The sequence below is a fragment of the Schistocerca cancellata genome, chromosome 3 (assembly GCF_023864275.1).
Source record: "Schistocerca cancellata isolate TAMUIC-IGC-003103 chromosome 3, iqSchCanc2.1, whole genome shotgun sequence".
Lineage (NCBI taxonomy): Eukaryota > Metazoa > Arthropoda > Insecta > Orthoptera > Acrididae > Schistocerca > Schistocerca cancellata.
The window spans coordinates 601,550,092-601,612,989 of NC_064628.1; the positions used below are offsets into that span (position 1 = coordinate 601,550,092).

Here is a 62,898-nt window from a genome sequence, read left to right on the forward strand (position 1 = left end):
TACGTCCTGAGTGTAGCCCAGGCAGTGTGAGTCCTCGACTAGGAACTGAGGGGATCTAGCCCTTGAATGGATAGGGACATGCTTGATCTATGTTATATATGGTCTATAGAGGTGGCAAAAAATAACGTAACTGATAGAAATAACCAGTTACTGAGAAGTAACGGTTACTGTGATAACAGCTCATCTGATACTGACAGTTATTTCAATAACTGCCAACGGTGCCTTGCGCCATCTGTTGACCCAATATAGTATTACACTTTCACGTCAACTCATCAGAGATCTGGCTACGAAGGAGAGGGAGAGACCATTTGGAAGGCGTTCTATAGGTCATGGGAATAGCTGTGAGACTGTGCGCCATCTGTGTACTATCTTGTTCGCCTTCGTTAGTTTCAGCACAAACAATTACATAAAGTTAATGTCAGAGCGGTGGCTGATAGGAGCTGCAGTACATGTACGAGGGTCACTCCAAAAGAAATGCACACTATTTTTGTAAAAATACAGTTTTCATTCTGCATATGTGAATGTTTTACGGTATGTAAATACATCCTTCCAACTTGTTTTCAAACTTAGTTCAACCTGCTCCAGTGAGTGGCGCCGTCACATCATGTCTTCAAGATGGCTGCTACACTTGGCGTGCGTCAGAAGCAACGTGCTGTCATATAATTCCTGTGTTGTGAAAACGAGACAGTGTGAAACATCCACAAGAGGTGGAAAAAGGTGTATGGAGAGGCTGCTGTCGATCGCAGTACAGTTAGTCGGTGGGCAAGCAGGTTACATGATGAAAGCGGGCACAGCAATATTGAGGATTGTCCTCGCACTGGCACACACTCCAGAAAATGTGCAGAGTTAACGAATTTGTGACTGCTGACAGACGCATCACAGTGAACGAATTGTCACGCTATGTTGGGATAGGGGAAGGAAATGTTTGCAGAATATTGAAAGTGTTGGCGTTAAAAAAGGTTTGTGCCAGGTGGGTTCCCAGGATGTTGACAGTGGCTCACAGAGAAACAAGAAAAATGGTGTGCAGCGAACTTTTGGAAGAGTACGAGAATGGTGAAGATGAATTTATTGGAAAAATTGTGACAGGTGATGAAACATGGCTCCATCATTTTTCACCAGAGACGAAGAGGCAATTAATGGAGTGGCATCATGCAAATTCACCGAAGAAAAAAAAATTCAAAACCACACCTTCTGCTCGAAAAGTTATGGCTATGGTGTTTTTCGATTCCGAAGGACTCTTGTTTGTGGACACCATGGCAAGTGGAAACACCATAAATTCTGATGCATATGCAACACTGAAGAAACTTCAAGCTCGACTGAGTCGTGTTCAACCACATCGGCAAAAGCAGGATGTTTTGCTGTTGCAATTTAGCTTGGACAGGTAGTACAAAGAGAGTTACCATAAGGAATTCGAGCGACTATGGAAATAACTGTCGGAGATTGGTATTTTTCTGTGGCAGTAATCGTTATTGGCTCACAGAACTCATTCTCTGGAAGTTATCGGGCTACCACTACAGGTAACCTGAAAGCTGGTAACGGAATAACTGTGTGTGTGTGTGCCTGACTCGATGACTTCAGTTAATGGTCATAGAGCCCGATGTTATTTCCAGAGAGGATAGTTACTGGAGCGAACAAATGTTTTCGTACTGCTTTGGAAACAGCCGCGGGCCATCGCGAATCACAAATAACATATCAGAATGTATAACATAAAACATTTGAATATAATAATTATTATCATCATTTGTCAGTAGATTGTCAAAATATGTGAATATATTAAGTAACCGTTAATATTTACAGAACTGATACACTCTCAGAATAAAACATATTTATGCACTTCTAATAAATTTATCATACACAGAATATCTGATCTTGACTGTTGTGACCAAGTGCAGTCAAAACTGAAGTATAGCAGAATTTTTAATTAAGCTGGTTTAACAGTCTCTGTTAAGATATTCATCTACAGAGTAGGAGGAGGCGTCAATGGAAGCGTCCGATTCCACCCGTCTGTCTTGACACAATGGTGTTGTGGTGTCTGAATGACATTACGGCACAGTGTATATGAGTTGACTATGTTTGTATGTGTTGTATTTGGTTTATTTGAGCCTTGGTGCTGGATGTGTGAAGTCGTTGGCGGCAGTGCTTGTAACTCCAAACGTAAGATTTGGAGGTTTTTTCAATGAATTATCAAGTTTTTTTATGTGTGTGGCGTTTTTGTAAGGCGTCATTGGTTTGTTGCTTTTAGTGTGGTAAGACGTTTAATGTGTGTGTGTGTGTGTGTGTGTGTGTGTGTGTGTATGTCGGGGAGGGGTGGAAGGTGGGATGTTGGGGGTTGGGCTGGTCGATCCAGTTTTCAGTGCTGGAATTTGCTGGTGGTAAGTAACCTTTTTTTTCTAGTTGTGATGTTTTGTGTATTTATGGAGTATTGAATGTGTTTGAATTTATGTAGGGATGTTTGATTTGTGTATTTGTGAGGTTGTTGTTTTGGTTTTATTTTTCGCAGTTGTAGGTGTTGGTTTTTTGGCATCGATAGTTGTGGTGGACCTGTATAGGTCACCACAAACGACCGATTCCCATTTTTGTAGTTGTAGATGCTGGTGTTTTGGTATCGTCATCTGTGATTAACCTATATGGGTCAAGGGAAATGTCCGATTCCAATTTTCGTAGTTTTAGTTGTAGGTATTGGTGTTTTGGTACTGTCTCCTATGGGTGACCTATATAGTTCAAGGGAAGTGTCTGATTCCTGCAGATTTTGTTGGAGCGGAAGGTTGTAATTTTTTTGTTCGTCATTTTCTGTTGGTTTTTTTTTAACTGTTATATTTAGCTCGTCCTCACCCTAAAACCCCCAATTTTCCGCAGTTGTCCTGTTACTTTGATTGTATTTTTGGAGGGAGATGTTATTGTCTTATTTATATGCACCTTCGTGTTTGTTGCCGTGTGTATGCAATGACGCCATAAGAGACACTTAGAAATACCTGCTACGAATTTCATTAAGGAATAAATATACTAGGAAGCAGTGGTTAGAATACCAAGCTTCTTGAACAGGTTCCTACATTATGTTCTTGAATTTATACCACAAATGATTTTTATTACACGCTTTTACATGCTAAAAACTTATGCTCCGTTTGGTGAGTTACCCCAGAAGATGATCCCTTATGAAATAATAGAATGAAAGTATGTAAGCTTTTTTATATTTACGTCTCCTACATCTGACATCATTCTCACTGCAAATACAAACTTGTTTAGGCGCTTCATCAGTTCTGTGATATGCCCTTCCCAACTGAATTTATTATTGAGTTGTAGTCCCAGAAATGTAACACTGTCAACCTTTTCGATTTGCATGTCTTCATATGTGATACACATGCTGTAGATATAGAAATCGAGCAGTTTTCCAAATCTCGCATAAAACTTGGATTAGTGTACTCACACTTTCCCCAGTAGTACTATCTTGTACAGGACAGGAGTAAACGAATCTGCCACATTACATATATTTTTTGTAGTATTACAAGGCTGTACACTTATTCTATTAAGTGAGCAGCACAAGGTATTCAGTTTACATATCAGTTCATACTTAAAAACGCACATTGTTAACATTTTACTTTAACAGTGCTGTGTCCAACTTCCGCGTACTTTCCCTTGCAGCTGCGAGGGTAATATTTCTAATAGCGCATCATTTCATCATCATCCAGGAAAGTGGCGAAATTGGACTGAGCAAAGATTGGGAAATTGTACGGGCGCTGATAACCACGCAGTTGAGCGCCCCACAAACCAAACATCATCATCATCATCATTCTAATAGCGACTGATATGAAACGCTAATAATCGTTCTAACATCAACTGAAATGTACCCAAAGTTAATTAGCTAAGGTTATGACACGATTCATACGACATTCCTGCCATTTTGCACTACTCGGTGTTATCCTGATAACTAAACTGATGGATTCCAACTATGTCGTTATTTAACTGCAACCCAGTTGGAGTATTCGCTAGTAAAAAATAACTCTGACAGTTATTGATAACCATTAAAAATAACGGTTATCAAAGAATAACTGGAACTGTGATAGTGGTTACACCAGAATAGCCGTTTGGCCCACCTCTAATGGTCTATGTGTGCCAGCGTTCTGGTTCGCCAGTTCGGCCACCTTGGATTGTGATGTCATAGTTAGCCTGTGACAGTGTTCCAAAGATGATCAAATGAAGAGACTGCCCTACATCCTTTCACATAAGCGATATACAAATTGAATTTTTCCAAATAATGAATATATTATTATTATTATTATTATTATTATTGCTGTTGTTGTTATGACCTGTGTTATGCAGTGTAAGCAGCATTTGAATCTACTGCAAAAATTCGAATCTATGATGAAAATTTAAGTTTTCTGCCGATTATGAATTTGTCACCACATTTCCAGGTAGGGGAGGAGAGAGGAGGAGCCTTATGTCTTGTAAACTGTTAAATAAAGATATGTAAACCGAATTTTATAAATAAACAATATGACCTCAGTAACGTAATTGACATTGATTTCAATTTCATATCGCGAGATCCTTCCAGTCCAACAATTCAGAACATATGAAATGATTTTCCCGACAATTTTTTTCTAGGAAGGGTGTGGGGAGGGGAAGGAAGGTATGGTGGGAGTGGTGAGCAGGACTGGGAACTTCACAAAGGAGGAGTGAGGGGCCTCCCAATGGTCCGAAGATTTCCCAGAAGGGAGGGGGTAATTAATTGATCAACTTAATTATTAAGTCAGTTAATTTGATATAAATTTGATGTAAAAATTGTACCTGTATAAACTATGCCCCACTACTCATTCAAAACAGAATGAACTTCTGGGATTTATTTTTCATTCTCTTGCAGTCATAATTTTTTTTCTGTATCAGTCAGGAAAATAAACATCTTCAACCTGTCTCTTGTCAGTAGTACATATCCCACTGAGTGGAAGGACAGTTTAATTCAACCTATACCCAAGACTGACAACCCTAAGTCGCCTGGTGACTACAGGCCGATCAGCATACTACCTGCAATATCTAAAGCCCTAGAATACATCGTCCATGAACAGCTGACGGATTACCTCAAAACTCATAACATCCACCACAAATATCAGTCGGGCTTTCGAAAGCACCATAGTACAGCAACTGCATTAATCAAAGTAACTGATGACATTAAACATGCTATGGACAGACGTGAAGCTACCGTCCTAACACTGCTTGACTTTAGCAAGGCTTTTGATACAGTTGACTTTGATATATTACTGATTAAAATGAAGCAGCTGAATTTCTCAAACAGCGCAATACACTGGTTCGACAGCTACCTCAAAAACAGAAGTCAACAAGTCATTTGTGGGTCGGAAAAGTCATCATGGAAAAACGTACGCTCTGGAGTTCCCCAACGCTCCGTCCTTGGTCCATTACTCTTCTCACTGTACATTAATGATATTTCTTCAATGATTCACTCCTGCAACTACCATCTATATGCCGACGACATCCAACTGTACACAAGTGCAAGCCCAAAGAACATTGCTGACGCAGTAGCGAGTATGAACGCAGATCTTTGCTCTGTTTCTCGATGGGCACAGAACCTAGGTCTGAAATTAAACCCCAAGAAATCCCAGGTCATACTTATATCTCATCCAAAGTTAATCAGTCGGTACTTTCGCGAAACAGTCCCTCAAATACTCCTCAATGGTACCCAACTACCATACCAAAATACAGTTAAAGACCTTGGAATAATCTTGGATGAACACCTAAACTGGGAAGAACAAACAGTCACAGCTTGCCGGAAATCGCTCTCCTCCCTACATGCAATTCAAAAAAGTACACTCCTGGAAATTGAAATAAGAACACCGTGAATTCATTGTCCCAGGAAGGGGAAACTTTATTGACACATTCCTGGGGTCAGATACATCACATGATCACACTGGCAGAACCACAGGCACATAGACACAGGCAACAGAGCATGCACAATGTCGGCACTAGTACAGTGTATATCCACCTTTCGCAGCAATGCAGGCTGCTATTCTCCCATGGAGACGATCGTAGAGATGCTGGATGTAGTCCTGTGGAACGGCTTGCCATGCCATTTCCACCTGACGCCTCAGTTGGACCAGCGTTCGTGCTGGACGTGCAGACCGCGTGAGATGACGCTTCATCCAGTCCCAAACATGCTCAATGGGGGACAGATCCGGAGATCTTGCTGGCCAGGGTAGTTGACTTACACCTTCTAGAGCACGTTGGGTGGCACGGGATACATGCGGACGTGCATTGTCCTGTTGGAACAGCAAGTTCCCTTGCCAGTCTAGGAATGGTAGAACGATGGGTTCGATGACGGTTTGGATGTACCGTGCACTATTCAGTGTCCCCTCGACGATCACCAGTGGTGTACGGGCAGTGTAGGAGATCGCTCCCCACACCATGATGCCGGGTGTTGGCCCTGTGTGCCTCGGTCGTATGCAGTCCTGATTGTGGCGCTCACCTGCACGGCGCCAAACACGCATACGACCATCATTGGCACCAAGGCAGAAGCGACTCTCATCGCTGAAGACGACACGTCTCCATTCGTCCCTCCATTCACGCCTGTCGCGACACCACTGGAGGCGGGCTGCACGATGTTGGGGTGTGAGCGGCAGACGGCCTAACGGTGTGCGGGGCCGTAGCCCAGCTTCATGGAGACGGTTGCGAATGGTCCTCGCCGATACCCCAGGAGCAACAGTGTCCCTAATTTGCTGGGAAGTGGCGGTGCGGTCCCCTACGGCACTGCGTAGGATCCTACGGTCTTGGCGTGCATCCGTGCGTCGCTGCGGTCCGGTCCCAGGTCGACGGGCACGTGCACCTTCCGCCGACCACTGGCGACAACATCGATGTACTGTGGAGACCTCACGCCCCACGTGTTGAGCAATTCGGCGGTACGTCCACCCGGCCTCCCGCATGCCCAATATACGCCCTCGCTCAAAGTCCGTCAACTGCACATACGGTTCACGTCCACGCTGTCGCGGCATGCTACCAGTGTTAAAGACTGCGATGGAGCTCCGTATGCCACGGCAAACTGGCTGACACTGACGGCGGCGGTGCACAAATGCTGCGCAGCTAGCGCCATTCGACGGCCAACACCGCGGTTCCTGGTGTGTCCGCTGTGCCGTGCGTGTGATCATTGCTTGTACAGCCCTCTCGCAGTGTCCGGAGCAAGTTTGGTGGGTCTGACACACCGGTGTCAATGTGTTCTTTTTTCCATTTCCAGGAGTGTAGAAAAATATTTCCAACCCATGTGAAACAAAAATTAGTCCAAACACTAGTCTTGCCTAATATTTACTACTGTGATGTAGTTCAACACGGCACAAATAGTGAAAATTCGAGATGCCTCGAGATAGTGATGAATGCTTGCGTTAGATACGTATGCAATATACGGTTGTATGATCATATTAGTCCTTCATACTCCCAGCTAGGTTGTATATGCCCACATAAGGCATGCGATCTCCACACGATGTGCTTACTTCATCGATTTCTTAGCCACTGGTGCCCCCAATACTTATCTTCTCACATTAAATACCTATCATCATTCCCCAACCGCAATACCAGATCGGATACGTCTAGCATCTTGGCTGTACCCTTACATAACACAAAATCTTTCTCCATGTCATTCTCCATCTCAGCCATAAGACTATGGAATGCGCTCCCCTGTGATCTGCGTCTTATCCAGAACCACTCAACATTCAATAGGGAACTCAAGACTTACATATTAGGGACGGTATAGCCACCATTGTTGTGCCCCTCTCATCTCTTTCTTTCTCCTCTCCATCATAGCTGCGAATTTTACTACTCTATTTCTCTTCCTCTAACCTATCTACCTCTTCTATATCTCTTTCACCCCATTCTATCGTCTTACGACTCTGCTTGATGAGAATAACTCACAAGTTGCAAGAATATAACGAGAAAATTCCCAACTAGCAATAGGACTGACATTCATAAAAGAAAAATATGTTTACTTTCATATACATAGTCACTACTATTATTATTATTATTATTCTTGATTGTTATAATTATTTTTTGATTGTTATAATTATCATTGTACTACGTTTATAATCTCTATTTTTTTATTTAACATAAATACTGTATAACATGTTATATGTCCTTAATGTTCTGTAGAAACTGAAATTTGTTGAATCTGAGTATGCCTGGTTAGGTGTAAGAGAGGGCCTGAAGGCCCTAATCTTGCCAGGTAAAATAAATGCATAAATAAATAAATAAATAAATAAATAATGTCATTATTATATCATTGAAGTACACAGATTTTTATCTTGAAAGTGAGATCTCACAACTTGACACAAAGTTAGTTAACTGATTGTTCACACTGAACATTGGTAGCAAAGGATTGATTTAAAAGCAGAAAACTGTTCACTGGGAAGAAAAGAAGGTATAAGATAGATTTTTAAGAAAATATTCTTTTCAGATTCCTAGTCAGAGAGGCACACAATAACATATACAAACAGTGATGTATTTTATGTTACTGGATTATGTCATATAAAATACTCTGGGGTGGAGCTGATGTACAAATTTAAATGGCTCGATGTCTGGTCTCACAAAATTATCAAAACTTACTAATGTAAAAAATCTGGCCGCTGAATTAAAGGAAAATGAGTCAGTGAATAGTTACAAAACTTTGTTGAAATAAACAGTATTATTTCACAGCTTTATTTAAATAAACAGTAAAGTATATATTTTACTAGTATTATAGTCATAGTGTATTATTCAGTTTCTGACATTGTTGTCATTGAGCATGGCGTATGGTGGCCAATATTAGTTCAAACACTACACTGTTGTTGGTTGCCCAGTCAATGAGAGACAGAATATTAAATTTACGTGGCAAGCTCAAGTCGTCTTACTCTAAGCAAATGGTAACTTTCTGTTGGAATTGTGTGAACAATATATTTCGTGTGTGACGGCGCAAAGTGCACTGTGTAAAATAGACCTCTTTGACATTGTCTAAGAGTCTTTTTGTGCGCTAATTATTCAGTTGTGTTCGCTGTAATTTTGTTTGTTCTTGAATGTGCAAATATAGTTATTAGTAAGATGTCCTTTTTTCTCCTTAATACTTATTCAGCTGCGCAAATTCCAATAGGTTATGGGCCCAACGTGCATTTGGAATGAGTATATCAATAAAATACTAGGGAGAAAGTATTGGAAAAGTTCCAATTTACGTGAAGTGCGAGTTATCCTTACAAAACGATCGCAATTTTTTTCCGCGTTATTTTGCGATGTTCTTTACGGCAATAAAAAGCAAGTTACCGTTAAGAATGAGTGCAGCACAAATTCCACAGATTGAAAGACTTATAGGTCGCGAAAACTATGCAACCTGGAAGTTCGCAGTAGAAGCGTATTTACGTTTAGACGACCTATGGGACGTGGTAGATGGGACAATGAAATCCACAGATCAGAATTATGCAAGTAAGGATAGGAAAGCAAAATCAAAATTGATATTACTGATTGATTTGGTGAATTATGTTCACGTTGAAAAAGCTGCTACAGCGAAAGAAGTCTGGGACCATTTACGAAGCGCATTCGAGGATGGTGGTCTTACGAGGAAAGTAGGATTATTACGCGAGTTAATTACTACTCGTCTGGACAAATGTAAGAGTGTAGACGAATACGCTGTGCCGTGCGTGTGATCATTGCTTGTACAGCCCTCTCGCAGTGTCCGGAGCAAGTATGGTGGGTCTGACACTCTCTTCCAGGAGTGTATATCTGTTCACAATTGTAAGCTCAAGTGACAGCAATTAGATAAGTGAAAGGGATTTGTTACATCATACAAACTGGTGGCTACATTACAATACCTTGTGTCTACAACCATCCTGCACTCTGTACCATATAATTACAGGGATCAATACTTGACAGTTGTTCAGAAATAATAGAAGTCTTTTGGTACAGTCACTGTTTAATTGTCTTAGAGAAATTCCATGGGCCCTAATTAATTCCACTCACTTCAACAATGCACAAAATGCTTAGCCACAAAACCAGTTTCTGTCGTTAAGTTCATATAGAGAAAATACTAGTTACTTCATTGCTTCATTACAATCTATTTAATACTTCTTCCAATACACAAGATTTTAAAAAAGTTTGCTTATAAGGAAATTAATTTTTGAAGTGCTACAAATGGCTGCTATACACAAATCAACTCATGGTCTTCAATTGATAATAACTTACTATTTTTAAAAATAATTTTCTCACAAATACTTTCCATGAATTCTCCATTATATCCTCAGTTTGAAATCCTTATTATTTTTAAACTCCTTTGTTCTCAAAATAAGTTTTATTTTGGCACACCTTGAGATGTGGCAGTGGCATGTATTCTTACAGCAAATGCTCATTTCAGAATTACCAAGTTTGTAGATTACAATACTGATTAAGATAAGGAAGCAGATGAAAACCTATGTTGATGGATGTGAACTTTTATTAAAGTGAGATTGCTAAAGTCCGCATTGTGATCTCAGCTTGGGATCACAAGATATTTGAATTCTGATTGAATATAACAATCAGAACTTAGGATAGCTGGCAGTGCATCCTTTAGAAGACACTGTCATACTGTAGGAGAAGGTGGCTAAAAAAAGTGGGTAGTTATGATGGGAGTTTCGTGTGCAGCATTGAGAAGTTTAGAGGACTGGCATAAGAATACCAGCCAGGGTAAAAATAAAAATGCAGCTCAGTTTGTAGGGGCAGAAGTCCCTCAGCTACAACCACATGGAACTGTCCAAGGCAGGGGCAGTTCATCATAAAATTACATATTGTCAGAGCTAAGAGGAAGGGGAAATTATTTCATATAGCATTCTGAGAGTGACTCCTCTGGAGCAATTGAGTGAGGCCATTATATTATGAGATGGATTAATATTCGTCAAGTGGAATGCCTAATGTCACTACAGCTCAGAAACGTTAGTGGTAGGGATGACGAGCCACTGTTCAGAGAGAATGCACCAGGTGCTGGAAGATGACGGACCTGCCTCGAATGACAGCTCCACCTCTAGAACATAACAAGTTACTTTTTTCCTTATGTCAAATTAACAATGTCTAATCGAGTGCAAAAATGTCAGCAATGATTTTATTGGTAATGATAATCTGTATTTTGCTTATGAGATTCTACACAGACTTAGATTATGAACAAAGCTTATGCTGTGCAGTATGCCATCACTCCAACACATGTTGGTAAGAGCAGTAATGTGGACTATCTATTTGCTTATTGCTTCATTGCTGTGACTATAACGTTGCTGATGAACTTGTTGTAATGGTAAGTTTAGATCATTTTGTGTCTCAGGGAATATTTTGTTACATATCGCCAGCAGACCCAAAATTATCCTGGTGGTGCAGTCGTAAGTTCCACATTGCACAGAATGTAAATCATATGCTTATTGTGGCAGCTTAAAATGGTAAATTCATATGTAAATAGCAATTTCATTCATAGTGGTAGTGCTGTGTTGATCAGCGGTAGTTACAGCCATGTGAGCTCCATGAATTCTGATAATCACTCCTGTAACTTTGCATGATAGAATTACTGAATGTACTCCTACCGAAATGGACAATTCTGGGCCGCAACAATATATTAAGATATTGTTTGCTCATCATTTGACAACGGCCTTGCTGCAGTGGCAATATCAGTTCCCATTAGATCATCGAAATTACGCAATCAGCTGGTTGAGCTAGCATTTGTATGGGTGAGTGTCAAGATCTACTTAGTGCTGTTTGTGAGAAGGGAGCATTCAGCCCTTGTGAGACTAACTGAGGAGTTACTTGACTGAGAAGTAGAGGGTCCGGCCACAAAAACTGACATCAGCCAGGAGAGGAGTGTGCTGAGTACATGACCCTCCATAACTATCCAGTGCCACCTCTCAGCTGAGGGTGACCTGGTGGCCAGTCAGTACCACTGGATCTTTGTTTGTTCAGATGGAGTTAAGTTTATTTTATTTTTTATTTTATTTTATTTATTTATTTATTTATTTTTTTGCTCTTCATTTGCTGGTGTTCCAGTTTCACCCAAAATAGTATATGAACAACTGTACTACAGGTAAGGGCAGATAAGGTTAACATGTTGAGTTCGTTTGGATGGACTTCGAGGCTGCAGTACCAACAGGTGGGTCTGGGTTGCAACTCAGTCATACACTCTTGTCATGTTAATGCTTTCTGTTACAGGCGTTGGTTCCATAGAACATTGCTGGTTAGTGCTTGGAATTTATTTTCTCTCGATGTATTTTGTCACGAGTAGCACCTAAATCCCATTAATTACCAATCCAAAAGGATTTAACATCTACCAACCTCACATACTTGACCACTCGCCGCCAACTGTCTCTCTCTCTCTACTGATTCAAAGAGCACACAGTGCACTAAGGAATCCCGACTTTTCCTCCTTACCGCGTCTGCTAAGTTCGCCATGACTCTCTCAATTCAGGATCGTGTTCTGCCTGAAAAGCTGTATTACAAGAATCACGACTGTGCACACGTCACTCTGCAGAAGTTCCGGATACTGAAGGATTTGAAAAAAGGTATTGGTCCGATGACTGCCGTGGGTCTGGAGAAAATGATTCGGAAATTCGAAAAGACGGGTTGGTTTGGTGTGCATCCTGGTAGAGAGAGGAAACGAACTGATTCGACGTCAGTGGAAGGAGTGGCCAAAGCAATGAAGGAGGAGACTACTGGTGGTGTGCAAACGTGTAGTGGACGAAGAATTGCCCGAAAATTGGACATACCAATGAGCACAGTGCATAAAATCCTACGAGACATCCTTCTTTGCTATCCATTCAAAATTACCCATGTCACGAGTTGCTTCCTGTTGACCTTCCAGCAAGAAAGACCTTTGCTTTAGAATTTCTTGCTTGCATGGAAGTGGACAATGATTGGCCGTGGAAGATGTTTTGGACAGACGAAGGCCACTTCCATCTGACAGGATATGTCTATACACAGATTTGTCGAATATGGGCAATGGAAAATCCACACGCAAATCAACCTGTACCACTTCATCCTGAAAAGGTCACTGTGTGGTGTGGGTTTACAGCATCATTTATCATAGGTCCATATTTTTTCGAAGAGACAGGTGCTTCCGTTCCTGTTACCCGTACGCTCACAGGTAAGCGCTATGAGTGTCTTTTGCGCAATCACATCATTCCAGCTCTCCAACAGTGTGGATGTGTAGATGGGACCATTGCAAATCCAGTTAAGCAGCTGCTGAAGCGCCATTTCGAAAATGCTAGAATTATCAGCCTCCATTTCCTACAGCCCGGCCGTCCCGATCACCTGATCTTAATCGATGTGACTTCTGGCTGTGGGACTATCTGAAAGATGTTGAGTTCAGTGTTCTGATTGCAAACTTAGCTGCATTGAAGGCATGCATTGCGCAACACATTCTGAACGTGACCCCAAAGCACTTCGATCAGTTGTGGAACATGCTGTTTCTCGATTTCAACTTGTTCCAGAAAACGATGGACAGCATACTGAACACATTTTGCCACATGGAAATTAATAATACGATTTGATTTTGATTGATGCTTTTTATTTGGTTTTTGGCCTCAGGACAATTAAAAACCGCTTTTCCCCATAAAATGTTATATGACCTTGCCATGGTGGGTGGGCTTACATACCTAACAGTATCACATCTGTACACTCAAGGACACTGAGAAGTACAGCTTGTTTAACATCAGACATACACCTTAGGCATTGTTGTATGATTCATTTGTCATTTGTAGTCGACCACTATTAAATTATGATGCTTACAGCGCCATCTATTGTTAAATTTTGTAACTATTTATTTTTCTTCTGCCATACGTTTTCCCTCTTCTCCAATAATATTCCATTGCAATTTGACACCAGTAGTGTTAATTCTACAGCAGTTTGAAAGTTTAACTTTAATTATAATCATCCTGTATATCTCTGACCACAGAGCTTCAGTGTGTCTGCAGATTTCTGTTTTCTGCATCTTCTGTCTTGTTGTCACTGGGCAAAACGTTTCCAATAGTCTGTACGTGAGTAGTGTAAGCATTATTTACATATTTCTAGTTATACACCTTACATCATTGACTGTAACAGCGTCTGAAGATTAGCATAATATTGCAATATTTCATTAGATAATTCCTGTATAACCAGAATAACTCATTCCTTCATGTATGCTAAGAATTTAACTACTTCTCTTGAAATTTTCTTCCTTATATGGCAATAAATGACTGTGATAAACCTAATAAAGTAACAACTGTGAAGATAAATTTGCTGTATATATCCTGCAGCCCATTGACCATCATTAGTAACACAGTTCCCTAAATCCTTCAACTGTCACATTGTACATGCCTTTCTGTTTTCATAATAGACAAATGTAGTAACCATAATTGCAAGTTATTATCTTTCTACTGCAACTTATGAGATTGCTTTGTGCGAAAACAGAGTGAATGACTAAAACACAAATGAAGATAAAGCACAATCCATTTTCTAGTCAGTCTATCAAAATTCGAATCACACTAAATTCTTTAAAGAATTAAGAAGAACTGTCATCGTTTTTCGCACTACTTTTAACAAAGTTCATTTTGTTTCTCTTCAGAAATGTGGAACATCAGTTGTAATAGACTGATGTGAACACAATGCCAGAAGAATGTTTGCTTTTGTGTTGTATTACCATAATGGCGGCCACGTTATACACTCCTAGAAATTGAAATAAGAACACAGTGAATTCATTGTCCCAGGAAGGGGAAACTTTATTGACACATTCCTGGGGTCAGATACATCACATGATCACACTGACAGAACCACAGGCACATAGACACAGGCAACAGAGCATGCACAATGTCGACACTAGTACAGTGTATTTCCACCTTTCGCAGCAATGCAGGCTGCTATTCTCCCATGGAGACGATCGTAGAGATGCTGGATGTAGTCCTGTGGAACGGCTTGCCATGCCATTTCCACCTGGCGCCTCAGTTGGACCAGCGTTCGTGCTGGACGTGCAGACCGCGTGAGACGACGCTTCATCCAGTCCCAAACATGCTCAATGGGGGACAGATCCGAAGATCTTGCTGGCCAGGGTAGTTGACTTACACCTTCTAGAGCACGTTGGGTGGCACGGGATACATGCGGACGTGCAATGTCCTGTTGGAACAGCAAGTTCCCTTGCCGGTCTAGGAACGGTAGAACGATGGGTTCGATGACGGTTTGGATGTACCGTGCACTATTCAGTGTCCCCTCGACGATCACCAGTGGTGTACGGCCAGTGTAGGAGATTGCTCCCCACACCATGATGCCGGGTGTTGGCCCTGTGTGCCTCGGTCATATGCAGTCCTGATTGTGGCGCTCACCTACACGGCGCCAAACATGCATATGACCATCATTGGCACCAAGGCAGAAGCGACTCTCATCGCTGAAGACGACACGTCTCCATTCGTCCCTCCATTCACGCCTGTCGCGACACCACTGGAGGCGGGCTGCACGATGTTGGGGCGTGAGCGGAAGACGGCCTAACGGTGTGCGGGACCGTAGCCCAGCTTCATGGAGACGGTTGCGAATGGTCCTCGCCGATACCCCAGGAGCAACAGTGTCCCTAATTTGCTGGGAAGTGGCGGTGCGGTCCCCAACGGCACTGCGTAGGATCCTACGGTCTTGGCCTGCATCCGTGCGTCGCTGCGGTCCGGTCCCAGGTCGACGGGCACGTGCACCTTCCGCCGACCACTGGAGACAACATCGATGTACTGTGGAGACCTCACGCCCCACGTGTTGAGCAATTCGGCGGTACGTCCACCCGGCCTCCCGCATGCCCAATATACACCCTCGCTCAAAGTCCGTCAACTGCACATACGGTTCACGTCCACGCTGTCGCGGCATGCTACCAGTGTTAAAGACTGCGATGGAGCTCCGTATGCCACGGCAAACTGGCTGACACTGACGGCGGCGGTGCACAAATGCTGCGCAGCTAGCGCCATTCGACGGCCAACACCGCGGTTCCTGGTGTGTCCGCTGTGCCGTGCGTGTGATCATTGCTTGTACAGCCCTCTCGCAGTGTCCGGAGCAAGTATGGTGGGTCTGACACACCGGTGTCAATGTGTTCTTTTTTCCATTTCCAGGAGTGTAGTTAGAGAAGAAACGACCTTTATCCGCCATGCTTATAGCAACCATAAAATCTGTTGGTAATTAATCATTTTTAAATTACGTAGGTAAGGTTGGGTAGTGCTGGTTGATGCCCGAATGCCGATTGTGAAGTTTTTCATAATTTTTGGGACAGGTGGAAACAATGGTGCATGAAAAAGCTGGTCATCAAAACAAAATGAAGCTCTGGGAGTGGAGATGAGTGCTGCTGCTGCTATGTGGAAAGTGGATGCAGCTTTGAAAATAATTCGTCCACTACAGGCTAAAAATTTGATTTTAAACTCTGTTGCTTACATCTAGAAAGATTATACCAATCTGTTTGGAGAAATGAATCAGAACTGATCAGTAAGAAATTCGTGTGTTGTCTTCTATCACGCTTCTGCTGCCTTGCAGGCCAGGGAAAAATATATGTTCCTAAGTTAAACCCGGTTTCCACAGGGATGAATTATTTACATGTGCATCCCGCTGCCACTGCCCTTACATCCAGGTTAGCATTCCCATATGCTAAAGTTCGAAACGCTATTTACATGATTTTCAACACGGCGGGGAGTGAAGTCTTTCGCAAGGAGAAGCTAGATCACCAGTAAGATTTGGGTGAAGTATCTTCTCTCTGTACAGGAGTTAGTATAATAGCGCAGCTTGTAGCCCAAGAGCTTATTTTGACGTTGATGAAGAAAAAAATGGACCTACATATGTTGGATACGGAAATAGTTACTGGTATCTCGTAGAAATCGTTAGCAGATATCCAACATGCTAATTATGGCGCTCTCTGCCAAGAACGAACATCATTTTGACAATTGCAGTGAGTTGCGAAGAGCACTATTTCTGAAATTTTGTGTTAAATACTTGAATACTATCTACAATACACCATGAAGTAAGGTTTCTGTCTCAGCAATTCTGCTTTGTTTTTATTTTTAGAGTTAGTCAAGATTTTAAAACATTGATCACAGATGCTGTAAATATGACACTTACTTTTACTGGTATGAAACTTGACTTTGTAACCAAACTTTGTACTACTGTGCATAACCAGCATTACTCAGTGATTGTGTCAGTATATACGCTGCTGTATTTACATGTGATTTTAGTGAGAGTCAAGAGTGTTTTAAATCCCTATAGGCACAAATAATCTTTGCATTTCTGCTTCACCATAATATTGCCCACTCAGGTCTGCAGCAAAAAATTATTATCGTTTTATGGAAATCAAAAATACTTTTACAATATTGACTGATCTGGGTAATATGAACCCCAGTAGGTCCACACTCTCAGTTCCAATATTTTATTGAATCCATACGCCACTTCAAACGATGATGTGATAATTCATTAACAGTAAAAATAAATTATTATAAGGAATTGCTGAATGAGTCTCCCATTGCATAGATTATGAAAATTATGCCATTTTACGTAGTATTTATTTATTTAATTGAAGACTAAGCCCATTATTTTGTCATGGCAATAACTATTCACGTACATAAACAAGCAAAGAACGAGAGCAGTTGCACCTAGAGGCAGTTGCGTAAGGTCGTAGATGGTGATGGGGAAAGTGACATCGTGTAAGAAAGTTAGTTATTAAGTAAGCTTCTAAATTTCACATAAGTTGGTATCTGCAAGGTGGTGTGGAGACGATTCGGCTTCATAATGTCTAATGATAATATTCTCGAAAAAATAAGTAGTGAAATCGATCGCAAGTCATCGAAGTGGCATCAAAATTGACGGTTTGTACGAGGCTGGGAGGTACACTATTGTTATCGGTTACAGTTCGTCCCTCTATCACAAACCAACGCAGCGAGAAGATTCAAACCACGCACGTAGTGTAGTGACCTTCACACAGTGCCATACTACACCTGACGGCTGTTAAAGGATTTTACGACACCAGCTTTCGTTACGTGGTCGATTCTGTCCGGCATCAGCCGGAAGTTCGCGAGTCTCGCGTCACCCAACGTGTTAAGTCACTTAACAACTCGAAAGGCAAGTGGGTCAGTACTCAGTAAGCGTCCAGTGGGCAGCCCCGTAAGTATTTAGAAATGGAGGTTTGCGTAGACAACGTGGAATCGGCAGTGAATGCAGCTGCTGGAGGCGCATCACGTCTAGAACTGTGCAGTGCACTAAGTGAAGGAGGGCTGACACCAACAAAAGGCTTATTGACGATCATAAAAAGACTGGTCTCAATTCCAGTGTTTGTTATGCTGAGGCCAAGAAAAGGTTCAGATTTTGTTTTCTCCGCCGACGAACTGGAGGCAATATATACGGATGCATTAGTGTTAAGAGAAGCAGGCGCAGATGGTTTCGTGTTCGGTGCTCTTACCCATGGAGGCGACGTTGATATAGCAGCGTGTAGGCGTGTACTTGAAATTGCGTCCGATAAACCCGTGACCTTCCACAGGGCATTCGATGTAACATGCGAGCCATATGGGGCGCTGGAAACGATCATAGACCTTGGCTTCTCGAGATTGCTAACAAGCGGCCAAGCATCATCAGCAGAAAAAGGATTGGAACTTATTAAGGAACTTATACTAAGAGCAAGAAACAGAATTATTGTCATGCCAGGAGCAGGAATAACAATAAAAAATTTGCCAGTAATACTAAATGAAACCAAAGCGAGAGAATTTCATGGCTCTGCACGCATTCCGAAACAATTAGTTTTGAGAAAAATTAATTGTTCAATGGCGTCTGATGATGATTCTGCGATGCTTGTTACAAGTACTGATGTGGTCAGAGAAATGGTTACCATATTTTCATCATATGCATCAACGTAAATAGTACTTCCCTACTGTCTGGGAAAATTAAAATCTTTTAGCTTATGATCTTCATCTTCCCTGCTGTTCAGACTATTGCTTTTGGCAAAAGGAAATAATTTCAAGCACTATTCACGCAACCTAAAAGATTAGATGTTATGTCTCTGATAAAAATTTTCTTTGTGCTATAACCAGATTAATTTTAAAAGACATTAAGATCGAAATTATGTAAGAGATCCGACTCACAACTTACCAAATTACACAGTACCTAAGATTTTAAACGAATACTTCCAGTATTTTGTGTATATCAAAAAACCAAGCTGTATTTGAGTTCTGTATAGAACAATAGGCATGCCTGGCCATGTAAGTCATTACATGAACTGGTTCTCATGTCAAAAATGTGTGGGTATATTACCCCTATAAGGTTCACTTAATGGAATTACTCTACATTCCTTTTGTGGAGTACACAATATGCTGATTACGTCAGACAAGTTAAAAACTGTGTGCTTTAATGAAACTCACAGTCGTGATACTTGACGAAACTGCTTGAAATGATTGAGAAGCCGGTGTTATGTTAAAGTTTTGGCCTGGGTTTCATGCTACTTTAGTGCACTGCCTGTGAAAGGCAGATATCTTATCCTGTATAACACAGTTTTCTACTTGTCATATACTGTCCATGTTCATTATTCACAACAGTATATCAAAGGTAACTGCACTATTTGCCTATGCTGTGTCTCCAAATACCCAGGGTAAAGTTTAATTCTGAAATTTTTACAAGTAAACTAATTATGCACTTGTATATTGTTTTTCTGGTGGTGTGCATGTTTTTAATATTTGTGCCATTATAAAGAAATGTATTTTATTTAAATGTGTTTCATTGTTAGACCATAGATGACAGCATGACAAGATAATTGTTAAACTAGTTTGCAAGAAAAGAACTTATTTCAGATTCATTCTTAAGTAAAGCTTCCGTAATCTGAAGTTTACGTTTCACAGTGCTCATTTGTCTCTCTGTGCACAGTCATTTCAACTTACAGTGTATATCATGTTTTTAGATATTAATTTACATATATTATGTTGATCACATGTTGTTTATGGTCACAAATTGATAACATAGATTGCAAAGTGCACCACAAGTAAAATGTAACACAGATTGTTTAAAAATAAAATTAGAGTTTGTAAAGTAAGTTTCTTAAAATGGAATGTTTGCTTAATGAAATAATGTTATGTAGCTTCACTGAAACAAGATGACACATGCTTCAAACAAACACCATGATACGCATAATGTTGTTCAATAATGTAGCTCCATTGCAGCTTTATATATAGTTCCTTTGTCTGGAAAATTACAGAAGAAAGATGGGGAGTACATGAATGTTCAGTGAATAAGTAGAAAAAGGGACTAATGTCACCATGTCAAAAAGCAGATATCAGGGCATTGTAAAAGAGAAATTAAAAATGAAAAGCCAAGTCTCCATTAAAAGATCTGGAAAACTGGAAGTAGCACATAGGGCAACCAAAATGTTGGAGGAACAAAAAATGTAGATTGAAAACAAAGAAGCAGTGTGACAGCAGACATGAAGGAAAGAAGTAACAAATACAAACAAGAAGAGCCAAAAGTAAGAAGAGAAAAGTCAAATAGCTCAAATCTGTGACACTAAACAAGGAAATATTTTCAAATAACTTATGGGAATGCATCTGGGTGACAGCTTTGACAACCAGAAATATGTTGACAGGTGCCCTTCCTATCATTTTCAAGCCTTGAAATGCAATGACGGAGCACTGTGCATTTGTGCCCCGAAAATGATGTGTGTACATACATAAATATCAGTGATTGTTGAAAGCATCATCTGGTTACATTCCCGTGAGTTATTTGAACATTTTATACACTGAGAGGAACTCAAATTTCAGAAGGAAGTATTTAATTGTGAAGAAAAGCAACATACATCACCATAGCGCTGAGGCCACCAAACCAAACTCATGCCATGGCACTCAAGTTGACAGTAACCAGCTTGAATTCTGGCAGTTAGAGAAATTTTCCCACAAGTAACTGGGCAGAAAGGAAAGGAGATTTTGTAGCATTGAGGTTTTGGTTGCTTGCCTTTGCAACAGTATTCTGGAATAAATTTCAGAGCACTCTGCAGTGTTTCATGGAGTGACACTTAATGGTGCTCCCTCCAATGGATGGGAATCTGATCTCAATTCCACAGGTTCTAAGCTACGTGCTGGATGCTCTCCCTCCTCTTTCATGAACGTCAACAACACTGCACTCCACAGTCACACTAAAAAATTCGCATTTAAAACACAACATTCACACTCAACTAAGGAAAGTTGCCCAACTGATGCAGATAATGGCAGCCATTCCAATACCCTAGCCCAACAATGTCATTTAACATTAACATTTATGGGGTGAGAGCAGGAGGAGATGATGACACGGAACGGAGGTGGTGAAGACAATATAGATTGGAGGATGGATTTGCAAATGTTGAGTCCAGATGGAAGCTGGAAGAAGCACATGCTGTAAAACAAATTCTTGCATTCTTCATACTGTCATAGAAATCTGACCTATAGAAACCAGCAACTTGAATAGGGTATAAGTGCAGCACACCTGGTAGCCATATTGACACATTACATCTTACTGATGTTAGCCTGGAATACATTGTGATAACAAGGTGCAAAGAGTAATTTATGCAGTGTGGACAATATGAGTAACATTTGGGAAAAAAGAGCTTGAGAAGAAACATTGGAGTTTTCAGGATCTTCAATAATGATTCAGCCAGCATATTCCATAACTCTGTTATGGAGGAGAACCCTCAAGATGTGGAGAGGGTCAATATTATACATTAAGAGATCACTATCTTTTTGGAACTAATGCAACCTGTATTATCAGTAAACTATTCTTATATAGGATCCAAATGTAATAATATGAACAGGAATGCCAATATTTTGAGAAAAAAGCATTGCTGTGTCTTGGGTTATGTTAAGTAGCTACTGTGTGCTTAATATTTATATGAGTACACTGATCTCTGTCAAGTGACAGTTAATTAAGAACAACTGCTCATTTCAAATTTGACTTTGATGTGTGTCATGCTGGTTATAGATAATTTGTAGGAGAATAAGCTACATCTCTCATTTAATTTCCAGGGATCCTCAATTCCTTGTGTTGCATGTGCTGGCAGCTTGTTAAAGATATGTGTCCAACAAAGCAGAACCCCTCTCTGAAGATTGTGCATAGATATGAAATATAAATTTTATGATGTTTATCTAGTGCTGTGGTTTTGTAGATACAGTTCACCTGAAATCAGCTTTTGCTATTAGCAGCAAATATTAAGAAGTGAATGTACTGGGAAGTGATTACGTAAGCTTTCCCGGCGTAATAAGTCTTGAAAATCTTTTCGGGTTTGCTGCCGGATCCTAAAATCAACTTGACTCGATATTTCGGCGATCCAACTGTTCGCCATCTTCAGGATGGACTCATCAGCAGAAGCAGCATTCCTGAAGATGGCGAACAGTTGGATCGCCGAAATATCGAGTCAAGTTGATTTTAGGATCCGGCAGCAAACCCGAAAAGATTTTCAATGTACTGGGAAGTCAGAGTAAAAATTTAAAAATTCTTGATGAGATTTCTGCAAGATGGGCAGTTATCTACTTTACTTCATGTTCCTTTTTCACCATAGTTATTATTATTATTATTATTATCATGCTCATAATCATCATTATTTCATCTCCTTCAGCTCAGAAGTTAATATATTCTAACCCAGCACATGTAACAATATCACAGCCTGCTAAACGAATAGCAGTTTTGTCACTGTGTGTAACACACACCAGGAAATTACCGTGTTACATGCAGCCTGATATAGCGTATTCCTCTACCACGAAGGACAGTATGAAGCTCAAAAACCAAAATGTGACAACAGTTCATGTGACTGTCCTTAAAACAGTGAAAAATATTGATGACACTAAGCTTGTTAGTTATTATGTTGCATGAATAATTTGTGCAACACAGTGTAAAGATGAGGAACAAGTCATTTTACATTCAAATAACAAAATGGACAGGCTAAGAAGGAGAGACTTATTATTTGGGACTGCACCAGGCAAGATTTGAAAACCTGAGAGGTTAAAAGTGGGAGGTTTGCTAATAAGCAAGACAGAGGCTACTGACAAAACACTGTGCAAGAGTTAATGAGGGTAGAAAGCTAAGTGCATTATACAAGGTAGAGGTTGTAGGGAGGGGGAGAATATATGTGTTAGAGGTGGGAGGAGAGAATATATATGTGGTAGAGGTGGGGGGATATAAGTGGTAGACGTGGGGGAATAGACAATGTTCATTCTCACCACCCACCTGGTCTTTAATAAAATTAATTTGTTAGTCTCAGCATGTTTTTATTTGTAACTATTCCTTTCTTCACTCCCTTTTAGTTTTCTGTACTTTATTTTCTGGCCTGTCTATTGTGCCCCACCTCTAGCACTTATGCACTTCGCTTTCCACTCTTATTAACTTTTGTGTGTTGTTTTGTCAGTTATCTCTGTCTTGCTTACTATTCTCTTTTCCACTTTTAAGCTCTCAGGTTTTCAAATCTCATCCAGTGCAGTTCCTAACAATGTCTTTCCTTCTCATGGTATCCAATAAGTCTCCCTTGGTCAGGGATTCTGGCCGAATTTTCCTTAACTCTCCCCATTTCCTAAACCTTGCCAGCCTTTTACCTTCATCTCTCTTCCTTCTCCTTCTGCCTGAAGAAGGAGCCACTGGATCCGAAGGCTCACACACTTCCGTACCCTTCATGTGTTGTTTCGCCTGCTGCTGCTCAGTGTATACATTTTTTATCTATACAATTATATTATGCTTATGTATGTATTATATGGTTATATGTAGAAATATTTCTTGCATTATGTTGATGAGCGAGGCATGTGTGGGAAACTTCAGTAATCATGTCTTCATCTGCTCACCTCATGCCACAACACAAGATTTGTTGTCACATATTCCATAATATCACAGTTGACTTTACCTGTATCATATTGCACCTGTTGTATGTAAGTACATTACATATTCAGAAATATGACCTCTAGGTTAAAATTATTAGTTTGTGTAATTTTATTTTATTTTCATTTTTAAACACAAGAAACTCGAAATGCACAGGTCTGAGATTTAATTATTTTTTTGTAGTGCATGCCTCACACACCATGTTTTGACTCTTTTTGGGTCTCTTCATTAAAGGAATAAAATAAAGAAGCTAGCATGTCTTACAACATATATACTGCTCAGCAGAAAGCAGAATAATTAATGACTTCAGAACAAATGTTTTAAGAATAATTTACAAGAGATCCCTTGGGATAAAATTTATAATGAACCAAATCTGACGTAAAATTTAATCTGTTCCATGATTAATTCTTATTATTATTTGAAAACGACTTTCCTCTTGGCCTAACCCAAAAGGACATTAAACAGCCATGTCAAAACCCGTGGATCCCTAGAAGGGTTGAATTGTCACATCAAAGGAAAAGGGAAACATATCTGTTGGCAATACCAAATAAAGATCCTGTAGTAGCTGTAAATTACAAAAAGCTACTCAAAAATGCTAAGAAGAGGTATACAAAGAATCAAGGAACATGAATACTGTCAGAAATCAGTAATTTCAGTAATCATATATGGACTGTAGCAAAAGAAGACTCCTAGAACAGGATAAAATTACTACTGAATTCAATGGAAGAGCTATAAATGGTTAGTCTCAGGTAGCAGATATACGAGGCATGTTTTTTAAGTAAGTACTGTTTTGAAATTTAAAAAAAAGACGCACTAAGATATCTCAATAATTCTATTTTTAAATGTAAGCCTGTACCTTAATCTACTTTTCTACATAATTTCCGCCAATATTGAAGAACTTATCGTAATCTTGTATCAATTTTTGAATACCCTCCTCATAGCAGTCTGCTGCCTGACTTGTTAACCACTGCATAATCACTGTTTTGACTTCGTCATCGTCTTGAAGACACTGACTGCCCAGGTGTTTCTTCAAGTGCAGAAACAGATGGTAGTCACTGGGCGCAAGATCGGGTTGTGGTACTGCTCAGGGGAAGTCAATGCACTAAGCGTTTGGTTTTGTGCACATCCGTCAAAATTTTCGGTACCCAATGTGCGCACAATTTTCGGTAATTCAAGTGCTCGGTCACAATGCCATACAAAACACTACGAGAAACATTAGGAAAGTCATCCCACAAGGAGGAAATTGTAAAGCATCTGTTTCCTCTCACCTCTCACCACTTTCTGCACCAAACTTTCATTAACAACCAAAGGACACCCATTCCGTTGTTCATCATGCGTATTTGTGTGGCCATCTTTAAATGCTCTCACCCACTTTCTTACCATTCCATCACTCGTAATGTTTTCTCCATAAACTGCACAGATCTCACGACGAAAATCGATCGCTTTTAGGCCTTTAGCACTAAGAAATCTTGTAACAGCCCGTACTTCACAGTCGACAGGACTCACAATTATCGGAGGCATCTTAAACACTCAGTACACAACGTAAACAAGCAAGAAGCAGACTGTAATGGCTTCAGTGCGTAGGAAACAGATGTAGGTACCCAGTGTGCATGCGCAGAACACCGACCGCAGTGCTGCAGCCGCGGTGCGGCAAAATGGTACTTACTTTAAAAACACCCCTCGTATGTTTAATAATCATTTCCTAAATGATTAGAAAATATATGAACAAAGAGATCACAAGAAAAATCGCAGCAGTATGTTGAAAAAAGCAACTCTCATAAAATTCAATCATATAAATTTCTCCTCCAGAAATTGAGAGAATTATATATTCTCTCAAAAATAAAAGGACACCTGAATTTGATCATGCTTCCAACAGAGTGTAAAGATTTGTTTCCAAAAAATAAGCACTGTATTATCTGAAATATGTATCACGAACACAAAGCATATTTCTAGGCAGATTGAAATATGCCATTATTGATAATTAATATTGTCAGTAAATCATAGATTGGGTTTCAAAACAGTTGCTCAAATGAGAACACCATTTACATGTTCACTCATGAAATTTTAGAAGCATAAATAATGAAATAGCAAGTGCATTTGACTCTGTGAATCACAATACTCTTCTAGAGAAATTGAGGTTTTGTGAAACTCATGGTACAGCTAACCTATGGATAATGTCATACATAACCAAAAGACTGCAGAAAGCTGTGCTTAGTAATTCAACCAATGTAAAAAGAGAGAGATTCTCCTGATAGAAGTAATCACATATGAGTCCCCCAAGGCTTACTTTTAGGTCCATGGTTGTTTCTCATACATATAAACTGCAACAAGCAGAATTAGTTCATTTTGCAGATGACACTAATATTGTAATCAGTCCTACATTTAACAATAGAAGAAATGGTAAACAATTTTCTTGGAAGTATCATTGACTGGTTATTTGCAACTGGCCTGGCTGTCAATTTCAAAAAGACTCAACATGTTTAGTTCTGTACATCAAGGGGTACTACACCAATGGTAAATGTAACACATGTGAGTAAATAATAAATAGGATGGGAACTTCAAAAATTTTACGTGTCCATATGAATAAGAATTTAAAATGAAAGTAGCACATTTTGGAACTCATAAAACAACTTAGTTTGACAACATTTGCACTTAGAATTACTGCAAATCGTGGGGAGGTGTAACTCATCTTTAAGAAAGAAAGTATTCACTGCTCAAAAACTTGCTGTAACAATATGTGTGGTTCCCACACATGATCATCGTGTAGATATATGTTTAAGGAGTCAGATATTTTGAGCACTGCCTCACAGTGTATTCATCCCCACCTTAAGTTTGTTGGAAGTCTCCCCTAACCTGGTGTTCTGACTGACTTTTTCATAACTTTCCCCACTGGTTATTTTTGCTAATACATAAGCATAACATTTATTTCAGTTTAGACTGTGACCACAGGCATTTTTCTATTTTAATTTACAATGCTCAAGTTTTGTTTTAGCTGAAGTTAGCCAATATTATCTAAATGTTGCAAGATGTTCTGTTTCACTACAAAAAGCATTTTGGGGCAAGTAATTTTTAGAGCTATTTTAATTTATTTTTTTTTACTCTGTACCCTCAAACAATTTATTATACAGCTTCCCTTTTACGGAGGGAGTTTGTGTATAAATCCTGCTTTTGTCTTATAAATGGTGTTGCTAATAAATAATCTTTTGAAAATACACAAATAAGGCAACAGAATGTTTTCTACACAGATGTTTGAAAGGAGTTTTGGATGTTGCAGTTTTTACTCTTTTGGAGTACAAAATAGTTTTTGTGACAGATGAATATCCCAAGAAGATAACACAGAACTGCACTCACAACTCACATGGGTGAAGTGCATTTTAACCAGCATTTTTGATTTGCACCTGGAAAAAATTGTGTTGCAATATCAAGTAAAGTAAATATCAACTTACATGTTGTGCATGCTAGGTATTTCCTTGTCAACATTCCACGAAATTTTGTAACATTAACATTTTAATGGTTTTCTTGAATAGCGCTCAAGCTGCTGCTAATGGCTGACAGTTCTGTATTGCATTCAAGAGTAGTAGTGGGGCTATTTTTATATTAAAAATGATCTTCAGTTTTGTTTGGAGGTCTTTGGCTGCCCTTCATGGATCAGTGCTTTTATGATGTGTAAATTTAGCATACTTGTTACAGGAGTTGGTTGGCTCTGAATCATTTATAGAAAGGGAAAACTGCATGGGTCCTAAAATAGCCTTGTTATACAGCACATATTAAATATTGTTGTCGAAACGTAGGGGCTGATTCTACTCTGGTTAAAACTACTTGATGTGACATTTGTCACATGGCAGTAAAGCAAAGTCACATTGACAGCAGCATCTTTTAAGACAGACAATGGGGGAGCAAGCTGCCAACATGGACAGGATGAATTTTTGCCTGCTGTGAATAGTTGACCGAGTCCAGCAAGGGATTATAAGTACTCACTTTATTACTCAAATGCTGCAAGTGAACTGATGTATCTTGGCAATGCCACATGTGATGAGGTGAGACCTCAGATTGGAGGAATTGTGTCGGGGCATAAAATATAAACTAACAAATAATTTTAATCAGTCTACAGTCTCAAATATATATTGTCTGGTCCACTAAATATGATTTTCTCCCTGTAACCAAAAGACTTGCTTGTCAGAAAACACTGTAGATATTTACCGTTCCATCTCGTGATTTCATTTCAGAAAGCAAAACAGACCGTTTCAGTGGATATGCTTGTACAGAGTCTTAGTGGTTGTAAGATTTAAAAAAAAACAATCTGTAGTTTGGTATGAGTGTTCCAGTTCATCTTTCGATACTTCAACTGAGCTGTCTTGAACTTTTCCAATGAGATACCATCTGCCAATAAGCCATTTCATATGCCCACAAGGAGTCAACAATTAAGGATGAACATTTTTAAGAAAAATCCAGAAGGTTGTCAAGATTAAAGGAAAATTTTGGTTTAAATTCTCCAGTTTTATTCAAATTTTCTACTTGTACAGAAAGACTTATTTGAGCTACAAAGCAGTTTGTTTGTGAAAATAGTGCATGAATGTTGTTTTGTTGGGTTTTCAGCCACCAGTACAAAGTAGGAATTTAGCCTGGTTACCATTTTCTTCACAGTTAGACATTACACCTAAGCTCTCCAGTACCTTAATATTCCAATATTTTGGCTCCCTTACAACACTTCACATATATTTCATGTTATCTGGAACTTTTCAAGTGTTATCATTGGACATCATTTATGTTCCTGTTTCAAACGTTTCTAATTTTGTTATAACTTTATAGAAAGTAACCTATTCTTTCTAGATGTTCTGAGAAGTACTATCTAATATTTATATCCTTGTTGTGGTTTAAATTTTCATTTTTACATTTCCGTTAAGTTTGTGCCAAGTTGCTGGGTTAAAAGCTGACAAGATGTTCAACGACTTACATTGTAGCTTAGAATTGGTTACTAGATAAATTCTGATGTCAACACACATGTTGCCTCCCTGCATTAATTTGACAAGTGTTGAGTCCCTATTTTCCCCGAGAAAAATGTTTATACCTACTAAGTGCCGCTTTTAAGCAATTTATTCTTTAATTCCCTTCCAACTGATTTAGATTTTTCTTCCAGACTATTTCTTCTGGTGAGTGAACGCATGCAAAACTTTCATTAATACAGCTACAGTCATGTACACTACCTAATAAGAAGTAATCCAGACACCTATTAGTGGTCATTAATATGGGATGTATATACCATTTGCCCTTATGTCAGTTTGAACTTAGCTGGGGACACTTTCAGTGAGGTGTCCAAAAGTCTGGAGGAATAACAGTTCACTCTTCCTCAAGAGCCGGAATTAGAGATGATAGTTATATCTGATGCTTGGGTTTGCAGTGAAGTTGACATTCTGACTCATCCTGAATGTGTTACATTGGGTTCAGGTTGGGACTGTGGGCAGGCTAGTCCATTTCATGAATGTTATTGTCCACAGACATTGCCTCAAAGATGCTGCCTTATGACATGATACATTGTCATGCAAATACAGACAAGTAATGGAAACTCCAGGTAGGATTATCAACAATGTAAGAAAAGACGGATTGCTACTTACTGTAAAGAAGACACATCAAGTTGCAGACAGGTACAGTTAAAAGACCCTTACATAAAGCTTTCAGCCACAGCCTTCATCAGTAAAACACACACACACACACACACACACACACACACACACACACACACCTTACATACACAGGACCATCAACTCCAGCATCTCGGGCCAGAAGGCAGCTATCATTTGGAATTTGCATCAATTTGGAGGGGGGGGGGGGGGGCAGGGAAGGGAAAGGGATAGTTGTGTACGGGCAAGGGGAGAGATGAACGCTGCCTGGTGGAATGCACAGGCACTAGACTGCCAACAGGTGCAGCATCAGAAGGTTGTGGGACAGGGAGGTGGGGAAAAAGGATAGGAGCAGGGAAAGTTCGGTGGATCCATTGGCAGAGGCCTGCAAATAAAACAGGGTGGGAGATGCGAATGGAGAGGAGATGATAGGACAGAGGGGGTAGAAACTGTTGGGTGGAGTGTGTGGGGACAGTATGTTTCTGTAGGTTTGGCCAGGATAATTACAGGAGCAGTGAATGTGTTTGCAGGATAACTACCACCTGCACAGTTCAGAAAAGCTGGTGGTAGAGGGAAGTAACCATATGGCCGACCAGCTGTTCACCAGGATGAATGGCCACTGCCAAGCTGTGGCCAAGAGCAAACTACACACCCTGTGATACAACATGCAGCTGAACATATCTACTTGAGTTCAGTGGCTCCTTCGCTACTCAAGCCATCTGGATGCTTCCCTCCACCACCAGCTTTTCTGAACTGAGTAGATGGAAGTTATCCTTACAACACATTCTCTGTTTCCATAAGTATCCCGCTCTCTCGACATACGGTAACATACTGTCCCCATATCTTTCACCCACCAGTTACCACCCCATGTCCAATCATCTCACATTCTCATCTTGCAGGCTTCTGCCAACACATCTGCCTACCTTTTCCCGTTCCTCTCCTTTTCCCCCACCCCACCTCTATGCCCCACATCATCCTGACACTACACCTGTTGGATTTCTAGTCCCTGCACACTCCAGACAGCATTCGTCTCTCTCCCCACCTGTACACTACTATCCCTCCCCCACCCCCTGCAGATTGCTGCTTGCATGCCACGTGATAGTTGCATTCTGGCCCAAGACGATGGAGTTGGCAGTCGTGTGATGTGCTTCTCTCTTACTGATGATGGCCTGTGGCCGAAAGCTTCATTTAGGGGCCTTAAATGTGCCTCTCTGTAACTTACATCTTCTTTATGATAAGTAGCAATCTATCTTTTCTTACACTGTTGATATTCCTACTCTTGAGTTCCCATTGTGATTAAACATATAAGTGACATCTTTTGGATCATGCATTGTTGGTTACTTTCATTGGTGTGTAGTTTATACTAATTTGATGCATGTGAGGAATGATTGTCACTAATAATAATGTTTTCCTTCATGGTATTTTTGTAGTCAAAACTGTCATGTTCCTTTGTGTGGTGAACAAAATATACTGATTGTGACGTTCTTCTATATTGCTGTTCATTGAGAAACACATAAAAAATTATCTTCAATTTTACTGTGATATAAGATTTAATTATAGCTTCATGAACATTTTTTTCTCATGATTACTTATGTGCTTAATCACAAGAGGATGACACAGAATACTTACCATACCTGTAAGAAATAAACTATATAAACAGTAAATCTATAACAAAGCTGTCGTGTCAGGAAATTTTGCACTGAGTTACTTAAACTTCCAATAATTTTTTGTCCATCAGGAATGATCATCATTCTCTGTCACACAGTTTGTAATATTTCATAACTTCAATATAACTTCTACCTGGTGTACATAATCCGAAATGTTCAGTCCTTTCCTGTGTGTTTTTCTGGCACAATAATTCATCCACAGACAACCACAAAAGACAAAATGTGTGTGTGTGTGTGTGTGTGTGTGTGTGTGTGTGTGTGTGTAACAGCTTAGAAACTTGTATGAAAAAGAACATTTTCTGAACAATAAAACCTTCAGGACAAAGGAAATCAAGGTACATGAATAATTTTTGTTGAAATGAGAAATTTCATTTCATAAATAGACGATCATTTATTATTTTTGTGTATATGACAAAGTGTATGTTGTGTTTTTACTTTCATGTGGTGCTTCACAAACAAAACACACATACATACATACATACCAACACGAGTCTATGTACTTATCAGCACAATATCTGGAGCAGCCTTTTATGTTTTAAAGTAGATGTGAAAATATTTTACATGCAGTTTGTGTGTTTCCCTTTTTCTTTTTACATCTGTTCTTTTGACCGGCACTGACAGATAAAAAATATTTTTATTTAGTTCTTGTGTTTCTTTTAAATTTTCAAATAGAGTTTTAATTCTTGTCAGTCTACTTCATCCATCCTGTGCCAATAGTAATTCATTTGTTTGTGGTAAAACTAAGTTCACCAATTGTACCTTGCTAGTTTTGCATTTATACTTGGTTTCTTGAAGCACTTTGTTTCTAACAAACCACACATCTACACATTAGCGTGGTTTGAGTGCTCACTTGTTATAAAATTTAGGCAATGGGTCCCCATGGACCACAGATCATGATGTGTCTTCTTCCCTGCTGGCTTTCCTGCAGCATGTTGCATATGTTTTTATAAGTTCCCTTATCAGTGACAGATGGAACTCTGCTATTGACATTTATCAACCTGAGTAGGACATGAGCATAAAAACACACAGGTCAACAATGAAAAAAAGTTTTTGTTATCACTTTATTGTGTTCCATGTTGATCCAACAGAGATCCAGGGTTGTGAAGCCCAGATAACAAGTCTGCACTTGAATACCATCTAGAACAAAAATATTATTTCTGTGTTCTAAGTAGGGCTTCATAAGTATTACTACAGTCCAGAATGAGATTTTCACTCTGCAGCGGAGTGTGCGCTGATATGAAACTTCCTGGCAGATTAAAACTGTGTGCCAGTCCAAGACTCTAACTCGGGACCTTTGCCTTTCGGGGGCAAGTGCTCTACTAAAGTTTGGAAAGTAAGAGACGAGATACTGGCAGAAGTAAAGCTGTGAGGACAGGGCGTGAGTCGGGCTTGGGTAGCTCAGTATTGCTACAGTACCAACAATTTTTCTCGAATTGTGGAACCCAGTTCCCATTGTCTCCATACAAACTATCAAACCTAAAGCATAGACAGCCTCACAGTTTCACAACACAAATGTTTTTACACCAAACCTACTTCATTACAATGGAACGGTAAGGCTAATAGTTTGCACGTAGCAAGTATGAGAACATGAAAAATCTCTCAGGTGGTTTTTCAAGGTCAGATGTAACATTGTCGGTCACATAAAATGACATTGGTAGAGACAGTTTAATTACTGTGTATGCTTTAGTGCTGTGGTGGTGGGTCTTAGCTTTTTGTCTATCTTTTTTATGATAATGAGTTCATTATGCTGTTTGTACCAGGTCATATTCTGAAATTTCATTTGAGCTCCTAATAATACACAAGTGCCACCTGTTGTACAGGAAGTGATTACAGAAATAAACAGTTATATCATGATCAATGTGCTCCATCCTTTACTTCATTACGCAATTACTTATATAGAACTGCATTTTTTATTCATATAGCAATGAAAATTTTAATGTAATTCTAGTGTGGTTCTTGAACATGGTATGTAATTGTTAGATGAAAAATAAGTGCAAGGAAAAGCCACTATGTGAATAGACAGAAAATCATTGTATCTTTCATTGTGCTGATTTGAGACCTGCATGGAAGCTAGAATGACTAGAAATGAAGTAATTAATATTGTACGGTTTTATTTCAGACAGAATAAGCTCAGTAACAAAGGTCTTTCATGTACTGTAAATTCGATTTAAAATCAACAAGGCCAATTTAACAGGCACAATGATGACATGGGAAACTTTTGACATTCTAAAATGTTGTATTTGGGAGTATACAAAAACAGAAGCAATGTCTACAATTATTTATAGTCCAGTTGAAAAAAATAGGTTTTTATTGTACAATTCCCAGCACAAAATTGCGGCAACATATATATATATATCTCAAGAGGTAAACACTTACATACTATGCAACGCAACATCTAGATTAGTTTTGCCCTTTACCGGAGCAAAATCATTGGTGTAAAATATCACAGTTACATTTTTTTATTTTTTTGGAAGCTCAATACATTACTCACTGCCCTGTATTTTCTGTTTGTGTGTGTGTGTGTGTGTGTGTGTGTGTGTGTGTGTGTATCCTTTCCAGCAACAATTAATGCATTTTTGCATGACTAGAAAGCAACTTTAAGTGAAGATCTAATTTTCATTTTTTAGTGATGATAAAATTTCTATTGAAAGCCATTTATTTTCATATACAAATCCCATTATTATCAAGGTTATAACTTTCAGTAATAGTTTCACTTTGTCATTCTAACAATGTTAAACCAACAATGCTTATCAAAAAGCCACAGCGTAAATGTGTGCGCGGTGTTCCATAAGCCAAACCCCTTGCTTTGTTCAGTAGTTCTGAATACCAGACCTTGGGAACCAGCATTTGGATCTTTGTTGACAAATTACAACAGTAGACTACCACAAAATCTACTTTACCAGATCAACATCTACTTTCAACTCTTTTTCTGCATACTTCTTTGAAAGATCTGCTTCCAATTGCTTTAGGGCATCCCAAAAAACAAAGCATAATACTGTGTGAGGGCCAAGACGAGCATAACTGGGTACAAAGCCTTTGTAAAACCCATATAACCCTTCAGTCTTCCAAATCTTGATGAAACAGTCTGGAACTGAATTATATAGTAGACCTTTTCCTTCGGCATTAACACCTGAAAAACAATTTGGGGCATTTGGAATTTTTGTATTTAATGTATATTTCCACGAACTTTTTATTTTGCATCTCGTCCGTACTTAATATCTGTTGTTATTGTAACAAAATAATAAAAAAATTGTTGTTTACTTACCTTGATTATATAATCGAGTCATAACAACATCAAATGGTGTCATGCAGACTGCCACGACAATGCCACCAATGAGACTAGATGCAAATGTGTTAAGAAGGGGCTTTTTATTAAATACCTGGTAAAAAATGGAGAAATTTGACAAATATTGTCTTAGTATATATGTCAAAAATTACGCCTTTAAGCTGGCATGTAAAAGAATCTGCTTAATATACACTCCTGGAAATGGAAAAAAGAACACATTGACACCGGTGTGTCAGACCCACCATACTTGCTCCGGACACTGCGAGAGGGCTGTACTAGCAATGATCACACGCACGGCACAGCGGACACACCAGGAACCGCGGTGTTGGCCGTCGAATGGCGCTAGCTGCGCAGCATTTGTGCACCGCCGCCTTCAGTGTCAGCCAGTTTGCCGTGGCATACGGAGCTCCATCGCAGTCTTTAACACTGGTAGCATGCCGCGACAGCGTGGACGTGAACCGTATGTGCAGTTGACGGACTTTGAGCGAGGGCGTATAGTGGGCATGCGGGAGGCCGGGTGGACGTACCGCCGAATTGCTCAACACGTGGGGCGTGAGGTCTCCACAGTACATTGAGGTTGTCGCCAGTGGTCGGCGGAAGGTGCACGTGCCCGTCGACCTGGGACCGGACCGCAGCGACGCACGGATGCACGCCAAGACCGTAGGATCCTACGCAGTGCCGTAGGGGACCGCACCGCCACTTCCCAGCAAATTAGGGATACTGTTGCTCCTGGGGTAACGGCGAGGACCATTCGCAACCGTCTCCATGAAGCTGGGCTACGGTCCCGCACACCGTTAGGCCGTCTTCCGCTCACGCCCCAACATCGTGCAGCCCGCCTCCAGTGGTGTCGCGACAGGCGTGAATGGAGGGACGAATGGAGACGTGTCGTCTTCAGCGATGAGAGTCGCTTCTGCCTTGGTGCCAATGATGGTCATATGCATGTTTGGCGCCGTGTAGGTGAGCGCCACAATCAGGACTGCATATGACCGAGGCACACAGGGCCAACACCCGGCATCATGGTGTGGGGAGCGATCTCCTACACTGGCCGTACACCACTGGTGATCGTCGAGGGGACACTGAATAGTGCACGGTACATCCAAACCGTCATCGAACCCATCGTTCTACCGTTCCTAGACCGGCAAGGGAACTTGCTGTTCCAACAGGACATTGCACGTCCGCATGTATCCCGTGCCACCCAACGTGCTCTAGAAGGTGTAAGTCAACTACCCTGGCCAGCAAGATCTTCGGATCTGTCCCCCATTGAGCATGTTTGGGACTGGATGAAGCGTCGTCTCACACGGTCTGCACGTCCAGCACGAACGCTGGTCCAACTGAGGCGCCAGGTGGAAATGGCATGGCAAGCCGTTCCACAGGACTACATCCAGCATCTCTACGATCGTCTCCATGGGAGAATAGCAGCCTGCATTGCTGCGAAAGGTGGAAATACACTGTACTAGTGTCGACATTGTGCATGCTCTGTTGCCTGTGTCTATGTGCCTGTGGTTCTGTCAGTGTGATCATGTGATGTATCTGACCCCAGGAATGTGTCAATAAAGTTTCCCCTTCCTGGGACAATGAATTCACGGTGTTCTTATTTCAATTTCCAGGAGTGTATATTTAATGTTATAGTTAAATTAGAAACATCTGAAGATTATCTCTTTGAAGGCTTAACAATCACAAGCTACCTCATTCCAGACATGGCACTGCTGCATAAATCCTTGAAGTCATGTCTTCTATTCTACATAGAATTGTATGCATTTCTGCCTCTTATTATCTGCCACTCCTATTTTTGATACAATTTTGCTTCATGTGGTTTCTGGACAAGTGCCCATCCCTCACAACAATATTTTCATAGTGCACAAATTGGAAATTTTATGATGGCAACAAATACAAATGAGAAATGGCAACATCATCTGTAGCTGATTTGTGTGTCATGCAGAGATGAATACAACAGAAGACTGAAATAGCTGTCAAGCTAATAATATTTTACTAGTGACACACACACACACACACACACACACACACACACACACACACACACACACACACACGAGTGCCACCATTTGTTGGAGCAATGGCAGTGTGAATCAGATACAGGAGAGTGATCGTGTTTCCCATTTGGTATTTATGTTTCTTTACCAGTATTACACAATGCAGCCTGGTTACAAATTAGATGCACTGTTTTAATTTCATAGACAGTATCTAAGACTTACGGTGTTGCTTTGGTGTAACATCACTTTTTTTCCTCCTTTGTTAAGCTGATTTGGTCTTCCTTCAAAGAAAGTTCACCAGTACACAGCAGCAACTTCATTTTGAATGTTACAAATTCACTTATATAGAAACTTTCTGATCTGGCCAGCTTACTACAGGCTCTTTCACAGAGCCACTCACCATAATAATGCATCACATGAACTTCCAAGAAGTACTATTTTTCAACAGAAATGTTTAGAGATTAGACTAAAACCACTGGTCACCAGAAACTATTTCTACCAGGTGACATGTATGGTTTGGACTGGTTTTTATTATGGTGACCATTTGAAAAATGAGAATGTGTTTCTCATATTAAAATGAAATATGTACACAGCCAAGATGGACTTAACAACTGTAATGCCGTCTAAATTGTAAGTTTTAAAACTTACATAATGACTGCAATGCAATTCAGTCCACAGCTGGGAGAAACTACAAAAATTCCCCTCTGCAGTTAGCCAGAATAAATTGCAATTAGAAATGCTCATAATGAGAAAATGTGATTACCTGTAAAGTACACTGCAGCAGTTAATGAAACTAAACGTGAAAGTTTAATTCTGCAGGTGTTTTCTCCAAAGTTTTGCTTGTCCTGAAATCACAGGAATCTTACAGCATCCAGGACGCCAAAGAATCAAGAATTCGGAGCCAGGATAGGTATATCCAACCACATTCCAGTAACCTGACTTCATAAATCAAGTGACTTGAAGAACCACAACTTCCTGTGGTGCATGCGCTGGAAATCTTCATTCCATTATCAACTGGTAATGTTGAAGATTCAGTATCTGTTAAAATAGGAAGGGTGGAGGAAAGGAATGTGTTTTATTCCACTGTAACTATGACTGAAATGCTGGTTTCTCCATTATAGTTTTTTTACTCTATGGCAATAGGATACTCAGAAAACTTTGGCACCAACTGACTGACCATGAAAGCCTAAAAAATTATATTGAGTGTAAGGGCCTACAGGTTTGCATGTAACTGTACACTACGTAACACTCACTCGCCAGCCGACCTATCTTGAAATGCTGACAATTTGCTTGGTCAGTAGGCGTGTGTCTGGCCGCAGTGCGCCACAGAGGAGTAAGCCACTGGCCGCCATCCGCAGTGCACCATATAACTAGCTGGTCTTGCATGCTAATATGTCTCTCTTTCTTAACTCACCATGGAGCCCTTCAATACGACCGTAATTAGCCAATGTTAGGATGTCAGACACAGTGATGATGGGTGCGTGTTTCGTAATCAGCCTTTTGATAATAAACTGTTTAAACTTATTTCTCGGCGTTCTTGTACCCCAAGGACCCACTGCTTACAAATCCTGACAAATATTTCGTGTAATTATCATCCAGGGGCAACAACACAAATGACCTTATATGAGCAATGTATTGCAACACATACGCAAAAAGACATTATTACTCACGAAGCTGGTCTTTTGCAAGCATAAGTAGTTCCTATTTTATTGAGGAGTTCCTTCTTAGTGGGTGGTTGATTTAGTTTTTAGTAAATAGATCCACGATTTTACTCCATATTTTCGGTGCACAGATTCATGCTTATGCTTGGTTATTTTAGTGCATACAAATCTGCTTACTACTTACAACCCCCCTCAGATTTAGTTATAAGTTGGCACAGTGGATAGGCCTTGAAAAACTGAACACAGATCAATCAAGAAAACAGGAAGAAGTTGTGTGGAACTATGAAAAAAATAAGCAAAATATACAAACTGAGTAGTCCATGCGCAAGATAGGCAACATCAAGGATAGTGTGAGCACAGGAGCGCCACAGTCCTGTGGTCAGCGTGAGCAGCTGTGGAACGAGAGGTCCTTGGTTCAAGTCTTCCCTCGAGTGAAAAGTTTACTTACTTTATTTTCGCAAAGTTATGATCTGTCCTGTCGTTCATTGACGTCTCTGTTCACTGTAATAAGTGTAGTGTCTGTGTTTTGTAACCGCACCGCAAAACCGTGCGATTAGTAGACGAAAGGACGTGCCTCTCCAATGGGAACCGAAAACATTTCAGCGCAAGGTCATAGGTCAACCGATTCCTCCACAGGAAAACATGTCTGATATATTCTATATGACACTGGTGACGGCATGTGCCGTCACATGACAGGAATATGTTGTCGACCCACCTACTTGTACACTTGGCGAATGGGTAAAAAGATTCTTCTACCCTGCCCGATTTAGGTTTTCTTGTGGATATGATAATCACTCCCAAAAAAGTGATGAAAACATAAGAGTTTGTCACATAAGCTGCAACAAATGAATGCAACAGTTTCACAGTCGCACAGTTTTCCCTGTGCTCTGTCAAAACATATGTTTGTAACGTTTTCAAATTTTTCTGTGTGTAGACCCTCAAATCCTGCATATGTCCAAGCAAATCTGAACATGTCCTGGAATTTTGGAGAGCAAAGTTTATTATGTGTGAGTGCCTTAACTTTGATAATTGTCTGAAAATAAAAAATTAAACTTTTCACTCGAGGGAAGACTTGAACCAAGGACCATTCGTTCCGCAGCTGCTAACCACGGGACCACGGCGCTCCTGATCTCACACTATCCTTGATGTTGCATATCTTGTGAATGGACTACTCAGTTTGTATATTTTGCTTATTTTTTTTCATAGTTCCACACAACTTCTTCCTGTTTTCTTGATTGATCTGTGTTCAGTTTTTCAAGGCCTATCCACTGTGCCAACTTATAACTAAATCTGAGGGGGGGGGGGGGGGGGGGTGCAATGGAGAGGTTCCTTTGTTACCATCAATGAATATTTCACTAAATATTTTGGAGGCTTTCATATAGGAATATAAACTATCTTTCAAAGACTTTTATGGAAAATTTAGGACTGAATGCGGATAAATCACTATTCACTTCACATTTGTATTTATTCCTCCAGTTTTAGAGTCTTTTGTTTATTAAGCCTTGGAAATTATCTTCACATAAGAGGAATTTTATTATTCTGTAGGTTTTTGCAGTTATCTTTATCACCACTTAGCAAGCTTTTGCAGTTTTATTTGGCAACTTGAGTTTTCATTTAAATATTTTTTATGATGCTCAGTGCACAATTTTCTGTTACCAACTGGTTTTAATCTTTGTATCATTTCTGCCCCCTTAGACACAGTCAACATATGATCAACAGAGAGGATTAATGGTGAGCTTTTATGGGTATAGCAGATATCCTGATACAATTTTATGCATAAAAAGTTCAGTTTGAAATTATGAATTACGATTTTTACATTTCCCTTATACACAACACGGACATTTGTCAGCAACACAGATTTTCATTAACAAACAAGACAATTAATATGTTAGAGGCGAATACTTCAAATTCTCAAATCAGCAATATATTTCAAATTACATTTTCAATGAATGTTAAATTCACCACAAAACAATCATATGTAATTCATAGATCACTTATTTTATCCCTGTTCTGGGCATTTTGCAACTGCAAACTGCCATTACATACTTACTGAATGCTAATCTACTCATCACAGCAGTCAAATTGCTGAACAGTATCACCAAACTGACCAAACAAAACTCCAAAGCACAAATTCTGGTACTGCAGAAAGCTTACTAGTATCCCCACCCCCCTCTATCTCTCAGGTCCAAGGTTAATACTCTCACAAATGTCTACCAGTTATTCCCTTAGTCACATACATCAATAGATTACTGAAAGTATTCTACGATACCTGTAACCATGTACAGTCCTCTAAAGGCAGAAAGCTAATATTGTAAGCCCACTCAGTGCTGTACTGAACATACACACAATCTCACATAAGAATTGGGTAACTTGTTTAAATCCATGGTCATATAAATACACAGCTGTCCAATTTCTTTTTGTAAATTAATCAGTGACATACCTGATACTGCGAAAGATACTCCTTTGCCAAATTGAATGAAACTAACTGGGTGGCAGAACCAATCGCAGCCCTGGGCATTGCCCCCATGCTGCCACGCCACAATCCCCTAATGCCATGTTCTTTATATATGTTGCTTAACCCATTTATCATTCCTCTGTGATGGTGCTGATGACCAACAGCAACACTTGCAGATGCTTGTGACTGTAGATGCGTTTTTACCTGCAAGCCCAGTGTACATCATGAGCAGCAATTATGATATCCCACTTTAAATTTTTCAGAATGTATTGTATATACACTGACAAACTGGAACACAATTAACATAAAGCACAATAATGGCACTGATAACAACAAAATTTACTCAAGCATTTAACTGATTATTTACTAATGCGTAACTCAAAAAAATTTTGTACCTGCACCAAGCACAGGACATTTTACTTCAGAAGCAGTAATAGTAAAAGTCACTTTGTGCTTTGATACTATGTTGAACAAACAACTTAACATAAATTTCTTCAAGAGTCAGATTCAAATTCAGAGAATAATATTTCATGACAATATTATGGAAAGGATAGATTGCTGCTCACTGTATGGCGGAGATGTTGAGTTGCAGATAAGCACAAGAAAAAGATTGTCAAATAAGTAAGCTTTCAACGAAAAAAAGTCTAATGCAACTTGCACACAATGATGGCGTCATGTGTGAGAGAGTTGCATTTTTGTTTGCGCATGCACACACGTGTGCGAGTGTCTGTTTTGTCTAATTTGGAAGAAGGCCTGTTTGCCTGAAAGCTTAATAATTTGACAGTCTTTTTTTGCGCCCACCTACAACACGACATCTCCCATATATGGTGAGTAGCAATCTATCCTTTTCAAAATACTGTCATTATTCCAACTAGGTTTTTCCATTGATTAATATCTCATGGATGAGAGATAATTAGTTGTTTGAAGGGTTCTCGAGTGTCCAGCCAGATAGGATCGTCAAATGACTGTGATATGTTAGCAAATAACTGTTACAGCATCATCAGGTGGTGCTGATGCAATGGTCTGTCTGCTCTCTGCCATTAGTATTTATCTCTCATGGGTCCAGGTGCAATTCCATGCACAGATGGCACACAGCGGGGGGTTCGGTGGTGAGGGAAGTGGCTGTGGTAGGTGGTGGTGGTCACAGTATCTCTTGGCAGCCGTGGTGGAATTATCTTGTGTCTGCTTGCACCACTGCTCCTTGATAGAGCTTGGTATTGGTTCCCAGGCCTTACTGAGTTGGTAACCAATGTCCCTGTTTATGAAGTAGTTGTTTGTGGATTTCTATTGCCTCTTTGAAGGTGAAGGTGTTGCTGGACTGTCATCCATATATCAGAAGAAACATTCAGATTTCAGTTTGGTGGCTCCCAAGTCTACTGCTTCGAAATTCTCCATGAATCAACTGGCTCCACCAGAGAGAGATGGCTCCCTTTGGCCACTCTGTCAGTCTGCTTGTAGTATTGGTCATTTGCAACAAAGTAGGTCCATGTTAACAGATGCCTGGAAAGTTGTCAGTTCTGCCCCCAATTTCTCACTGATTAAGCTGATAGAATTTTCCAGGGGGCTTATGTAAATAGTGACAAGACATCAAAACTGACCATGATGATGTTGGATTCTTGTAAAGTTAGCTCCTTTAGGCAGCCAATGAAGCCCATTTAGTTCCAGATGTGGTGTGCACATTTGCCCACAAAGGGCAGAGGATACATCGGTGCCCTCAGGTTGCTAATTATTAGATGCATCCTGTCCATATATCCTCGATGATATCGCCATGCATTGACAAAGTGCACCAATATTTCAGCACATTGGGGGTGCTTTGTTGTATCTTTTTACTCATGTCTGTTTTAACCCTCGAGTGGGCATGCTATTTTTCACAACACGAGTGAGCGCACAGTGCAATCTGTACACATGTATAGAATCAAAATCACAGTTTAATCTTAGTTTATTTAAACAATGAGATTATAAACTTACATAATATGAACTAAAACAGTATTATATTAAACATAATGAAATAAATTTTCACTATAACACTCCGTTGCCGAGGACAGGTGTTACAGAGACAGCAATGACCCCAGTTGCTAGTTCGTAATCAGGGTCGGTTCTTCTTCTTCTTTTTTTTTTTTTTTTTTCTTCTCCACAGATCGAAAATTCTCTCTCCCCTAACTCACTTTGTATTTATATTACTGCTGCTCACTTGGACGTATGACAACACGGTTATAGCTGTTTCACGTGGATGGTTTTGCAGTTGTGGAATACAAAGGAACCATTTTTGGTTGGCATACTTTATACACAGGAGGGCCCACTCAAGGGTTAATTTTCTGATATGCTTGATTTTCTAATAATTGCAGCATCTTCTGTTCATAGTCATGTCTCTCAAGAATGACAATAGTGTTGCCCTTGTCAGTGGGGAGAACTCTCTCTGCATTTTCTCTAAGGTTGCGCAGTGCTGTCCTTTCTGCTCCAGAGATGTTGCTCTTGAAAGAATTCGGTATGTTTCCCTGCTGAGTTCTTCAGCCTTGTCTTCTGGTAGACCTCAGACTGCCTGTTCTACTAAAGATCATATTTTAGTGAATGGGAGAGTTGCAGGTGCTAGCACAAACTTGAGCCCATTTTCAAGTACGGCTATAGTTTGAGTGTTGGGAGGGAGGTGGGGGGGGGGGGGGGTAGGGTAGGGTTGGTACATTAATGGGTCTCCCTAGTACAAGCAATATGAAGGCAACAGAGGATGGTAGATTCCTTCCAGGAGCAGCAGAAGGAAGAACGATACGTGGTATGGCAGGAGTCTCCTTAATTGCACGAAGCCCCATGAGCTGGCCAAAGACATAGTGAAAACGAATTTGATGTGAAGTTGCAAATCTGTCCCAGGAGGGTGGGGGGGGGGGTGATAGGTGGCTGCACACACACACACACACACACACACACACACACACACACACACACACACACACCCCATGCACCCAGGATACCCATGTGGCCAGGAATCCAAAGGAAATCAATATAACGAGTTGCACGGTCAGGACTGGTGTGAAGGTTGTGGATGGCAGAGACCAAGGGGTGGTGTGAAAAACACCAGGAGATAGCCTAAAACCACTCATCAAGTCCATACATAACAAAACTCAGGTCAGGGAGGACCATTTGTAAATACCCCACATGTGGCAAGTACACTTTAAATTTGCCACATAAACTTGGCCTTTACATAATCAAAACTCATACTATTGCACAGATTTCTCTAATCTTTGAGATTGTTTCTGCTACATGCTTTTGTTTTGCAATGTATGGAGTTTAGCAAACTTTTTAGATGGTTTTGGATTTAGATGAAATTGCTGTTCTATCTTTACACTTCTCTTTATGTATTCTACCTTTGCTCCTCATAGATAGTCTCCCCATGCCAATGTAACTTTTTAACTTCACCTATTGCGCTAAACTATTAATGCCTATCTCACTGACAGTAAGGGTACTTCTATTTACTTTCTTCTCCATTTCTTTTAAATGTCATGATTCAGAAAGATGTTAATTCTACCTAGTGATATTGGCATGATCAGAGTAACTACTGCCTTTTTTTTGTAAGCAAGTGCATTTTTAATCATACTCATTTAAGAAGATTTAAAAGTTACTTTTGGCAACTGAATCTCACCCTTGTGTTCTTGTTCCTCAGCCTATTTCTGAAAATCTTGCTACCTTTCACCACAATAAACCCTCACTCTCCTTTTAATTTACCACACCACAGCATCCAAAGTGTGTTAATGTTTAATCTACTTGGTACAGAAAGTAGGAAGAGTCTGAAAGCCATTAATGACTTACCATTAAACTCTGCGAATGTATCTACCGCGTGGTACATCTTAAAAAAGAGTGGCGGTATGTCATAGTCTCATCAAAGTCTAGTTTGATGCTGCTCTCGCACTAGTTTATCCTTTATAAGTTTCTGCACCTTTGAGTAACTATTCTCACCTACATCCAGTTTAACTTCCTTACTGGAGTCAAGCCTTTATTTCTCTCCACATTTATAATCCCCTTCATTTCCACCAGTTACCAAATTAGCTCTGTCTTGATGCCTCAGGATATGTCCTGTCAACCAATCGTTTCCTTTAGTCTAGTTGTACCATAAATTTCTTTTTTCCCTGTAATTCAATTCAGTACATCCTCATTAGTTATTTGATGTACTCATATAATGTTCAGTGTTGTTCTGTAGCATCACATTTCAATCACTTCTGTTTTATTCTTGTTGACATTGATGGTCTATGGTGTTAATACTGAAAGGCAGAGCTGCAGCTTTTGTAGTCCTCTTAAGATTAAATGACTACCATCACAGGATATTGTAAGGAACAGCCTTCTAGCAGATGAGTCCAAGGCTGAAGGTTGGATTACACAGGATTACTGCATTCTTTACAATGCAAGAGATGAAAGGCTTAAGAGGCACGAGTAATATTCAGTTTAAAGGCCAATAAACTGAAGCTTTAGATCTGCTGCAGATTAACCCAACAACTGAAAAATGGAATGCGTATGAAGCAATTTTTCCTTGGTACTCTTCAGCCTTGTGTTATAGAATCAAGAGTTTAAAATTGTCTGCAGCATGCTAAGTGCTCTTTTATCTACCGGCAGTAGGAGATAAAAAGATCTCACAGTTGATATCACTGAGCCAAGGACAAGAAATCTGTGTAGAAATTTAAACTGAACTCTGATAAAGAATGATGAAATATGCCTAATTAAAAGTAGGTCCATTAACATGTTATGGCATGAACTACAGAGAGTACTATTTTTTATCTTTTGATTAAGAAGGTATATATAACTCATATGCGTAATATTACAACAGTACTTTTAGGCTTACGAGTAAGGTGAAGAAGAAAATCAATGAAGGCACTTTATTCTTGGTCGACTTTCTTTCATTCCTGATTAATAAGAAAACATATGTGATTCTTTTAGTTGGGGGCTGCGGACTTAACATCCACTTGCCTCACACTAATATGTAACTATCGACAGTTACATAACTACCTGAGCAAATTTATTGTTTTCCACAAAGACATTCCATCCAAAACAATAGCAACAACAAAAGGCCTTTAAATTTGAGTATGCTGCATAGCACACATTTTCTCCTTGTTATCAGATGATCGAAGTTAAGAATAACCAACTCCCCTGCATTAAATGTTTTGTTTATTTGTCTTACCCAACAATTGTGCACTATCCACCTCCCCCCCCCCCCCCCCCCATCTCTCTCTCTCTCTCTCTGCCCCCCCCCCCCCCCCCCCCCGTGACCTTTTTATTGCTTGTTCAGAAACGTGTGATAGTAACTATGACTATTCTGGCATGTTACTGGACCCAATTTCAAAATATTTAATATGGTAGAACACTGTTCTATGAACCAAGATTCATTTCACCACTCACACAAGACACTATAATAGCATCAAATAAGTACAATAAGATCCAATGCCAAAATATCACAAAATAAACATCTGCAAATAAACAGCACACCAAGATTTGAGTACGATTTATATCAACTACTAATATCTTGAAATACAGAATAACACCATCCTCTCCAATGGTAGTGAAATTGATCAACTGCTTCTTTAGTCACAGAGGAAACAACAGCAAACTTTTATGCACTTTTGCTGAAGTTCTTAATTTTTTTAAATTATACTATGATCAATAAACACAACATATACTTGGAAAGTTAAAAACATGGAGAAACACCAGTCCATATTGCCACTATCATCATACATGAAGATGCCCCTTTTGGCAACCTAATGATATTAGCAAAGTTTTCAACTCACAGAAATGTTATTTGTAAACAGCAGGACTCACTCATCCAATTCAGGTATCCTATGACATCCATAACAATTTCATGTGAATGTTGGGATAATTCCTTCAACAGTTATGCCCAACTGCCCCTCAGCTTCATCTAAGCTATGCTTCCCCTCTTGTTAAGGCTATTTCAGTTATCACCAAGGTTTTAACTTTTATTCTGTCAACTACCTGCAACATAAGAAGTAACTACTAACAACACACAACGCTTGAGAAACTGGGCTACCCTTACTCATCTTACCATCTTTTTCTCTTAGTTTTTCTTAGTTGGCTCAGAATCATACTGGTTTTGGCAGCCTGCACAGCACTGTCACTCATGTTCCTGCTGGCACGTCTGATCTGTAGTATGGGCCACTAAAATTTACAATTAATTTCAAATCACCCATTCTTCTTCTATCTTACAGCAAAAATTAATGTCACAGTGCAAACAAAAAAATTTTACTTTTCTCATTAAATATAAATAGCGAGTAGTTTAGCACATACACAACTGTCTAAAAGCTTCCAAAAGTATAGTCTGGAAAACTGACAAATAATTAGTATTCACTGTAGATGACATATCCCCACAAACTAGAATCCTAGGTTAATAGCACCTTCTGCTTGCAACAGACATATGATTCAAGTTAGTAAAGAAAACTAGATCCAAAGATATCTGTTGCATTTCCTTTTCTGTAGCAAGGGGACTAGTTGCTTGCTGAAATGACCACAAAATCTTGTTTTACAGAATAACATACACTGAACCTTGACACCAACCACAGACAGTTCAATTATTTGCCAATGGTTCTGGCAAAAAGAAAACATTAATTGTAAACCAATACAAATCAAATACACTCAACAACTCTGAGAAACCCCAGTTTATAGATGCTTCAATAAGTGCATGTTCCCAATTAATTGCAGATCAGAAGCTCCAAAGATTTTATCTGTATGCCAGCTGTCTGGCCGTATGTATATGTCCAGCTTACAGCAACGTAATGATGAGCCTGTTTATGGTGAATCAGCAAGAGATTTGACCATGAATGAATAGATGAATGTGCTCTTCAAAGATGGACACTGCTTCAGTTTACAAGATGACTAATCATATATATTCATCTCAATGGGAAATAGTATCCATACATTCACACAAACATCCCAAGATGATGATTAGGGGTGGTGGAGACCTGGAGCGGAAATGCACCATCTTCAAAGGTCATACTGACGTGTCACGTGTATTATAGACCCGAGAAATACTGTTACGGTAATGCCCACTATGAGGTACTACAATCACCCATTGGTGCAGTCTTGTTCTCCACGGGCTACAATGCGCATTCTTACCAAGATGCTCTCATAAACGAAAATCTGTCTCATGGTAAAGAAATACTTAAACAACATAGTCTGGCCAGCAACTCTTAATCTGTGAATGTCTGGGGTTCATTGGAGTGAGAAGCAAGTCAACTGCCTACATAGACTCAAATTTCACAGGTGTTGAAACTGATTGCAAATAGAACTCGTTAACCACCAAGCAAAGGTCATGCCACAAAGCTGCTAAGCAAGTATAACAACTGGGAGTGACAGAACCGTAAATTAAATTTTTCGCTGTTCCCGAAGATCTTTTTATTTTTTTAAATGTGGTTAATCAAGCAGTTTCAGATTAACTAATTTAATCTTTTATGCATTGTTATAGACCTAATTATGTGATGCCCCTTGTTTCTTAACCTCTCCTGCAATCTGTGCAGGAAAGCTGCTCACATTATTTTATTATTCTTAACATTTCAATGCTACCATACTTACGTTAACGCAAACATGCATGTTTTAATAGTTATTATATATGAAATATAACTGAGTTCAGAACAAACACATATAAACAGTTTGCATGCATGCACGCACACGCACGCACGCACGCACACACACACACACACACACACTCACACAGTATAGTCTGCATTGGACATAGTGAAATATGACACGTGAAAAATGCAAGAGCACATCAACAGCAATCTCCAACACCATTTAGCAGACTCAACCAAATTATCCTTTCCAGCTAACTTATATTTTGCACAACACTACAGATAAGCCTGCCATACAATTTACATTCCAAAAAATAAAATAAATGTACAAAAATATGTTCCCTCATTGTTACACAAGTTTAATTGATTCATTTGTTTAGGCACTGATTACTCAACAAAATAGTATAGGATATGATGATAATATTAGACTACAGAAGTAATACTAGGTTGGTGCAAAGGTCTGTAGCATTTTTCTGTAAGATTAATAAACACAACAGGTGCACATAACAGAGACTTCAGTCATCAACAACATATTCTCCTTCACTATTTATAACAGCCTGAATGATGGAATAATTTTTCGATTCTGTTACTGCAGAAATCGCATGATTCTGAAGCGAAGAACTCGTCAACCAATGTTTTGGAGTACATTTCCATCCAGAAAGAAAGTTAGTTGATGGTCAATCGATAGAGAGATGAAAATCTTGGGGTGATGAATAAAATGGGTGTGGAATGATTTCCCAACCAAACTACTGTATAGTGTTTTTTGTCCCTCTAGCAGAGTGCTGGCACACATTGCTATGGAACAGCTTCACTTCAGTCTTCCTGATCACTTTTCTTGAACTGCATCTGCAAGACATTTCAGTTGTCAACAATAAATGTCAGCAGTGATGGTTACACCTCAGGGCAACAATTCATAGTACCCCCACACTGTTGCTGTTCCACCATATGCATAACCTTACTTTTGAAGATGCGCATAGGTCTTTGTGTGGGGAGTTGCTTCTTTGTTTAAACTCAACCATACCTTTCTTTTCCTGATGTTAGCATAACAACATCATTCTTCGTCACCAGTAAATATAGAGGATAGGAATGGCCGGTGTCGTACCTGGGCCAACTGATGACAAGCAAGCAGACACGTGCATATGGCCAACACTGATTTTTGTGATTTTGGCTTAGAACATGCAGTACTCATACACCCAATTTTCTCCACTGCAAGCAAATGTCACACAATAGTACAATGATCACAGTTCATCACATTTGACAGTTCTCGAGTACAATGAAGTGAATCAATGTGTTTAAATGATCATCATACCTCGAAGATCTTCCTATGTGGAGAGTCATTAATGCCAACATAACCCTCCTCAAAATGAGAAAATCATTTTCTTGCCATGCTGTGTCCAATGGAATTATCCCCATACATGGCACTAATATTTGTGGCTGCCTCCACTGCTGTCACACTTCCACTGAACTCAAACAGAAGAATACATCCAACACGTTCCAATTTTTCCACATGGCACTTTATTTTATAGCATCCACAGCTCCCTTCACTATCTTTAAATGACAATGACAATATGTGAACTCAAATAGCAACAATGAACTACAAATAAAAAAACTGACAATCAATAAATATACCCATAGCAACCAGAAAACCAACATGCACAAAAACCTATGCTATGAACTTACACACAAACCTAATGTATAAGCATAAACTGAGGAGGACAGGATTCAGTGAGGGTAGGGCAAGAAGTTGGTCATGGTTTTGTCAAAGGAACTCTCACAGCTTTCACCTTAGCAACTTGGGAAAAACCGAGCGAGGTGGCGCAGTGGTAGCACACTGGACTCTCGTTCGGAAGGACGACGGTTCAATCCCACGTCCGGCCATTCTGATTTAGGTTTTCCGTGATTTCTCTAAATCGCTCCAGGCAAATGCTGGGATGGTTCCTCTGAAAGGGCACCGATGACCTCGCTGTTTAGTCTCTTCCCTCAAACAACCAAACAACCAACCAACGTGGGAAGAGAGAAATTAAGATGACTATACAAGGTATGAACCATGTTCCTCCCAGATGCAAGCTCAGTGCATTAACACTTCTTAGTCATCTCGCTCGAAATACAATTTGGAAAGAAAACAATGTGTATCAGGTCCACAAGAAGCTTACATCATGTACAAGTAGTGAAATCAATTATATAACTAGAACATGGAACTTTGTTATACACTTCTGAGAAATGTAACATATTATTATGTCATACTTCTAAGAAACAGCAAAACATGGACACCTGGCAACACTATGTCCATCACAACTTTTCTTACAACCGTTTCTGTAACCTGAGGTCACATGCCACACCATTACATCACAGGATTAAGAGGAAAACGAGTAACCATAAGTCAACTTGACCTGCCTTATAAAATTTTCACAGAAGCATGGATAAAACACAGGAAGTGAAAGGTTGTCCACAGTTTGTACAGAAACCAGACTGCAGTTACTCGAGTCAAAGGACAGAACATGGAAGCAGTAGTTGAGAAAGCTGTGAGCCAGGTTTGTAACGTATTCCTGATGTTATTCAATATGAACAATGAGCAAGCAGTAAAGGATATTAATTAGAACTCTGGAAATAAAGTACTACGAGAAGAAATAAAAACTCTGAGGCTTCCCGAGGGCACTGTCATACTGTTTGAGACAGGAAATGAGTTGGAAGAGGAGCAGAACAGAATCAGGGTGACCCAATAAAAAGTAGTTTCACCAGAATTTTTAAACATCGATATTTTGTATGGAATAATATCCACATAATTAATGAACTTTGAAATATTTTGTATTTTAAAATTTGTAATTTATAAAATTGAATAAAATTAAATTTCAATAGGGTGAAGTGGGGTAAGTGTAACCAAGTTTTGGCATAGTTCAACTTTGACACCAAATTGCCAACTTGTTATTGAAGATATGATTTTGAAATTTTTCATGCTTAAAGTTTAACTTATTGACTGTTAAATAAACTACACTTTGTTTTTGAAAAAAGAAATTATATGGTCAATTAATTGTTTTCAAAATTTTGTGTTGTGAGGTTACACTTGCCCCATGGTTTGGGGCAAGTGTAACCCCGCATTGCTGTACCCATACAGAGCATTGTAAAAGAGACTTGGGGTAAGTGACCTGATTACCTAATTTTTGCTGAACTTGAGGATTTTTAAATTATTAAAATATCTTAAGTTTTACTCAAGATATGAACTTTTTTGCACATGCCTGTTTGTATATTATGAAATACACAGAAAATGGTAGCTAAACTAAGCAATAAGTGTTAGCCTAAACCATAGAACACTGAAACAGAATGCTTCATAGATGATTTATTTTTGTTTTAGGCCAGTAATTTATTAGTTTAAATTCTACAAAAGTAATATTTTTTCTTTAGTAGGCAATTTAACAAAAATAATAAAATATCTAGTATCAAGAGAAAAGAAAAATTCACTTTATAAGTTCACTTTCTGTTATTTTTCATGGTAATTGAACTCAAGTTGTTGGCAATTTGTGTTTAACGCTAAACTGCCCTAATTCAACTTATTATATTCACACTTAGGCCCTAACTGTTATTTAGTCACTGAATCTTGTATGAATAAAATGTAACACCAAATGTCAGGTCTCCCCTGTGACTCAAAGTAGGCTCAGGCAGCACTGGAATGACGTCAGAGGATGGAACTTCTGTCTCATCTCTTCTACCAGGCCAGTAGAATGTGGTGCCATGCTTTGTCTTATTTTTGCATCTGAGGAAAATCACTTCTGGATCTCCTAAATCACTAATTTTGGTAACATGGCCAATAAAATGAACCTTCTTACATTTTGTTGCAAAAGCTACCAGAACATAGTTTCCAACTGTAATTTTATCTTTGGCTTCAAAAAAGTTTGCCTCTTTTTCTTCTTCACAGTTTATCATTTCTTTCCTGAGATCGTCCAGTGTTATTATGGTCCCATTTTCTTCATCACTACTTATTAAAGATAGGCCTCCTTCAGTTTAACTTTCTTCACTTGTTGATTCAACTTCCAGTCCTTTTTTTTTTTTTTTTTTTTTTTTTCTTGTTACCCACATGAGCAATCAGGGATTTTTTCCCCACAACATTCCCAAATACCATTTCAGATAAAGTAACAGCACTTTGTTTGGAAGATTTACTTTTCATTACCAAGCCCTTTTTTATGTCTATAATGCTCTTTCGTTTTGCTTTCTCCTTATTATTCTTGTTTCCTTTGAAATCTTTTTCTTTATAGATGGCATCTTGAAAAGTGATAACTTCAGCTCCTGGTGCAATTCTTTCCTTCTTTGTTTTACCAGTGGGACTACACTATCGAACTTGTCATATTTTATAAAAGGAAACGTGGTTTAAAAATATAGTAGACTTAAATAAAAAATAAAATATATCTCACACAAACTCCATATGTACAGGAAGGTCAGTTTAGTTGATCTAGTGTGATAGCAAAAACAAGGTTACGGCTTAAATAAATAAATCTGTTCCGGTAAGTTTGTTTGGGGCAAGTGTAACCCCCCCTGGTTACACTTGCCCCAGCCTGTTGGTTACACTTGCCCCACATAGGAAAAAGTTGGGGTAAGTGTAACCATGCCTGGCATATCAAGAGCTTTATCAGTAGAGTAAAATGAATCTCATATTTGAAATTGTCATGCAAAAGTTAGTTTGTAACCAAAAAATTGTGCAATTATCTTTAAAACTGCAAGAACGACAGACTACCAAATTCTGAGCGTGTCACTCACTCGCAGAGTGAAAATGTAGACGTCAATTGAAGTCCAAAAATTAATTATCAATTTATGTCAGATTTGACAACTTATGGTTAAATATAACAAAGAAAGGAGTAAATTAATATGTGTGATAGGTCAGAGGTAAAAATACAGCTTCTTTAAGGCACCACAAGCCGTGGTTATACTAACCCCATGGTTACACTTACCCCACTTCACCCTACTTCATTAAAAACATAGAATTCCCTGAGATTTTATGAAATTTTATGGGGTTTTCTTGATTTTTCCAAGTAAAATTTAATTCTCTAAGAATCATAGGTTTTCCAGAAGAACCACCACCTTGCAGAATGGATGTCTTAACATAAATAAATAACAACAAAACTGAAACAAAGGTAATTGAAAGTACCCATAGTTGAATTACATAACTACTGAAGTGCAAAGTAGATAGAACTTAAAAGGTAGGCAATAGCAAGAAAAGTGTTCCTGAGAAAAAGAAATTTATGAAAACTGAATATAGAATTAAGTGTTTGGTCTTGGGCTAACAGAGGACCTATTTGTCTTTAATGTACTCTTGTATGCCTGTAATGCAAATGATAAATTATTGACACAAAACAAGACTCCTGAAATTTAATGCTATAGAAGAAAGCTGCTAACTAGATGGGTAAATCTGCAGACTATGGAGCAAATAAGTAACTGGACAGGGGGAGAAAAAGAAATTATGGCACAATTTTAATAAGTTAACAGATCAACTGGTTGATAAGGCATATACTGGAACATGAAGGAATTGTCAAAGAGTGTTTAAGTGGAGGGGGGTGGGGTTAAAATTGTTGAGGTAGAACAAGTCTTTAGCATATAAAACGGGTTCTGAAGTATATAGGGTGAATTAGTTGTGCAAAGATTGCACAGGATAGGCTAGTGAGGAGACTGCCATCAAACCAGTCTTCAGACTGAAGACGACAAACTCGAAAAGTGAAGTAGTACTGACAAGTTAACATCTAGATGGCTGCAAACCGCACAATTCGCAGCAATGTTTTCTATTTCCTGTGTATTGATCACTATCAGTGAGTGATGTTATAGCCTAGATCTAATTAGTTGTGGCAAACATGGAAATTATGACATGGACTTAGAGGTTGGGAAACAAGTTTGCATGGAACTAATTACAGAGAAACTTTCTGGCGACACTTTACTTGAAAGCCCACCCCCATGAACAGTGCAGCTATGGTACTAAACAACGACAGTTTGGTTCACTGTCCCCAACAAACAACAATAACGCAAAATTAAACTGCTCTTTATTTTGGCGATCTTCAGTCTTAACACTGTCTGGACCGCCCAGCAAACTTTCACCTAGAACAGTCATATGAAAAAGATCCCTGAAGTTCCGAAAATCGCTGTGAAAAATCGCGTGGTTAGTGGTTACGTTAAAGCCAAAGGATCGCTGTGTACATTTTAAATACATTAATTCTGATTACAATTTTATACAATGATTAAACATTTAAATTAACACACAGACAATTTTTTGTACCCTAAGTTTGATGTCTATTATTACTAAGTTCCTTACCAGGTAAAAGGGACTTCCGCTAAATGCGCCCATACATCCAGCAAAAGCTCCAACAACAACACACTTTGCTGCAGATACCTCCGAACGCCCGGATACCAGAGTCCACCCGCGTTCTTCTGCAAACTGGTATGTTCCTAATCTAACTCCATTGAGGAACAGCTGATACCACAAGGCAGGAACTAAACCTTTTTGGAGAGCCAGGATGCCGTCAGACTTCGCTACCGCGTAAAAAGCGTGGAAGAAATTTCTATAATGTACTGCATACAGTCCACGAGCTTTTAATTCTCCCTGAAGTTGAAGACGTGTCTTTACGACTTCTAAAGGATTCGTAAAGAAACCTGCTCCGATCGCTGCTGTCCCTCCAATAACGAATTCCATCTTAATAGCACACAAACTGGAAAACAGCGCGGCTATATTACGCAGAAAGAAGTCAGCTTATAACTGACCTACACGTAAATCCAAAAATCATATATGACATATCTCGCATCAAAGCATGCACACAAATTCTGCTTAGCGTTAACTTCCCACGATCCATACTGCACTGTAACGACCTTCCTGTTACTGTTAAGTGACTTCTGTCAACACAACCTGGGATTTACTCGAGGTTATGGCACAATGCGTTGTTGCCAAACTGCTCAGAGAGGTTACCAAGCATGATGCAAGGGTATATTGCACACAACGTGCGTCTCGTGGGCCCCGAGGAATCGCTTCATGACGTCATCAGAAAGGCTGAAAGCGTGACAGCGCCGCCTGGTGACTATACCTGTAAACAACTCTGTTGACGTAAGTGACGTCACACGTTGGCTACAGTGTTTATACAGACTTGCCTTCAGCTGTTGTTTTGGAATGTCAAATAAATCCAGATTGTTTGAATGAAGCCTCCGTTAGCAGAATAAAATGTAGAAAGAAGGTTTAAATGTGAATAATCTGGATTATGGCGACATGCTAAATCCACAGCGTAGTCAAAGTTACGTATTAGAGTCGTACGTGATTGACTGAAGCCAATTGATTACAAATTATTGGTCGAAAGGCAGAGTGATTTATAGCATAACACATATTACGCATTGCGGACAATGTGTCTAAATGTTTTTAACGCATTAACTGCAGCTTACTAATGTAGGCCAACTACCACTGAGACGTTTGCAGCACGAACTTGTCTTTGAACCCATACCAGCAGTAGCAAATGCGGAAAAACGAATCAAATGTGTTAAAGGATGCGTAATGGAACGCCCATTGCATTTTTCCAGTTTGTGTACGATATCTGTACGTAATATGCATCAAAACACGTCGGATGCTTGTTCATTTTCTAATGTATGTTTTTTGGGGATGACCTAGTAGTTTAATTTTTTTTTTATTATGAGAAATGCGTTAAATGTGGGAAAGTGCATTTAAATATGCCGCAAACAAATATTAGGCAAAGACACACGTCTGTCTGTTACCACAACCTTTATTTCTCATTCGCTGTGTTCCACAACCGTCAACGAAATTATCGCTTTTCAACCTAATGTAGACCTCAGACTTTGCTACAAATAAAGTTATTACTACAGACAACGTTTCTAGGGAAAGGGGGGGAGGGGACGAAATCCAGTATAGTGCTCTTGCCCAGATATGTGCTCTTGCCCTGTGTGTGTTACCGATATGCTTTAATTTTGATCGTTGTTTTTCTGTAAACAAACAGCTATATGCCAATCACATCTTCCTGTATGTAGTTTCTCAAAAATCCAGTTTACATGATCTTAAGATAAAAAGAGTTCAATGAGGGAATATTAATAGATCGAAGCAATACTGACATCTCCAAATTGTAAGGCTGCTATAGATGCAAGTCACTGATTGTCAGAGTGTGTCAGTGGGACAAAACATTTGAAGTAAATCACGAAGCTTTAGGTTAGTTCAACTATTACTTCTTAATGTAGTAGTCAGTCACAATTTTCTTCCGTATTTTTATGTATATACATACTACATAAGCAACCAAATGGTACTGCCCCACTCGCAAATAGAGAGAGGGAAGAAAGGCTTTCTGTCATCCGAGCCCTGATTTCTCATGCCTTCTAAATTTCTCAACAGTGTTATACAAAATAATACTCGCACATAGTTTGAAACTACTGGTAACCTATCTAGCATCCAGCCTCAGAGTTGCTTCAACGTGTTGCTTAAATCTGACCTGGATCTCAAACTTTGGAGCAGTACTCATGAATGTGTCACATAAGTGTTCTATACGAGTGGTCTAAGTGATCTTCCCCTCATTTCCAGTCACAAAACGTATTCATCTTCCCAGAGGAAGGAAGTAATGACCCTGAAAGCTAGAAATGGTTTTTTTTATTCAAGTGCTGCTTTTCTCTCATACTTCGTACAAAGCATTTCAGAATTTTACAATGAGTACTGGCAGCCCTACATATAATGGTAACATTAAAACCCTGTTAATTTGAACCTTAGTGTTAACTAGCATATGCATCCTTGAGTCGAAACATTACGTTTAATTATAATTATAGAAGGAGAGGCTAATAAAATAATTTTTTTACTTTGTATTTTTTTAATATCTTTGGATTTTCAGTTTTCTGCCTGATGTCTAGCAGCAACCTGTTAAAGATCAGAATGTGAAATTCCGTTGTGAAACGTAGGCAAGGGTGTATAGTCTACATGGATATTGTTTTTCCTTCCAGTATTTTGCAAGTTCATTTCACTGAACAGAGTAAAATTACCCCTATTATGAACAACAAATACTATTAGGGAGTAAATATGTTGACATGTAAGTGAAAGACTCCGAAGGCCCTGAAGAGACTTCTGTAAGAAGCTGCACTATCGATTTTACACAATAATTTAACTCACATGGATCAAAAGTTCTGTTAACTTGCCATATCAGATTTGAATAATATCGCAAGCTTTTCATAACAGCCTCCATTACCGTCACCAGTAATGGTACTGGTATGTAATGGTAGGGTGTACTGTAGCAGCACATTACAAGTGTTTCAATTGAATTGATTCAGCATTATTTCTCTTCCCCATGTCCTTGACATTAATGCTACCAAGTTATGTTCTTGTATGTTAATTAGTTTCCATGTTATAACATGTAAAATATAGAAAGTTTAACTGTAACCAAGCAGTAGTTTTCTTTCATGACAATATCAGTTCCAGTGCACAACTGAATTTAAAAATCTGTCTTGTGGGGTGAAAATCCGTTACTGCTGCTATCTTATGCTGACAATGAGATGACTTTCGTAGAAATACTGAGTTATTTCATTTGTAATACAGTTTCATAGTTTTTGTAGTTGTTCATAATCTTTACACTTGCATGCAATGGGTGTAGCATCAGTACACAGAACTATCCTTGAATTTGAGGAGCAGTATTTTGTCATTTACACAAATCAACAAAAGAAAGTATCCCAGTACAAAGTCCTGGGTATCTTGTATTACCTATCAGTAATGTTAGATCTGTGTGTGCCACTCACCATCCTTATGAGTGAAAACTGATTTGTGTTAGATAAGGTTTTATTAAACTGTGAACAATTATCAGCATAATTACCAGCCATTTTCCTTAGTATTTACTATCTCTCTCTACAAGCAACTGATAGAGATTAGCTAAAACAAATCTGTAATTTCAGATGGAGGTCTGTCCATATCTAAAATTATGTTTCCTTTCCCATCTATAGCTTATCGCAGAAAGTTGAGTAACACCTTCAACACGTAGGAATTACATCTTTGAGCACCAATTATTGCCACTTTTTGCAACGTCACTATAAGGTTTGATATCCCTACTGAAAGACGAGCAGAAATTGTTTGTTAATGGGTGCATAATAAGATTCTTTTTTGGTATACGAGTGCTTAGTAATAACTGAAACATGTGGTTTATTAAAACATGCTATTATGTCCAAATCGTTGTGCCTATTTCCTAGGCTCGTAAAGTTTTGGAGGATGATCTTGGTTTGCAGGTTGCATTGTATCCACTTTTTTTTTGTAACCATAAATATCCCCATTAAGCAAATCAGATGTGCTTGTCAAACTGGGAAGAGGAAACAAAAAGGCCACACATGTACAAAATAATAATAAAAGGAAAGATTCCAAAAGAGTTCCTGACAGCAAAATGTAAAACTTAATTGTTTTTGGATATATTACTTCTAATATCCTTCATTCAAAAACTTAAGAAGGCTGTTAGTTTAGTGTCTTCAAGGCATAATGCTGTTTCATTGTGCATCGCAACAATCAAGTCTGAGATAGTAGTGTACTATGATACTACCTATGAAGAAATTGATGCATTGGATGTGAAGTGCACAGTTTAGTCTAACCAGCAGGTGTTCCAGAAGATGGTCCTACACTGTTCTATACCATCATGAATATACCTATACATTAGTGATATATTCATCACTGACAGAAAATTGAATAATCACATTTTTGTTTCAAGTTTCTGAAATGGCAGTTGATGAGATCATATCTGAAGAGACAGCTATCAACCCACACTTTCAGCATGAGGTAGGACTAGCAATTATCGGAATTCTGAAATGTGGATCTTGTAAACCTAGAGTTGCTCTAGGAAAACAAGTAAGATGTGACACATGTTCCAGATCAAAGATGAGAAAATAAAAGGTTGCTGTATTAGTTATAGCACACAAATATGCAATGAATAAGAAGTGTGAAATGACTGTGTTCGCCGGCTGGGGTGGACGAGCGGTTCTAGGCGCTACAGTCTGGAACCGCGCGACCACTACGGTCGCAGGTTCGAATCCCGCCTTGGGCATGGATGTGTGTAATGTCCTTAGGTTAGTTAGGTTTACGTAGTTCTAAGTTCTAGGGGACTGATGACCTCAGAAGTTAAATCCCATAGTGCTCAGAGCCATTTGAACCAACCATTTTTTGGCTGTGTTCAAAGCTATGTAGACTTGTTTAATTCCTAGTTTAAGTAATTCACATTATTTCATTGCTGTTTCCTGCTGTCATCCATTAATACCTCAATGTCAACAACTACTTTGTTACTTTAAAACCTTCAACATGTTCGCTGTGGCTGATACAAAGGTCAATAAGAACTACTAACACCGTGCTTTTAAGTGTCATCCGCAGTGAATTTGCAAAACAAGAACATTTTCGCAATTTAATTGAAAGTCCTAATTCAGCTTCCTTTTTCAGGCATGTTTATTTTTAAATATTAAAACTGATGAGAGTTTCATTACTAGACCACTAATTTTGAAATCTGGATGACATCATCCCAGCACTGTAACAAAATGTGCACCATACACAACAGGTTCAATGCAATCTCTCCTCTCCACAAATTTGCACCTCAGATGTGTTGTATGTCATTTAATACTACAGTTAATTTCCCATATATCTGAGCAAAACCAGTTCTTGCATGTCCAAGTTTATCTCATCTAGGCATTGCACCTTTCCCTTAACTTTAGTGTGCTTTACAATAAAATTTGTATGAAAAGTTTTCTGTGTAAATTACCTATTCTACACCTACAGCTAATGCTTGTATAACCCAGTGTGCCATTCAGGTGGGTTTACTTGTGTGTCAATATAATTGTCAGGTTTGGTATGAAAGGGTTTCTTGAAATATATTGCCACATAAATTTTTTAGTATCGATTCTCAGTTGCAAAATATATTACGCACTGTCAGTGCCATTTCAATGCAACAATTTTAAATCATGCTGGGGAATATACCAATAACACAGTTCCAGCACACCTCAGAAATTTGATTTTAGTTGCTTCAACCAATGAAAATTACGGACCAAGTCTTGCACTGCCCTGTTTTGTGTATTAACCTGTTGGCTGGCATGAATGTGCCGGTGGTCACAGCAGACTGCTCTGCTGGGGCCAGCAATGATATAGTAACAACCAGGTATCAGCAATTTTACACTTTTATCTTACTGAGGAAAAATATTTACTTATATTTGATATTCCTTGCCATTTCCAGACTATTTTTGGGTCTGCAATATTTTTATTTAAATGTCTTACAAAACCAAACGGTTAAATGACTACAAAGTTATTCATGAATTCATTTTTAGATACATATTTAACTGTGTAAAGGATAATTCCTGAAACAGTAATTAGCATTCTAGCTGTTCTTTTTAGCCACAACTGTACAGATGCATATACTTCACATTCAAAGTTCCTAAATGCCTGCTTAATACATTGACTACCATGCTGCTCACAGCAGAGCAGGACACTTAATGCTGTATGCCTGACCTGGTGGTGAAACATCCATGACTAATCATGTCAGGGTCAAGAAATGCAGAAGATAATCTCTCAGGGAGTACTATAATCCAAAAACGTAAAATTATAACTAAAAAGGCCATTTCCAATTATGTCTACCAAGCCAATTATGCTTTCAGTCAGTGATTTCTTTTGCCATAAATGACTAGTGAACGCACATGCCAGAGGATGGTAAATATTCATACTTCGCCTCTGAGAAGCAGCAAAGCCATTAGAAATAGCTATCCACATAGTCCAATTTATGTTGAAATTATCACCTGGGTATTTTAATTAAATTTGGTCTACTATAAGCAACATGATAAAGGAATCAAAAGAAACACACACACACTGAATTAATTTCTTTATTAACAACGCTTGGATTTCCACATCACCATAGAGGTACCAAGCTTGATGCGTTACTCGTTTTTTTACATGGCGAGTTTCCCCAGTAGGCCTATAAACCATGAAACAGACAAAAAGCTACTTCTCGCTGTCTTCTCTTCTTTGGATTTTCACTTCAGAAACTGAAACATCCATTACAAAAACAGATTATATAACTCACAAATCTGGTTTCAGTCACTGCAATTCATAACTATTTTACTGTAAAAAAATACTGACTATGATGAATGATGTGATTTTGAAAATTCAAAAGTTTTCAAATGTGCAGGTTACTGACGTTAGAATACAGTTACTACACAATTTTTGATCAGGAAAAAGTTTCGATGATTGCAACTTAAATACCAAAGCCATTTGTTATGAGAATACACCATTACCACAAATAATCAACATAGATGCATTGAAAGAAACTTTACTGGGTAACATAATGCATCAGAATACTATAGGCACAAAGAATGAAATTTCTGTAGATTTACCATACACTTTACTTTTCTTGAACATTATAAGATTACTAACGGAAGTTATTTAAGGACCATTATCTGGAATATAAACTATCCTTTCTCCTCTGCAAACATGTGCTTTTGCAGCAAGTATTATCAATTTTTTTCCGTGATTGAAAAGCTTTAACGTACACAAATCACAAAACCAGCCATTATACACACGCACCCACAATGCATTAGCATGTCATGTTCAAAGAATATCTGCGTTTCGAAAACTACCAGCGATATTGGCTAGCGTGAGAGACAACGTCATGTCATGATGTGACGTCATGATTCCTCGGGGTCCGCGAGACGCTTCTGTATTAGACAGGCGGCCATGGTATATATCTACAACTGAATATATAGAGTAAGGTTTTTGCCATTTTATTTCCTTAACATTAAAGAAAGTTGGGGAAATATCATCAGACCCAACAAACAGGTAATCCTTTAGCGGCAAGAAGTCTACGTTTTTTATTATAGGTTCAATTGGTATTTTACAGCTACTCTAAAAGCATACTAAACATTAATACTGGGTGGTATAAGTAGTTGACAAATAAAAATAATTACTTATACTTCATTTAACTAGAAACATTCATCAGTGCAAAATATATGTATTCACAGATCCAGCCTCTATCTGTTGATGTAATTTGCAGGTGTGTTGTTGTGTATGCACAGGATCAATACACAGTGTTCCTTTTTTTTCTTTTATTGATCATTTCATTCACCAATTATAAAGACTGATTGTCAACAGTCATTACTGCGCGTTTCAACCTGCATGAATTTTTATAGGAAGTTAAAACAGAAGTTCAAACTACGCAAGATCTGTTGATGAATATTGCAATGCTTACGATACGACGGCTGGACACTGCTGGTGACCGAATACACGCTCTTAGTAAGTGTGAATGGGTGGTTGACAGGGTATGTCGGAAGCGAAGTAATACTGTTAGAGGGCTCTTGACATAGGTGTCATGGGAGGTTTGGAAAGAAAATTGGATTAGGGTTTTGGACGTAAAGTGGGAGGTTTTTATGTGTTTAAAGCATGGTGCACACTTATAACAAAAGTGTTGCCAAAGCTAGCGACATACTGCCTATGTGAACTCCCTGTTTTCAGTGGCGAAACATAGCAGATGTAACTTTTCCTCAAGCCACAAAGAGTTCAACTTGGTTGTAAATTTTTACACCAGTTTACTTCCACCAGTGCTTTCTGGTGTCTGTATTTCGAGACAAGAGCATTCTGTTGTTGTTATCGTCGAGTAACTACTACTCAACGCCTTTTCATTTTATTACTGAAAAAAGTGGTCAACAGGCACACTTTCGGAGCTTCTGAAACCACAACAATCTATGTATAGTTTTCTGTATCAGTGTGTGTGTGTGTGTGTGTGTGTTCACAAACTAATGATGCATCACGAAATCTTGAAAGATTTTTAGATGAATGAATAAGTAAACTTATTATGTAACCACAGAAGTGAGTCATATAAATTTCGTGATTTGTTAGACCAAGCACTGTCTAAATTGTGGTTTATGTGTGAG

General features: G+C 39.1%; 2 protein-coding genes across 2 annotated transcripts; one reads left to right on the top strand and one right to left on the bottom strand.

The window, feature by feature from the left end:
- Window positions 1-17,796: 17,796 nt before the first annotated feature.
- On the top strand, window positions 17,797-20,041 carry LOC126176835 (copper homeostasis protein cutC homolog). Its single transcript, XM_049924022.1, has one exon. It carries the CDS (start codon window positions 18,111-18,113, stop codon window positions 18,840-18,842), a length of 732 nt encoding a protein of 243 aa, XP_049779979.1. The 5' UTR covers window positions 17,797-18,110; the 3' UTR covers window positions 18,843-20,041.
- Window positions 20,042-33,584: 13,543 nt separating this feature from the next.
- On the bottom strand, window positions 33,585-55,004 carry LOC126175496 (solute carrier family 25 member 35-like). The gene is made up of 4 exons (XM_049922317.1): window positions 54,317-55,004; window positions 40,463-40,681; window positions 34,350-34,464; window positions 33,585-34,214 (listed from the first exon to the last, which is right to left on the bottom strand). Exons 1-4 carry the CDS (start codon window positions 54,692-54,694, stop codon window positions 33,976-33,978), a joined length of 951 nt encoding a protein of 316 aa, XP_049778274.1. The 5' UTR covers window positions 54,695-55,004; the 3' UTR covers window positions 33,585-33,975.
- Between the last annotated feature and the right edge of the window lie 7,894 nt (window positions 55,005-62,898).

Excerpts from the sequence above, each read along its gene's own strand:
- LOC126176835 (XM_049924022.1), top strand. The coding sequence starts at position 18,111 with ATGGAGGTTTGCGTAGACAACGTGGAATCGGCAGTGAATGCAGCTGCT.
- LOC126175496 (XM_049922317.1), bottom strand. The coding sequence starts at position 54,694 with ATGGAATTCGTTATTGGAGGGACAGCAGCGATCGGAGCAGGTTTCTTT. Across the intron at positions 40,682-54,316 it reads GCGGAAGTCCCTTTTACCTG|GTAAAAACGCATCTACAGTC; the intron begins GTAAGGAACTTA and ends CTGGGCTTGCAG. Across the intron at positions 34,465-40,462 it reads AGTATCTTTCGCAGTATCAG|GTATTTAATAAAAAGCCCCT; the intron begins GTATGTCACTGA and ends ATTTTTTACCAG.